A 72,089-nucleotide genomic window follows, 5' to 3' on the forward strand; every position below is an offset into this window, starting at 1 on the left:
CCCTGACATAACTTGAACTTCGGATTTTACGCTGATGATGGAAAGAGATGCCTTGCTCTGCAGTTTTGTCTTCTGGTAATCCATATTTTGAAATTTTCAGAAAATGCTTGGGTAATACCAGTCGAAAAGAGAGTTCCACGTAGAGCCCTAGATATAGTCCAATATCGGCCCTACAATAGTTCCTAGGCCTGAATAATTGGTCTACATGATGTGACTTAAATTTATTACATCCATTAACATCAATAGATGCATGGGAATGTAGCTAATTACCTACTGTCCCAAGTTACCCCCGGTCATGGGGTAACTTGGGACACTCTTTCGAGACCGCTGGGAAACGATATAATCGAGGCAAATGAACCAGACAAGCATGAAATCATGGGGAAAGGGCCAAACTTTAACATAGTTGGGATCCATTGGTCTGGGTTGAGAATCTTGCCTCTGGCGTTCAAAAAACGTGAAAAAGTGTCCCAAGTTACCCCCGTTGACGGTAATAGCGCGCCAAAGTTACTTCATGGCATTACAAACTCAACGCGATCTGGGGCAGGTCTGTAACTTAAAGCTTGACCCTCGCGCATCGACGTTGAAAATTCGAAAATTCGACTTTTACGGGTTTTTCTAAAAACATCCATAGAAACTGAACCAGATGTCCAAATGATGTTTGCGAGACGGAAATGGAAACGTCTGATCATGCTTTATCAGTTTAAGACCACCGGGACCCTCTCCGAGCAGTAGGGGACCGATGGGAGAAAATTACAAAATTACAATTTTTTTTCCGTTTTTTACAAAATGCAAAAATTGCCTTCAGGGTTTGATACGGCCATCCTGACGTCACCGTACCCGAACCATACCCCGAATCATCTTCTCTAAGGGCCCCTTTCCCGTTTTAAGCCCACGGGCCCCCGTGGCTCGCCACACACCAAAATTCAGCTTTCTATCTCAATCCATTCGGTCATATTAGCCGAAAAACACTTTAAAAACGGCAGGAAAAAGACAACTTTTTTGGAACTTTCAACTTTTTGTCAAATTCAATGTCGTTATAAATGTTTTTGAGGCTGCTGATGACGAAAATAGAACCCATTCAGACCTCCGACCGAAAGTTTAGCCCCATTAGTGAAGATTTTGATGACCAAATGCACGCCCATTTCCACGGTCTGCCAAGGAAGGCAGGCAGCCTTAGGGTGGTCCAAAAAAATATGAAGTTGCTCGGATCGTCCAACGCCGCCCGGATTTGGATTCTACATCGAAAAATATGAAATACGTGTTTTTTCCTTTTTCGAAAAAATGTTTTTTAGGACCTCCGCAGAGCCCTCAAATTTTTTTAACAGTGCTATTAATAGGAAAAAATCGTAACTCGGTCATTTTTGACCGATTTTCAAAAACGAAACGGGGATTTGTTCGTTTTAAATGCTTATTACGAAAACAAATATGCCCAACCCCCTTTTTGGTTTGCCTAACTTTCAGGGGCAAAAAATGACTAAATTTCGGCCCAAATTGGCAAAAGTTTCAGTTTGTAGGCCGCTTCAGCCACTCCAAATGCACCCTGTCAGCATGGCGGGGTGCCCCCACCACAAGGCAAGCCCCATGAACAGAATTGGGATGCCGGGTGCAATTTGCCTATCTCCCAGGGGCATCCATTGTGGATTTTTTTCGAAAACCTATCAATAGTGATGTCTCTTTGGGGGCCCCTGGACACTCAGATGGGCACCCTTTCACACGGTTCGGTACCCGCACTACGTAAAAAGAACAAAGAATAGGAATGGACTGTTAAGCACCTCATGCCTACCTCTCAGGACCAAAAAACGTAAAAATTTAGAAAAATTTCCCTTTATTTTGATGGGTTTTTTTTGTGGCCTTGCGTGGTTTGCGGTCCCTCGCGTCAACAACGTCCATAACGTTCATATCACGTAGTGTGGGTATCAAACCGTGTGAAAGTGTGCCCCTCTGAGTGCCCAGAGGCCCCAAGAGACATCAGTTTTGATAGATTTTCGAAGAAATCCACAATTTGATGCCTCTGGGGGGTAGGCAAATTGCACTCGGCATCCCAATTCTGTTCATGGGGCTTGCCTTGTGGTGGGGGGATCCCGCCATGCTGACAGGGTGCACTTGGAGTGGCTGAAGCGGCCTACAAACTGAAACTATTGCCAATTTGGGCCGAAATTTAGTCATTTTTTTCCCCTGAAAGTTAGGCAAACCAAAAAGAGGGTTGGGCATATTTGTTTTCGTAATAAGCATTTAAAAACGAACAAATCCCCGTTTCGTTTTGAAAAACGGTCAAAAAATGTCCAGTTACGATTTTTTCCTATTTATAGCACTGTTAAAAACTTTGAGGGCTCTGCGGAGGTCCTAAAAATCATTTTTTCGAAAAAGGAAAAAACACGTATTCCATATTTTTCGATGTAGAATCCAAAGCCGGGCGGCGTTGGACGATCCGAGCAACTTCACTTTTTTTTGGACCACCCTAGGCAGCCTGCCGAAGGCAGGTTAGCGCCGCAGGCCAAGGTAGGTGTATACGCCAGGCGTGGATTGTCGAAACTGGCGCAGCATCGCGAAGCCTGTTACGACAAGACACAGTCTGGCGTACACCTACCTTGTCTGGAGTTAAAACGTATTTGGCTCGTCTGGATTAACGACAGAAGGTCGCTGCACGTTTATACAGGTTATTCTTATCCATCGCATAGGTTGTAGGTGCCTGTGACGCAAAGACAACATCTTGTAATCGATTTTGAGTCACTACAGTTCATACGGACGAGACGAGTGCCCTAAGTACCGATAATTTGCATTTTTAGTGAAACATGTATTTATGGCGTCCAAATCCTAACGTGTGAACGGATCCCGGAGTACCCCGCACGGAAAAAAAATATTTCGCTATTTTAGCGAACATCTGTTTGCTGAAGGAAAATTCGCTGGAATAACGAGCAAATTCGCTATTTCAGGGCATTTAGGACTCTGATGTAGCGAACTCTTGTTCGCTGTTCTACCGATAAGTTTTTCCTTACTAACGCAACGAACATGTTTGCTAGATATGCTAAAAGTGTTCGCCAACATTGGATTCATGCGTGTTTTGTACCTTGTGGGGCTTTCTAAGCCAAGAGGAGGACTCTAGCCTATTCCCACAGTATTTCTTGGTGGTCTGGGGGTACAGCACGAATCTCAGAACCTGTAAGTTGAAGGTTCGATTCCAGCTCGGAGTGGGCGAGAGAAGATAATTGTATCCTGGTTGAGGGTAGAAGACCGCTCTAAATCGTCTTCCTACCATCTTTTTGTGACAAGACTACGAAATCATGGTCATTATATCAGCGAAAATTGTTACCTATCCCAGCAAACAAAATGTAGGTGAAAAATTTTCGCTGTAATAGCAAACAAATTCTTTGCGCCATTAGCAGGTGACAAAAATTCGCTGAAATAGCAAAAAATTCGCTAGATTAGCGAAATCTTTTTTTTCCGTGCGTGCGCTTAAAACGGGAAAGGGGCCCTTAGAGAAGATGATTCGGGGTATGGTTCGGGTACGGTGACGTCAGGATGGCCGTATCAAACCCTGAAGGCAATTTTTGCATTTTGTGAAAAACGAAAAAAAAAATTGTAATTTTGTAATTTTCTCCTACAGTACCAACTCGATCGCTGTCGCGCGACAGCGATAGTGAGAGCAGTTCGTTCGCTGCTACTAGCCCCGGCCGCGCTGGCGAGCGCCACAGCGCTCCGGCCGGCTGGGGCAGCCTAGCGGCAGACGGACGCCGAGCAGACGAGCTGTCACCTACCGGCCGGTGAACGCCGGGGCAAGGGGGGCGGGGAGGGTGTATGGCTAGGCTCGTCCCGGCCGCTGGCTGGCCCGAGCAAGCGTGCGTCGGCGCTGCCGGTGGCTCGGGCCGGCAAGCGAAGCGGGCTAGCGCCGAATCCTATGTCTGTCTCTCTCGCACACGACAGCGATCGAGGCGACAGCGATCGAGTTGGTACTGTATCGGTCCCCTACTGCTCGGAGAGGGTCCCGGTGGTCTTAAACTGATAAAGCATGATCAGACGTTTCCATTTCCGTCTCGCAAACATCATTTGGACATCTGGTTCAGTTTCTATGGATGTTTTTAGAAAAACCTGTAAAGGTCGAATTTTCGAATTTTCAACGTCGATGCGCGAGGGTCAAGCTTTAAGTTACAGACCTGCCCCAGATCGCGTTGAGTTTGTAATGCCATGAAGTAACTTTGGCGCGCTATTACGTTTGCGATATCGAAAAATCGTGTTTCACGGCCCACCCTACACTGTGGCAAAAAGGTACGGAAAATCCTGTTAATTTTTTTGCCAGGATTCTCCGTAGCCCTCTTATCAATATTCTCCGTAGGCTCTTACAGTATTCTCCGTAGGGCCGCACAGTATTCTCTGTAAATCCGCACAGTCTTCTCCGTAGGACCTCGAAGACTGTATAGTCCTACGGAGATCACTGTGCGGTCCTACGGAGAATACTGTGCGGTCCTACAGAAAATACTGTAAGAGCCTACGGAGAATATTGATAAGGGGCCTACGGAGAATTACCACAAGCTGTTTACAGAATTTTCCGTAGCTTCTTGCCACAGTGTACTGTTGACTGAACTGTTTTCTACAGTTTTTAAAGTTTGACTGTTCCCTGTTCTTATAAAAATTAAGTGGATTATATCTTTTGTAAGTGATTAATCTTTTGTAAGTGATTTTTGTTGAGTTTCTTGTGAACTCATTTTAGTTTCTTTTATGCTCTGAATATTCAGTTTGATTGTAAATCATAACTTTTAAAAAGTGACTTTGCATCCGAATAATCTTTTGTAAGTGACTTTTGTTGAGTTTTTTGTGAACTCATTTTAGTTTCTTTTATGCTCTGAATATTATGTTTGATTGTTAATCAAAACTTTTTAAATAATGACTCTTTGCATCCAAATTTTGCATTTCTAATTCTTCCTGGTCCTCCCTCCCCTCACCTTGTACCCTCGTTACTTAAAGTCCTCATGTCAACTGAGGTTGCTAGTGCATCTGACAACTTTGCTGAAGCTATCTGTTGCCTGTGATCCTGTAGCTGGCCGACAGTCTACACCACATTGGTGATTTGCTTCAATAACACTCGAGTAATAGATAACATATTTATTTTGAGTTCTAAAGGTTCACACAAAATTTCTCAAGTGGTGGAAGTACTTGAGCGTTGGCATGGTTCTTGACATTGGCCCACAAGTATTGAAGCAGAGCACGGAGCCTGAAACACAATCAACACATCTCTCATTCCTCGAATCACAGTTTATTGCAAGCCTTCAATACAGACAAAAGAAAACACTAGCGTTGGTTGTTATGCTTGAACGAAGAAAGGTGTGATAGGCGCAAGCTCTCACATGGAATTGAAATAAATAACAGGAAAAGTAGCGATATACATCGGCAACTTTGGCCCGTCCCGTTCATCAGGGAATGTGCGAATTTCGCCTATGTTTAACCCTGACGGGATTTAAACCTGAGTCTGGGGTCAAAATAAATGTTATTTTCGTCATCAGCGCCCTCAAAAACATCAGAAACAATGCAAAAATTTGAATAAAAAGAATGTCTAAAATATACCCCACTGGGATTTGAACCCGGGTCCAAACTTCTCCGATTCGCTTGAAACTGGCACCGTTGGTTTTGTTTCGTCGCCCCGATTCCAAAAATACCCCTACATGCCCTCCTAGCTGTATCCGTTGGCGAAATCCTCCTCGACCCCATGTAGAGCATGATGCACCTGCAGCAGCGCCCCCGGGGCTCGGATCGGATTTGCTGCCACCGGGCGGTTCTAAGGGTCACCCAAGGAGGCTGCATACCAAATTTGGTCAAGATCGGACCACGGGAAGTCCTCGGACGGACGGACGGACGGACGCACGCACAGCAGGGATCATACTATATGCCCGTCCCTCCGTCATTTTTTTTCCCAAAAAATAAACGGGACGGGCCAAAAAGGATTCTTATGTAAGAGAACAGGATGAATCAAAGAAAACGCCACAACAAGCTGTCAGATGCGGGAAAAAGTGAAGAAATAGGTTGCAGAAACAACATGTGTCTTCTGCTAGCATTGTCTTTCCGTAAGTCCTTTCTTCCGGGCCAGCCCGTACGCGTGCATGTGCGTACGCAATGTGTGGCTCGGGAGAAATTACTCTTTTATGATAAGCACTCACCAACGTTTTAAACCATCGTTGCAGAGGTAAGGCAGAAGTTCAGCAGATAAACGAATATACACCTTGTTTACGTTTTCGGCCATGGTAGAGTGTGAATGTGAATAGTAATGGCGGCTGTCAACTGTCAGTTCGGACGCGCTGGTTTGCGATTCACGTTCGGAACATTAGGCTGTACATCCAACATTGTGTATATTCTCATGAATCTTCTGATGATGACAAAGGCTGCAGGGGCCTTAAATCATTTTTAGCTTCTCACTTTAAAAGCTATAAACGTTGCTCTTCGTAAACATGTCTTTGATGTCCTGTATGCTAAAGTGGTGCACACCTTGCCCACTTTGAAGTTTCACGTTCAAAATGACCATAAGACCAATCTGTATTCAATGTTTGTATGTAAAGTTGAAAACTGTGGACGTATATTTTCTAAATATAATTCTTATAGTTCCCATGTAACAGTATGTTATGGCAAAGTAAGTAAACCTGTTGACTCTGCTACTTCTATTACATCTATAGATGTAGATGAAAACATTTCTTCTGTGTTTGCCCCTCCAGAGCCAGAGGTGGTAGTAACTAATTCTGACACTCCTATAAATATTGTTACATTAAACCATGTTCTCAAAGCCAGTGCTGATAAGTTTGTAGCCCAACTTTATGCCAAACCCAAACTTCCTAGCAGTTATGTGCAAAGTATTGTCAAAGGTGTATCATCTTTTGTATCAATTTTTCAATCTAAACTTAAGAATTTGGTTATTGATACTTTGCAGGAATGCCAAGCACCTTCAGATATTTTCTCAGTAGCTTTTATGTTTAAAGCAGTGGTAAGAAGTGAAACTTTTTTTTTCTTTTAAGTGTTGGGGAAGTAGATCTCTCAGACTTGGATACTGATGTAACTGAGGACCCAAATAAAGAAAATCAACTAGATTTTGAGGAACCAACCACAGCAACAAAAAAAAGCAAAGCCAGTAATTTTTTAAAAATGCATTCACCTTCAAAACAATTTTTAACTGCTACTCTCTCCTGTTGCAAACAAGACACAAAACACCGTCTCTTAATATGAGAAATTCAAAGCGGACGAAATTCAAATACGCTTATTGACAGCTCTACACAACGATAACGATGCCGCGCCACCTCTATGATAAATCAAATGTTCATCAAACTCAACCGTAACAGCAGGCAGTACATTGGCACTTGCTCAAATAGAGGAACTTTCCTGTCACTTAATTTTTTTTCTTGCATGGACTCTCGCTATTGGTAGTCGTACGGCGCCTATTGGCAGGCGCGCACTCTATTGGCAGGCGGCCAGCCGTCGTCATTTTTTAGGCACAAAGTAGCCTTATAGTATACCCCCAGGATTCAGCCGGCCCGAGATTCAATTTGTGTGGCCCTTTATGCATTTCGGAAATTTTCTATACGATTTTAATGAGACTTTGCAGACTTGTAGAACTTTGAACGCTGATTCTCATGCTGAAATCTGGTTAAAAAGTTGGTGGCCAATTTTGAGAAATTTGCTGTCAAAATCGCCGTTTCCATGGCAAAACTCGACTCGTCAAGGGGAAAAAAAGGGAGTGGGGGGAGCCGAGCCGGGGCGGACCAATAGCCGAGCTTCTTTTTGGGTCTGTACAGGTTACTCCAAAAGCTGAAAGAGCACGTCCGACACGAAAAATCTCTTTGACTGCAGGTAGAAAAGATGCAACAATGGAATTGGTGTCGGTTCCAACGCAGTTTTTCGGGTAGAACTATCCAATAATACTTCTTGATCGGAGTGTTTTTGGACATGCGCAGTAGGTTTGCAACCTGTTTAACAGTTTAACCAACTGTAGCATTTGAAATCTGTATTAATTTTGCTCTCTTTCTTGTTTTTTCTTTGTTTCCTGCTTATAAAAATTCATATAAAACAAATTTTCAATTTTATGTGATAACTTTCTAAAAACATATTCACAAAAAATTAGCAAAACAAAAGTTCTTTTTTTCTGACATAAAGTTTCTCAAATATTACTTTTTTTTCTGTCAATAAAACAATTTTGTTGTTGTTGTGATTCAGTTAGCACAATGACCACTTCGCTCCACCTCGCGACTTGCAGTGCTCATGTTCCTCGAACAAGACTCACCCGCGCTTCGAAACCATCCCTCCCGAGTTTATGAAGTTTGTCAAACCAACCGTCGTGTGTTGATACGTTGTGAGGGAGAACTATTACACAGAATTGAAGAAAACATGACTAGAGAACCATAGCCTTTTGAAACAAGCCAAACAATTCAACGTCAGCAACAATGGAGGGGCAGTTTAAATGCGCGACTGCTGGTGCTTTCAGCTTCGCGATTTTCGCAAGGGCGCAGACGCCGAGAAACTAGTTGCCAACCCGTGAAAATTAATTTACTGCCTTCTTTCTGCTAAGAACATTTTAAGGGGAGGTTCTACTGAAAATCTTACTTTCTTCAAATTGAGTCCCACTTTGTATGTTCATTGTAAATTTAAAGTATTTTATAGTAAATAGTAAGATATGAAGTTTGGAGGGGAATACCTAGCCCCAAATCCAGTTGAAGAGGAATTTTCTGCTATTTCCAGTCGTATCTTGAAAAATTCTCCTACGCAAAGTTTTTCAACGTTAACTGATGTTCTGGGCATTTTTCACTTTTTTGGTTCATAATTGATAAACCGTGGCATTAGTAACATACTGGGACCATTGCAAAATCATAAGCTGTGTTTTCAACACAGCATGTCACTAAAATTTCAAGAAAATGGTCAAAATCCTGATATTTTAGTGTCTTTTTTTCTGATAGGCAGTGCCAAAATAAATTTGTTGGGTCTCATGTCTTGGTGATGCCACGCTTTGTTGCATGTGTGCCAAAGAAGTGAAAAATGTCTAGAACATCAGTTTACGTTGAAATACTGTGCGTAGGAGAATTTTTTAAGATATTCCTAAAATAGGCTGAAAAAACCTCTTCGACTGGATTTGGAGGGAGGTATTGGGCTCTAAATTTCATGTTTGACTATTAACTATGTAGTACTACACATATGCAACAAATGTTAACACTGGGGCTCAATTTGCAAAGTGCCATTTTTTCAGTAGAACCTCCCCTTAATAATGATGGACTTTAAAGATGTTCCATTGTCAGAACACTGCGGAATACATTAGCATTGCAACTTTTTGAATTTACCAGCATTTTGATTTCTATTTACTGTGAAGTTTAAATTTCGACGGGTGGCACATCGACCACATTGGTACCACTGCCCTGAGCCACAACTTCACAACACCACTTCTTTTCTTTCTCCACACTCTTACACAAATCAAATTGACTTCGTGACTCCTAGGATTTCTTGAAATCGTATTTTTTGTCTTTCTTTTTGCTTTTTATCCCCGAAAATGGCAACAGGCTTGAAGTCGTTTGTTGTGATCGCCGAGTGTTTTACGTGTGATTCCACTGACAGTTTCAGTGACATTTACATGCAACGCCTGGTTTCGTTTGATAATCGCGCCGTGAAAAGAAAGATGTCAGTTGTAAGGGACGATGATGTGTGTGTCAAGATTACAGAAGACTTGTTTGTGGCCACCTCAGAAAGTTATCCTCCGTTCAGCTGGGCGACACCAAACCACACCGACATGCAAGTTGAAAGGATTGCATCCGACAGTGCTTTGGATTCCATCATGAGTGGTGAAAGTGATGGAGACCAACAAGGTAATTTAAAGGTTGAAACCTGTGCTGCTCAAGTTGTAAAATCCTGTTTAAAATAGAACTTGTCAGCTTCTGGGATCTGATGCCTGCAAACCGTACATGAAGTGGCAAACACTTTTCTTAAATCTTCAATTTGGATGTGTTTCCAAAGAAGCTCTTGTTGCTTGAGAATGTTGCATGCATGGCCCAAGCAAGCACCTATTATTGCGTGCTGGGCAAGCAAGCATTTGTAAACGCGTACTTGGCCAGGCATGCAGTTGTAAGTGCGTACTTGGTAAGCACGCAATTGCAAATGCATGCTTGGATGAGTACGCAGATTCTATTGCATGCTTGGACAAGTACGCACTTGTAACTGCGTACTAAGTACACAGTTAGGTTTGTAGTGTAGAGAAGAAATCTTCCCATGCATTTAGATAGGCGGGAGAGGGGCGAAATGGAGAACTGCGCTTGAAGCCGAGCGTAGTTCTACTACGCTTGAAGAAAGGCGTAAAAGCACGCTTGAGTTCTACCAGTGTTGTAGTAAATGACGCGCTGAATCGAATGGGACCACGCCCAGAGTTGTAATCTCAAACCGTTTAGGAGAAATAGTGGTTCAAAGTATGGGCACGGTAGAGCTCCTGCACAAACCCGACTATGCAGGCCCGCCAAACACGCCTGTTGGGGGCGGGCGGACTACCGTGCCCATACTTTGAACGGTTTTATCCCCTACACGGTTTGAGATTACTCTAGGCGTGCTGTGTACAGGTGTACGCGCTCTACGATGGTTTTGACTTTATTTCGCCGTGCCCAGAACATTGAACATTCAATTACACTCGCAGACTCTGCTTGGCCATAGGCGATCAAACTTTCTTGGCGCGTCGTTTGGAGATCGTTTTTTTTTTTTCATTGGGACCCGTCGAGATTGAACCGAAATTTGACGAGCAGAAGCTTCGGCTTCTTTGATCTTCTTTGTTCAATCTGTGGACTCGATGTGATGCGGACCAACCGAAGAGCTCAGTTTGGGCACAGTGGACGCAAAAGCTCTAGCACACCCCATTAGCTCCCGCGTCGAGGTCCGCGAAAACTTCCCGGTTGCACGCCATTTTCCGTAGTAGAACGCCGGCACCGCTTTTACGTCGAAGTCGATGTCGCTGGACACGTTGTGGACAGAGTATGATCCCTGCAAAATTCAAGTCATGTTGTGTAAGAGTGATAATGAGAACGACGAAGGTGAGGAAAAGGGGCTGGTGAACGTAGTAATGATGGCACGGCTGTTCTGTGAGAAGGGCGTGGGGGACACTAAGGCAAAATTTGAATGCCTATGGTTCGCATAAGTCGTTTACAGAATTCCCCGAAGCTCTATGCCCCAGTGCAGTCATGATGATAAGGATGACAAACATAGCAAAAACAAAGAACACTCGTGTTAATTACGAAGAACACTCGTGTTAATTTTTTCAGGATGTCAGAAACCTGTCTGAAATCCTGACCAAAATTCGCACATCTTCTAAAACTAAAAACTTATTGTGATGTTCTCTTGAACTAAGGTAAAAAATCAGTTGTGGGTCATATTTTTGAAAACTCCAAATTAAGGCCTTTACTTCTGACCTGGTGACGAAAGTGCATGTGGGGCCTTTAACTATGGTCCTTGGACTAAGTTTTGAAACATAAAAGCCCCGTCTATCATCTTTATTTACTAAGCTGCCGCTGTTTTAAAAATAGTCTGTTTTGGCCCACAATTGATTTCTGGAACCAGCTGTGGGTCAACATTGTAGGAAGCTCAAATTTGGATATGATTTGCTTAAATGCAAGAGGATTTCACTTTTGAATTTATTTTTCGGAATCGTAAAAATTGCAGGATCTATAGCATAGTGAATCAATTGTGGGTCATATCAATTGTGGGCCATTTCGTGTTTGCTTGTAAATTGACCACTTTTGCAAGATATTTTCTTATTTTCATTAATCAAAGGCCCCTGGTTCTCAATAAACCAAGCAGGCACCAAGAGGAAAACTACATAAACAGGCTTATGACACTGGGACACACTCAGAAACGGGACATCACGTTGAAACGGACGTGACAAAACCGCCGGCGTGATAGACAATCCAACACAACGACCTGTCATCGTGAGGTATTGCTACAGTATATTATCTATTTCAGTCAGAATATTTAGTCTGTAGGGATTGATTAGACTCGTGGACCGTACTGGCGTCAGGTGCCAAGCCTGCTGTTGAGAGCGGTCCCCTTCCGGGCGCTACCCATGTAAGCCCCGCGATGCGCCCCCTCCCCAACAAAAAAAACCCTTACGGCAGACTGAGCTAGCGTTGTCATTCGGGGCTGCAGCCTAAGCTTAACATAACTTTCGTATCGTAGTACTAAGTGTGACAGAACAGAAAAATAGAATTTACTGTGATACATCAGTCACTCAGAAGCACCAAAAATAAAAAAAAACGGAAAAACTATCATGAAATTCCGTCTAAAATAATGGGTCTGACATGGTAGCGAGCGCTACATTGCCATCACCCGCGCACCATGGCATCGAATGATTTCGGCTGTACTATGGTCAATTCATGTTCCCTGACCTATTATGTACCTAAATCAGCAAAGGCGTCTCGTTTCATCTCGTAATAGATTCACGGTAGCAATTTGTAAAAAAAAAAAAAAACGATTTTTCGCCTTGTTGGGTAGGTGCCATTTTCACGACTTTTTGAAGGGCCTCCCTTCGAAGCCTGATAGGAGCCGTTACAGTCGTCGCTCGGACATACACGCTATTTGGGGAGACAAAGAAGGGTTGGAGGAAGGTCTACCGCGAAATTCAAATCCATTCAATCCCCATTATGTCTGCGGTTACCCGGCGAAAAAAAATGACCCACAGTTGATTCGTGACCCACAATTGATTTTTTACCTTAGCTGCATCATCATCATTATCATCATCAGCGCTGCTAGGCCTATGCAGACCTTTAGCGGTTCGGGTCGGCAAGACACTCCGACCTCGCCGCAACCTCATATGCGGTAGGATTTCAGCATAGTCGTCCCAGTCAGAAATCCATCGGTGATTCAACGTCGACTCGACGATGATACGTCGCCACTTGGTCGACTCGATATGAGATCGAAATTTCAGCCTCGTACCGACATTCGTAAAAATGACCCAAGTTACCTTAACTGTTCCCGTATTGTGCTATCCCACGATATTTCAGTGCGAAAAAATAGATGAAGCACAAAAAGTGAACCAAAATGATTTCTAAGTCGATTCGCCATCGTTTCGACGTTTCCTGCCGTGTTGACGGCGTCAATACTGCGCCGCTAGATAACTTTGTGATCGTTTGGCGGCGCGCCGCTCGCGGTGACAGTGTCGTTGCGCATTCAGGTTGGGTAGGTAGGACGAAGACTATGCTCGCGTGTGTTCTAGAAGTCCGCATAGGATTGTACAAGCGGACTTCGGTGCCTCCAATTTTTGGTGGCCTTTACCTGCCCGGCAGCTTGACTGGGTAACGCTCTTTGATAGAGAGTACCGATTACGTTTAACAGCTGCCACACAGAATCAACCCCCAGAAACCCTTTCAGTCAGAGGCACAGTGCGTTGCTATCGGTGCCTACGTCACCCCTCTGTTTTCATTAGTCCGAGCATCTTTGCAGCACCCTTGTCATCAATGTCGATTCGACGTCGAATGGACATCGCCATAGCGTCGGTAACTTATCCGTGACATATTTTCGTCGATGTCGATCTTTATTTCGACCAACATCGACCATCGATCTTCGACGTCGAGTCGACGTCGAATCGCCGATGGATTTCCGGCAGGGGCAGTCAATCTTGCAGTCCCTTGGAAGATTAACTTCAACTGCGACCATAGTTGGAAAGTATTTTTTGGGCTTTCCGCCCGGAGTGACATTGGGGTAGGCCATCCGTTTAGAACACATGCTTTCGTGCGAGGGGGTATTCACTGCTGTAATAGTCTGTTCACCTTGGCCGTAATAATGCCTGTAATAATGGGTAATAACGCGTAATAATGTGTAATAATGTAAAATAATGTAAAATAATGTAGAATAATGCAAAATAATGTGTAATAATGTGCAATAACGTGTAATAACACGTAATAATGCGTAATGTACGCATTTTGTACTGAAATTTTGGCACATATGATCCACGAAGCGGAAGAAGGGGTTAAGTCGAGTTGATTCAGTGACCTCTTATCAGTCTATCAAGTAAACATGAGCGAAAATTTGGTCCAAAAATAAGTGTGGCGAGGCACGTCCCATACTCTTGCATCTATTTTTAGATGATATTCCCCACCTGTCCTTCCACCTGCAAGGTTTAGGCCTTGCAAAAGTGCACGGATTCAACTCGACTTACCCCCTTCTTCCGCTTCCTGGATCATATTGGCTACAAAATGAAAGTGGTCTTAATTTGCTACTCTGTGCAGCAATATTTTCTACCCTTCCGGTGGTCCCGCCATCCTTTCTGTCTTCCCCCGTCTTCCCCTACCCTTCCCTACCCCTTCCCCCCACTCCCCGATGTTCATGTTGGCGGGAAACGGCACGGTGGAGTGGCTGATTCCATGAGGCTGCGCACACTTGGATCAGAGCAAGAAAGGTTGCCAAGAATATTTGCCGCTGCGGGAAAGCTAAAAAAAAAAAAAAAAAAAACCTTCTCAAGGAAACAAAGAGAAAGCTCATAGAAAAGCTGAGTGAGGGGTTTACTATCCGTACGCAGCTTTTTCATTGAAACTCACTGTTCTTGGTTACACCCTTACAACAAATATGAAACAAAATTTAGAATAAAATAAATTTTGGTTAAAATTCCTCTGCTGATTATTGGACAAAATAGTAAAATCATGCTCTCCTGAAAATCTTTAGAAATCCTATCGGTAAGGTGGGGTATTGGAAAAAAAATCCATCGAAATCTCTCTGCCCATTCAAACAAACTTAAAATTTTAGTAGCATGTAAGTAACAGCATTCTGTAATATGAAAAACTACAGTTGAATGGCTAACACGGGAGGGGGAGGTGGTGCTGGGCTTCCCTTTCGGTCAAAAACGACCGTAATAATGACTGTAATAATCCTGTAATAATCCTGTAATAATGTGTAATAATGTAAAATAATGCAAAATAATGTGTAATAATGTAAAATAATGTGTAATAACGCGTAATAATTGTAATAAGCGTAATAGCGACTACTCTGTGCGCCAGTTTTCGAAGTGAATACCCCCTCGCTTTCGTGGCTCAGTGCCTCCAAGCGAGATTCTGGGCCAGCAGTCTCAGAGGTTCTATTCCTGTCTCAGTATTTTTCGCGAAGTAAAAATTTAATAGCGTTTGTGACTGAGGGATATAAGCCACCAGAACAAATGTGGTTAGTTGTCGTGACCAGGCGTGATTGCTGACGCTGCTGTTACCACGTTGTCTGTTACCACGACTGATAATTCTTCGCTGGCCCAATATCAGTGAATGCATTAGCTGTCACAACTGAGGAATGTTTTTTTCCGTGTACGCACGGAGTTACCCTACCATCCAATGCACTCATGCACATTTGAGACATCTTGACATCGTGAAGCCCAAACATGAGTACAGGTGAGTACACCTTGCGTTACACATACATTTCACCTTTTCAAACGTTCTTCTGGCTTTATTGACAGGTTAAGACGATACACAACGCCACATCGTGTTAAAATGACCGAATTTTGCACTTTTTAAGAAGGCGTAAAGTGGAGAAAGTCAACTTTCGGATTTTGCTTTCTTTTTCGACTCTTTGGGCCTTGGTAAAACCAAACCTGACCATATTTCGACCCACAGCACCCTCAAATCGGCAAAGGGAGCTTTTGATTCGTACAATCACTGTGAGGTTAAGCCCTGTAACTTTAAACCGTTTTTTCTCGGTAGCTTATTTTTGACCTTGCGCGCAGGATATCTATACTAGGATTCAGGATGGAAGGCGGCTCGGCAATGTTTGTCGCCTTGCTACGCCTCTCCCCAGCTACCGCAACAACATTTCTGACCTGGCCCGTCCTGGACCCCTCGACACGGGCCCCCGGACCCCGCCCCTTTCTGCGGGTGGAACGCGACCCTCGCAGTTGGAACAAGAGGCTGAGGAATGATAATGGCCTTTTAACTGTTGCACCAAATCGAAACTTCAATTTTGAACTCAAAATAAAACTAATACTTGTTGTTTAACGTTAATAACATTTTATGGAGGGTTGTGCAAACGGCATGTCGCTACGACAATTTTGACGGGTTTTAGGGAAAGACGATCCAAAACTTAAGGGGGAACCCTGGTGAAAAAATCGCCAAAATTCCAAAAAATAGTATTTTTAAAGTTCATAGATAAAAATGTGCATAGAAGGTTTCAAATTCAACAGGTCGAACATCTTTAAGCTAAGTGGGTAGTTTCTTTATCATATGGAAGGAAATAACATTGAGATCAGTTGTCGTTGTCTTCTACGCTCAACTTCACACCTTTGCTCAGTCGACAAAAAATTTTGTCGTAGAAAGACTTCCTGCGTTCCTGGTTGACACCTACATGAGTCGTCTTGCAAGGACTCTATTCATTGATGACTTGTCGACAAATTTTAGTGACGGAATCATGATATCAGCCCTACTTTTTTTAAAACACACCTTAAAGTTTGAAAAAAGGGAAAAAAATCACTTTTTTTTAATGTTAAAATTTGAAAACTCATATCTCAGGACAGAAATTGAATTTGAAAATTCCGTCACTAAAATCTCTTCTATACATCTTTAGGATAACCCAAAAATTTTTTCAAGACTTTCCGTCCCAATGAAAGACGCAGGAAGATTTTTCCCCAACGCTCCAAAAAACACTAAAAAGCCACTTTTCTCAGAGACCGTTCAACATTTTGAATTGAATTTTGTTTTGGGAACTCACCATAATGAACCTCAATAAAGCAAAGTTTCAACTTTCTGGGATTATTTTGAAGCCTACTTGAAAGTTTCACCAGGGTCCCCCCTTAAATTGACTAAAAATAATGACACAGCCTTCAACTTTGTTTCAAATTGGGTCGTTTTTTTCTCGTGAGTCCAAATAAGCGTTCAGTTTGCAGAAATTTTTAAAATTTCTGAGACTTTTCTACGGCCATTATAAATACAAAGAGACAAAAGGCTGGGGGACTCTCGAGTCACGCCTCCCTCGCCCGGACTTCGGGCCAGAGTCAGGTAGTCGGCCGACCACCGCCAGCCGCCTTCCATCCTGAATCCTAAAAAACAGAACACCAGACCCGCAACCAAAGATGGTAAAATGGTAAAAAGGCATGGAGAATCCAATGGTGATGTCCATTTTCATGTCAGGGTGACCAATATGTAAGAATAGATGGCTGAAAAACATGAAATAATTCGAAAATTCACTATACTATTCCGCCCCCCCTCCCGATTGTGAGTACAATGGGTACGGTCCAACTGGTACACATGTATACACAGGTGATTCACCCCTCGAATGCAACGAGGATGAAAACGTACCGGAGGAAACGGGCAGGCGCGACTGGGGTCGTCAAACAAAGCCACCATGGCCCTCCGCCAGAGAGTAGGGGCCAGAGTGCGGGCCTTCGTGCAACACCTTTGAAACGAGAAAACATACGCATTGTCCTTCCAGCCACCCCGAGCACTCCAGGATGCTATGTTAACATCGACCTGGAAATTGAAAACCGTCAGACAGAGTTTAGGATGTAAAACTGTTAGTTTATAGTCGGGTATAAGCTACATAAAATATCAGTACTGAAGGGAGTGGGTCTAATCCGGCCAGGGGGTAATTCCGGACACTGCGAGTTTCACAGGGCAACGGTCGAGCTAGCTCAAATCCCACCGTGTTAAAAAAGATAATCCCCAACTGCTAAGGCCAACCCATTTGGATGTGGTCACTACGCGAATTTTGATGACAATTTCAAGGCTAATTTTCCTTACAACGATGTCATCAAAAATTTAGATGACATTTTTGTCACACCCATGCATAAAGTATGGGACCTTCGATGAAAATGTCATCAATTTGTGATGAGATTGTCATGATTTGGAAGTGATGAAAATGTCATCCATGTTTTTGTCATAAAGTGACAACAAATTTTCACAGTGTTGCGAACCAGTCTTCCTTGTTCCGATGACTAAAAGCGTGCCAGTCTCACTGCATGCGTACCAAAAGCGACCTAGTCAACAGGGGAACGACCTTAAAGCGTCCCGAAAGCGACCCATACACTCTACCAAAGATGTCCTGTAAATGCCGTTAATTTATTACCAGTTTTCACTGTAGGTCAATTCACAGCGTTTACTGTGATCTGCTCACACGATTCACTGTGATCTGGTCCCCAGTATACACTGTGAGTTGTTTGACGCCGCTAAGCACCAAATTACTGCAAAGCATTACTGTGGCCAGATCACAGTGAACACTGTAACCGAGATCACAGTGAACGCCGTGAACTAGTTCACAGCAAACGCCGTGAATTGCATAACAGCAAACATTGGTAATAAATAAACGGCGTTGACAGGACATTTATTGTAGAGTGTAGCACGGACATTTTGTGCAATTGTAATTTCGGATGGACTTCGTTTGTAATACGGATGATTTCATCCGTCGTAAGACGCTTAGGTCACAATTTTCATACCGAAAGACTAAATTTTCAGACAAGCAGTCTGAAACAAGTCTGAAAAGAACTCATGTAATCTTGTACGGAAAAATAGTACAGAAGTTCCGTAGTACGACAGGTACGGACGGTCCAGGCAAATTATTGACCAGAAACGTTCCGTGCTTTTTTCTCGCAGTGCACTACAAACCTAACTGTCTACTAAGTACACACTTACAAATGCATGCTTGCAAGTACACACTTACAAACGCATGCTTGGCCAAGTACACACAAACGCATGCTTGTCGCCGTATAACTCCATGCGTCGAGCATGCGTTTGACAGGTTTGCAGTGTGTAAGGAGTCTTGAGTGAAAAGAAGGTTACAAAGACAACTCGCGCTGCTCGCTGGGGGCTCCGCCCCCAGACCCCCGCATGTGTGGAGCGCGTGCCGAAGTATTTTCAGTAAGTCCATGGTGACCAAAGGCAAATTTTCTAAGGAGGTAAATGTCCTGCTTCTTTGAAAGCTCTATTTAACCGCTTTTGACCATATAATAAGGCTACTTTTACTGCCCAAATAGATAGCTTGTATTGCATTGGCTACTGTGGCAGTCAATGGGTGCATACAAGGTCCGGAAAATATTGAAGACAGCTTTGACAAGGATAGAGGTGAAAGGAAAAAAACATAAGGTCTCTACGACCACTCCTTGACCCCAAACATTTCTTTGAGTGAGTAAGTGAGTGAGTCAGTCAGTCGGATTGGGGCTATAATGATTCTTGATGATGATTGCCCAATTGCCGGTGGCGGGGTCCCGATTACGGCACAGTTTCGGAAATTCTCGACCAGACCTACCGATGGGGCGAATAAAAATTTTTAGTCATTCGGTCCCCTTTTTGGCCCGTCCCGTTTATTTTTTGTAAAAAAATGACGGAGGGACGGGCATATAGTATGATGCATGCTGTGCGTCCGTTCGTTCGTCCGAGGACTTCCCGTGGTCCGATCTTGACCAAATTTGGTACGCAGCCTCCTTGGGTGACCCTAAGAACCGCCCGGTGGCAGCAAATCCGATCCGAGCCCCGGGGGCGCTGCTGCAGGTGCATCATGGTCTACATGGGGTCCAGGAGGATCTCGGCAACGGATGCAGCTAGGAGGGCATGTAGGGGTATTTTTGGAATCGGGGCGACGAGAGAAAACCAATGGTGCCAGTTTCGAGCAAATCGGAGAAGTTCGGACCCGGGTTCAAATCCCAGCGGGGTATTTTTGGAACATTCTTTTTATTCGAGTTTTAGCATTGTTTCTGATGTTTATGAGAGTGCTGATGACGAAAACGACATTTATTTTAACCCCAGACTCAGATTTAATTCCCGTCAGGGTCAAACATAGGAGAAATTCGTAAGTTTCTTAATGTACGGGACGGGCCAAAGTTGCCGATGTATATCGCTACTTTTCCTGTTATTAGAAGATTGAGTAGGTTTGCTCGGAAACAGTGAAAAATTTTTAACTTTTGAGATTGGTCTCAATTTTCCCATTAAATTTGGAATCGAATGGAAAAACCCGCAGGTCTCTACGACCACTCCTTGACCCCCAACATTTCTATGAGTGAGTGAGTAAGTCAGTCAGTGAGTCAGTCAGTCAGTCGGATTGGGGCTATATAGGTTCTTGATTGATGAGTGAGGGAGTCAGTCGGATTTTGGGGCTTTACAGGTTCTTGATGACAATTGATGATTGATTTTGAGTATGTTGCAGGTGACGGGGACCCGATTGCGGCACAGTTTCTGAAATGTCCCGACTAGACCTACCGATAGGGCGAATAAAATTTTTTAGTCGGTCGGTCCCCTTTTTTGAAGATTGAGTGGATTTTTTTAAATTTAGGCCTATTTAATCGTTTTTGAGGATGTTGCCGGTGACGGGAACCCGATTGCGGCACAGTTTCGAAAATGTCTCGACCAGACCTACCGATGGGGCGAATAAAAATTTTTAGTCGGTCGGTCCCCTTTTATGAAGATTGAGTGGATTTTGTTGAATTTAGGCCTATTTAATCGTTTTGAGGATGTTGCCGGTGACGGGGACCCGATTGCGGCACAGTTTCGGAAATGTCTCGACCAGACCTACCGATAGGACGAATAAAAATTTTCAGTCGGTCGGTCCCCTTTTTTGAAGATTGAGTAGGTTTGCTCGGAAACGGTGAGAAATTTGTTCCCCTTTTTTGAAGATAAAGTAGGTTTTCTCGGAAACGGTGAGGAATTTTCAACTTTTGGGATTTTTCCCAATTTTCCCATAAAATTTGGAATTGAATGGAAAAAACCGCAAGTCTCTACGACCACTCCTTCACCCCAAACATTTCTATGAGTGAGTGAGTGAGTCAGTGAGTCAGTGAGTCAGTCGGATTGGGGCTTTATAGGTTCTTGATGCTTCGCCATTTACCACGAACGAAGCCCACTAACCGTGAGGTCGTCGTTTACTTCGAAGTACGATGTTCCGTTCCACGAATAAAACCACAAATCCGGATTCTTTCTGTCTCTCCAACCGACGTAATGGTGCTTGTAGAACGTTTTATTCGGACGCATATGCGGTGGGCATTTTTCGAAGTGGTCCGGGATCACACGGAAGGGTCCCTTTTTAAAAGATAAAGTTTCACTTGCACTCCTGCAATGACCTTTAAGGTGTGGCACAGTCTGCAGGTAATGTGCGGGATGCGCTAAACTGCGGTTACCCGAATTTAATTACCAAACGTAAAGATGCGATGAATACCCCATAAAATCAGTGGTCAGCATCGTTACATATAAAAACCGTGGTGAAAACCACAAGTGTGTGGTTAGGGCCCTACATTTCAACGAAAGGTGGTTCTGAGGCACAGTATTCTCCGTAGAACCTAACAGTGTTCTCCGTAGGACTATACACTCTTCCAGGCCCTACGGAGAAGACTGTGCGGTCCTACGGAGAATATTGATAAGAGGGCAACGGAGAATCCTGGCAAAAAAATTAACTCCGTACCTTTTTGCCACAGTGCCGCTTCAGCTACGCTGTGCACGCTTTTCAGCAACTTCTATTTTGTTCCTCTAAATTACGGGAATAGTATTGTTATGAGTAACATTTTATCTAAGAAGTTTCAAGACAGTTTCAATGGCAAACATTTATCATCAGTCATGGAAAGAATGTTTCGAGGCATCGTGATAAAAAGGCGTTGTAAGAGGTGCTGATCTCGAAGATAGTACAAAAAAAAATTCTGTACGCAAAATCACTCAAGCCTAGTAATGAAATGGCCGTTAACTTTAAGGGGGCACACCAGTGAAAATCGTCAAATTTTTGCCTTCTTTTTTATTTTATCTTATTTTTCTGCTATTCATCCCGAGTCGAATGCCGCAAACCCCACACCTTAATTCCCCTTACTTTGGCTTGTGCACATTTTTGAAGTTGCTAACAAGCTAGGGCCCGCCCTTCCGTCGAACCGAGTTGCCAGCTCCGCTTCGCTGCGCCGCACAGTGGAGCGAAACGCCAAAAAATGCGACATCGTGGGACATAAAATCATTTTCCGATCTGTCAGCTTTTTTCACGGCATATGGTCATTTCATGATGTTATCTAGTAAAAGAAATGATTTCCTGGTATTGGCTAGGCTTGTAGAGCAAAAAATCGCGAAAAACATGAAAATTTTGTACTAAAATGTACCATTTTTTACACGTTTTTTGCCCGTTAAACTGACATTTTTTCGATTCTGCAACTTTTTCCAACAGATTCTGAAAGCTAAGGACAAGGCCTACAACTTTTGTTTTGGTCGCAACGCTGTAGCGAGGTCGGCTCTTCGACTTTTTTGGCCTCAAAGGTTTTTCCTATAATAAATTGCACTGGAAAATTATTCTTATTTAGACAAATTTAGGTATTCTTGTGCCCCTGCAGTCCGCTTTACATCCCAACCAGTTTCAATTCATCCGATCGAGTTAATAAGAACCGGAAATAGATGTAGCGAGGCAACACAGACCTCAAGGGCACAAAAATACCTAAATTTGTCAAAATAGGAATAATTTTTCAATAAAATTTATTATAGGGAAAACCTTTGAGGCCAAAAAACTCGAAGAGCCGACCTCGCTACAGTGTTGCGACCATAACAAAAGTTGTAGGCCTTGTCCTTAGCTTTCAGAATCTGTTGAGAAAAGTTGCAGAATCGAAAAACTGACAGTTTTACGGGCAAAAAACGTGTAAAAAATGGCACATTTTGATACAAAATTTTCGTGTTTTTCGCGATTTTTTGCTCTATAAGCCTAGCCAATACCAGGAAATCATTTCTTTTACTAGATAACATCATGAAATGACCATATGCCGTGAAAAAAGCTGAGGGATCGGAAAATAATTCTATGTCGCACGATGTCGCATTTTTTGGCGTTTCGCTCCACTGTGCGCCGGCAACTCGGTTCGACAGGGGGCCGGCCCAGCTTGGCCTGCCGGCGGCCTTTCCTCGGGCCTTCGGCCCTCGCATCAGACCCAACTTGGCCAGTCGAAGGCCCGGGCCTTCGGCCCGCTCGCATCACACACCCCGTGAGCGGGTAAAGCAAAGTTATCGATGTACCATCGTGACTTAGGCCCGCCCTTCTATTCACAATGTGCAAAAGTCCTTACACTTTTTACTCCAACTGTCCTTACAATATGCCCATTTCATTTGTCTCTTAGCCCTCATTCCGAAAATATCCATATTTGCCATGCTACTGCAACTCCTTGCAATAGAGGCCCAGCAGGAGCGCAAAACGAGTACGTCGCACTTTTTCCCATAACTCATGAAGGCGGGCTCCTGGACCCCCTTCCGACCCCTCGTTGAAGAGGTCTTGCCAAGACCTATCCAAAACTTAAGTAAAAATTTTCAGTCGGTCGACCCCCTTTTTTCAAGATCTTGATGTGACTAATAGACGAAGTCGGGCTCCTGGACGCCCTTTCCGACCCCTCGTTGAAAAGGTCTTGCTGAGACCAATCGAAATCTGCAATGAATTTTTTTAGTCGGTCGACCCCCTTTTTTGAAGATCTTGATCTGGCCAACTTGTAAAAGCGGCCGATGGGGACGGGACCAGGTCCATTCATCTTGTCTCGTCGCCCCGATTCCAAAAATACCCCCATGTGCCCTGCTAGCACCAATAATGGCGGAAATCCCCCTCCCGCTCATGTAAACCAGGATGCACCTGCAGCAGCCCTTGTGCGACCCGGACGGGATTTGCACCACCGGATTATTTGTTTGGCGGTACTCCTGACGTACCCTCCAAATCTGGTTACTCTAGCCCAACTCCTTCCTTGTTCACAGACGCCAACAACAACGACAACAACGACAACAACACACAGACACAAAGGCAAATGCATAGGCCCCCCCACTATTTTTTGAATAGAAGGGCGGGCCAAAAAGGTAATTATTTTTGCAAATTTTAGACCAATTGTTGACGTTCGGGTTTCTCACATGAACTTCACCTACAAAACCCTTGAACCACCCAAACGCAGTTGAAAAGAGGAACATTTGTCAAACAGTTGTCAAAATGTAGGGCTATTGAACGTCCACCGTAACTTTTTTTCGGTACGGCCTAATTCACAGGAGTTTGTTTTATTGAATGCATACTAAGACGCCCTACAACAATTATAATGACCTGTTTTGTGATACGAGCTCAAGTATAGTCGCTACAATAGGCCAAAGTCGGCGAACAAGGGCCGGAATAGTGGGAAACGAGGCCCGAAACAGCGAAAAATGCACTTTTTGCCAACTCTGACCTTCTGTAGCGACTATACTTGAGCTCGTATCACAAAAAAGATCATTATAATTGTTGTAGGGCGTCTTAGTATGCATTCAATAAAACAAACCCCAGTGAATTAGGCCTTACTGAAAAAAAGTTACGGTGGGCGTTCAAAAGCCTTACATTTTGACAACGATTTTAACACTGAACGAGTGTAACGGTCGATCCGGTCCACGGACGCTTTGGGATTTTTGAGGCAAGACTCTACAGCACAAACCTTGCCCAATCCCAAAATTTCAGCACACTAGCATGTCTTTGTCGGAATTTACACCATTTTTTCATGCTAGATTGGCTTGTTGCATGGCAGTCCCCTAAGGGGCAGGTAGGCAACCCGCTTGCCGCGCGGGCTGATTTTTGGCCCGCCCTTCTGTTTAAAAAATCTCATTAAACGAACGTTAATGAAAGCACATGATACTCGTTTTGTTTTCTTATACGGGGTAGCATGCGGGCTCCGTGGCAGGCGGGGAGGGATTGTCGCGCGAGGAGGGGGTGCCATTGTTTGCGCCCGGTGCCGCTGGCGCTGTACCTGGGGGAGGACTTGTCGATGCGTCGCGCAGGCTGCGGACCACTCACTCACTATCCCGCCCGGGCAGCCAGCCCCTATTATTGTTAGGATACAGCCTTGGTTTCTGGACTCGAGAGTAAAAGCTAGCTGACACCTTTAAATGTCTTGTATTGTACGTTGTTTTAAAGTCGCGTTAGTCGTAAAGGTATCATCTGCTAAAAATAGGGGGGGGGCATATGCATTTGCCTTTGTGTCTGTGTGTTGTTGTTGTTGTTGTCGTCGTCGTCGTCGTTGTTGTTGGCGTCTGTGTACAAGGAAGGAGTTTATCTAGAGTAACCAGATTTGGAGTCCGGTGTCCGGGTCGCACAAGGGCTGCTGCAGGTGCATCATGGTTTACATGAGCGGGAGGGGGATTTCCGCCATTATTGGTGCTAGCAGGAGCAGGGCACATAGGGGTATTTTTGGTGAGGTTGCGCCGAAAAGGTGTTATTCGCTTCCGTGGAATTACCCCAAAGCGAACACCAACAATAACGATCCCAGTGAGAGCAACATCAACAAGTGAAGTGACGAGAAATTCTGGGTGGGACGAGCAAGGGTGAGTGTGTGTGTGTGTGTGGGGGGGGGGGGGGGGGGGGTAGGCCGGGGCCTCGCGGAGAGCCCACTACGCGTTCGGAGCCGCTCCTGTATTTTCTCGGTTTCGGTGGTATAAAATAAGTTCCGATTGCTGATCATCTGCATTATCTGCTTTATCATCTGAAAAAGCATGAAATTGCCCATAAAATGACCCTCGGGTTTGGGTTTCAATATTGGGCATGAAAAAATGTGGTTCGTTTCAATATCAAGTTGAAGATGAGCGTTCAAAACAAAATTATTTTTTTTTGAAAATGTTGTAAAAAATTTCCTCCTTAAAATGGTGCCTGCCGTTTGTCTCTGGCATTCATACTTATTTCTATATTAAAGTCTGAACAGGAGGTTCGAAAATCGTCAAAATACGTGCAAATGACGCTACTGCACCCTTAAGGGTACAGGATATAATTCAAATGAGTTCGAAGGAAATTTTCGCTTCTTTGACCATTTCAGACTAAAGAATGCTTCAGCGAAGCCCTCTTTAACATATCTGAGAAAAGACATGCATTTTACCTCCCATCAGGAGGACCCTAGTAATGCTCCGAAGAACATCTGTTAAGCCCTAGAAAAATCTCTCCGAAAAAAGATGGAAAATGAATGGAGTCTCCATGAACGCGATTATAGGGTTCTTCTCCATAAAATTTCGGAGCCAATTTCTAACAGTGAAGCCTGAAAGACTTAGAAAATATCACGAGGACCAAAAGCATTCCTCTTATTTTTGTCGGGTGTACGGGAATCAGAATTTTAGTGTTTCCCATACATGTATTGAGCAAAATCAACTACGACGGACCACTTCTTCCGGTGACCCTCTCCGATTTGCCTGATTTTTTGTAGGCTTAATAACTCACTAAAGGAGAGTCTAAAGCCAAAATATTAGGTCCCGCGAAAATTTATTACCCGAGATATGGCCAACTTTTGTTTAACTTTTGGAGAAAAAACACGAATTTGGGTATTTTGGACTAATTTTACACTTTTCATAGTAGAGGGCTTAAATTTGGTCACTGTAAGTAAAATTGGCCAAGGAACAAGAATATGACCTCAGATTTGACCTCCGACGAATACCTGAAGAGTAAACCCCCCAAAACATCCTAAAAACACATAAAAAACAGTTTTTTCTTGGGGTTTCTGGGAAAAATATGTGGACAAAAATTTCTGCTGATCTTATCTTGTAGAAAATGACGCGATGAATCGAATGAGACCACGCGCAGATTTTTATGTCAAACCGTTTAGGAGATATAGCGGTTCAAAATATGAAAATTTTGCCATTTATTTGTTAAAAAATGCAGGTTTTGAGCATTGTTTGACGTTTTTGCCTCCTTGGTGCGTGTAGGCGTTCTTATCTTGTGGAAAAAGACGCGCTGAATCGAATGCGACCACGCATAGAGTTGTATCTCAAACCGTTTAGGAGATATAGTGGTTTAAAGTATGGGCTCGGAAGAGCTCCTGCAAACACCCGACAAGGCAGAGCCGCCAAACACGCCTGTTGGGCGGGCGGACTACAGTGCCCATACTTTGAATCGCTATATCTCCTAAACGGTTTGAGATACAGGTCTGTGCGTGGTCTCATTCGATTCAGCGCGTCTTTTTCCACGAGATGAGAACACCCACACGCAACAAGGAGGCAAAAACGTCGAACAATGCTCAAAACCTGCATTTTTTAACAAATAAATGGCAAAATTTTCATATTTTGAACCGCTATATCTCCTAAACGGTTTGACATAAAAATCTGCGCGTGGTCTCATTCGATTCATCGCGTCATTTTCTACAAGATAAAATCAGCAGAAATTTTTGTCCACATATTTTTCCCAGAAACCCCAAGAAAAAACTGTTTTTTTATATGTTTTTAGGATGTTTTGGGGGGTTTACTCTTCAGGTATTCGTCGGAGGTCAAATCTGAGGTCATATTCTTGTTCCTTGGCCAATTTTACATAAAGTGACCAAATTTTAGCCCTCTACTATGAAAAGGGTCATTCCACGTAAAGTCGACAAGGCCTCTGCCACCATGGTCACCGAATTGATTCTTCTTTTCAGGGTTTGTTACCCCCATGGTACTAGTTCAAGACCGGTACAAAGTTTTTTCGAATGTAGCCCCAGGGGCTGAGATATAGCAAAAAACTTTTTTCTCAAATTGCTGCACCAGTGCAACTTTGAAGGTTGGTAGCGTCGCTAATATGCATCGTAGACCAAATCCGAGACCAGATTTGGAAAGGGGAAGAAAAATCGAATCTGCTAGTGAAAAAACATTTTTGTTTTGAAAATTTTTTTTTACTTTCAAACTTTTACGAAGTTTTAAAATTTGCACAGTTTCCAAGTACCTTAACCAAATTTGGCTCCCGTTGGCTTAAAACTTAGCTTAGACCCTCCTCTAATCGAAGCAGTCAACCACAAAATACGTTTTGCGCCGTTCTCGAGAACGAACCATTGCCGTGGAGCTCTGCAACACTCTACTTCACTGTAAAACGGTATTTTAGCCCACCCAGTTTGGGCTGGGCACCCTGGGCGCCCTTCCCGATCGAACCCTGGCTCCGGACCCAGTTCCAGGGTGTCCAGCGCCCCTTCCAGAAAGGCAGCCCATCGTGCCGCGCCGCACTGGGACCCTGCAGGAGGTGGTCCAAGCGAATCAACGCATATTTCCCCCGTCCGGGCGCACTGGCCCGGGCGGCTAGGCGGCGATCGCCGCTTGGGCCCTTGGGCCCTTGGGCCCCTACACTTACTTCAAAAGATCTACATGGGCCAAAGGGCCCGAAATTCGCTCAGAGTCCGATGGGGCTCACGTAACAAGGGCCCAAAGCAAGGGCGGATCCAGGGACGGGTTGGAGGGGGGGATGTCGCGAAAGTTGCCTACCTACAGGGGTAATGTGCGACCTTTTGCCTACCTACAGGGGTAATGTGGGACCTTTTGCCTACCTTTCAGGCGGCCGCTTTGAGGGGGGGGATCCGCGCCTGGCCCGAAGGGCCCAAGAGCAAGGACCTAATGGGCTCCAAGAGAAAGGGCCTTTAATGGGCCCACAAATAGCCAACAAGTTCAAGGGCCTAAAAGTGCGAGGGGTCAACCACTCTAGAAATCTTGTGTCCCCTTAGCGCTCAAAATTGGGAAATCTGAAATCTTGTCCTAGAAAAGGCCAAAAACAAAGTAATTTTGGCAGAATATCGGTTAAAATGTTGTGAAATCCGACGAAATCTTTAGCCTTCAGAAATCAAGAACCTATAAAGCCCCAATCCGACTGACTCACTGACTCACTGACTCACTCACTCACTCATAGAAATGTTTGGGGTGAAGGAGTGGTCGTAGAGACTTGCGGTTTTTTCCATTCGATTCCAAATTTTATGGGAAAATTGGGAAAAACCCCGAAAGTTGAAAATTCCTCACCGTTTCCGAGAAAACCTACTTTATCTACAAAAAGGGGGAACAAATTTCTCACCGTTTCCGAGCAAACCTACTCAATCTTCAAAAAAGGGGACCGACCGACTAAAAATTTTTATTCGCCCTATCAGTAGGTCTGGTCGAGACATTTCCGAATCTGTGCCGCAATCCGGTCTCCGTCACTGGCAACATCCTCAAAAAACGATTAAATAGGCCTAAATTTAACAAAATCCACTCAATCTTCAAAAAAGGGGACCGACCGACTAAAAATTTTTATTCGCCCCATCGGTAGGTCTGGTCGAGACATTTCCGAAACTGTGCCGCAATCGGGTCCCCGTCACCGGCAACATCCTCAAAAACGATTAAATAGGCCTAAATTCAACAAAATCCACTCAATCTTCAAAAAAGGGGACCGACCGACTAAAATTTTTTATTCGCCCCATCGGTAGGTCTGGTCGAGACATTTCCGAAACTGTGCCGCAATCGGGTCCCCGTCACCGGCAACATCCTCAAAAACGATTAAATAGGCCTACATTCAACAAAATCCACTCAATCTTCAAAAAAGGGGACCGACCGACTAAAATTTTTATTCGCCCCATCGGTAGGTCTGGTCGAGACATTTCCGAAACTGTGCCGCAATCGGGTCCCCGTCACCGGCAACATCCTCAAAAACGATTAAATAGGCCTAAATTCAACAAAATCCACTCAATCTTCAAAAAAGGGGACCGACCGACTAAAATTTTTATTCGCCCCATCGGTAGGTCTGGTCGAGACATTTCCGAAACTGTGCCGCAATCGGGTCCCGTCACCGGCAACATCCTCAAAAAACGATTAAATAGGCCTAAATTCAACAAAATCCACTCAATCTTCAAAAAAGGGGACCGACCGACTAAAATTTTTATTCGCCCCATCGGTAGGTCTGGTCGAGACATTTCCGAAACTGTGCCGCAATCGGGTCCCCGTCACCGGCAACATCCTCAAAAACGATTAAATAGGCCTAAATTCAACAAAATCCACTCAATCTTCAAAAAAGGGGACCGACCGACTAAAATTTTTATTCGCCCCATCGGTAGGTCTGGTCGAGACATTTCCGAAACTGTGCCGCAATCGGGTCCCCGTCACCGGCAACATCCTCAAAAACGATTAAATAGGCCTACATTCAACAAAATCCACTCAATCTTCAAAAAAGGGGACCGACCGACTAAAATTTTTATTCGCCCCATCGGTAGGTCTGGTCGAGACATTTCCGAAACTGTGCCGCAATCGGGTCCCCGTCACCGGCAACATCCTCAAAAACGATTAAATAGGCCTAAATTCAACAAAATCCACTCAATCTTCAAAAAAGGGACCGACCGACTAAAATTTTTTATTCGCCCCATCGGTAGGTCTGGTCGAGACATTTCCGAAACTGTGCCGCAATCGGGTCCCCGTCACCGGCAACATCCTCAAAAACGATTAAATAGGCCTAAATTCAACAAAATCCACTCAATCTTCAAAAAAGGGGACCGACCGACTAAAATTTTTTATTCGCCCCATCGGTAGGTCTGGTCGAGACATTTCCGAAACTGTGCCGCAATCGGGTCCCCGTCACCGGCAACATCCTCAAAAACGATTAAATAGGCCTAAATTCAACAAAATCCACTCAATCTTCAAAAAAGGGGACCGACCGACTAAAATTTTTTATTCGCCCCATCGGTAGGTCTGGTCGAGACATTTCCGAAACTGTGCCGCCATCGGGTCCCCGTCACCGGCAACATCCTCAAAAACGATTAAATAGGCCTAAATTCAACAAAATCCACTCAATCTTCAAAAAAGGGGACCGACCGACTAAAAATTTTTATTCACCCCATCGGTAGGTCTGGTCCAGACATTTCCGAAACTGTGCCGCAATCGGGTTCCCGTCACCGGCAACATCCTCAAAAACGATTAAATAGGCCTAAATTTATCAAAGTCCACTCAATCTTCAAAAAAGGGGACCGACCGACTAAAAAATTTTATTCGCCCCATCGGTAGGTCTGGTCGAGCGGTTTCTGGAACTGTGCCGCAATCGGGTCCTGGTCACCGGCAACATCCTAAAAAACGATTAAATAGCCTAAATTTAACAAAGTCCACTCAATCTTCAAAAAAGGGGACCGACCGACTAATAATTTTTATTCGCCCTATCGGTAGGTCTGGTCGAGACATTTCCGAAACTGTGCCGCAATCGGGTTTTTGTCACCGGCAACATCCTCAAAAACAATTAAATAGGCCTAAATTTAACAAAGTCCACTCAATCTTCAAAAAAGGGGACCGACCGACTGAAAATTTTTATTAGCCCAATCGGTAAATCAAGTCGAGACATTTCAGAAACTGTGCCACAATCGGGTCCCCGTCACCGGCAACATACTCAAAATCAATCATCAATTGTCATCAAGAACCTATAAGCCCCAAAATCCGACTGACTGACTTCGTCACTCATCAATCATCAAGAACCCATATAGCCCCAATCCGACTGACTGACTCACTCACTCATAGAAATGTTGGGGGTCAAGGAGTGGTCGTAGAGACCTGCGGGTTTTTCTATTCGATTCCAAATTTAATGGAAAAATTGGGAAAAATCTCAAAAGTTGAAAATTTCTCACTGTTTCCGAGCAAAGCTACTCAATCTTCCAAAAAGGGGACCGAATGACTAAAAAATTTTATTCGCCCCATTGGTAGGTCTGGTCGAGAATTTCCGAAACTGTGCCGTAATCGGGACCCCGCCACCGACAATTGGGCAATCATCTTCAAGAATCTATATAGCCCCAATCCGACTGACTGACTCACTTACTCACTCAAAGAAATGTTTGGGGTCGAGGAGTGGTCGTAGAGACTTAAGGTTTTTTTCCTTTCACCTCTATCCTTGTCAAAGCAGTCTTCAATATTTTCCGGACCTTGTATGCACCCATTGACTGCCACAGTAGCCAATGCAATACAAGCTATGTATTTGGGCAGTAAAAGTAGCCTTATTATATGGTCAAAAGCGGTTAAATAGAGCTTTCAAAGAAGCAGGACATTTACTTCCGTAGAAAATTTGCCTTTGCTCACCACGGACTTACTGAAAATACTTCGGCACGCGCTCCACAGATGCGGGGGTCTGGGGGCGGAGCCCCCAGCGAGCAGCGCGAGTCTTGTGTCCCTAAACATCCAATGTGGTTGCCCCCTTGTAAAAGGGGCTACAGGAAAAGGGCACACAAGTGCAAGGGCCCAAAGTGGGCCCAAGAAAAAGGGCCCCAAAAGGGCTACAGGACAAGGGACCACAAAGGGCCCACAAAAGCAAGGGCCCAAAGCCGGCCTTCTAAGCAAGGGCTCAAAAAGGGCCCAAAAAGGGCGCAAAGCGAGCAGGGGCTCGAAAAGGGCCCTCAGAGCAAGGGATCAAAGAGGAACCAGCGCGGTGTTGTGCCTCGGATGACGGCCCGGGATGGTCGACTCGCTGCACTCCAGCTGACGAGGGCCCCTCGCGGGCCGCTGTGTCATCCGTTCACATGAACGGACAAAATTACATTAAAGATTATAGATTTCAATTTTTTTCCTAAGCTTTACCTGCTTTTTTCCTAATTTGAATGCGATTTTTTTTTGGAGGGGGGCGTCGCCCAATGTTTCGGAGCCCCTAGAGGAACGGGGGAAATGTGTGTCGGTTCGCTTGGAGCGCCTGATGGGTAGGCAACCCGCAGGGTCGCGGCGCGGCACGATGGGCTGCCTTTCTGGAAGGGGCGCTAGACACCCTGGAACTGGGTCCGGAGCCAGGGTTCGATCGGGAAGGGCGCCCAGGGTGCCCAGCCCAAACTGGGTGGGCTAAAATACCGTTTTACAGTGAAGTGGAGTGTTGCAGAGCTCCACGGAAATGATTCGTTCTCGAGAACGGCGCAAAACGTATTTTGTGGTTGACTGTTTCGATTAGAGGAGGGTCTAAGCTAAGTTCTAAGCCAACGGGAGCCAAATTTGGTTAAGGTACTTGGAAACTGTGCAAATTTTAAAACTTCGTAAAAGTTTGAAAGTAAAAAAAAAATTTCAAAACAAAAATGTTTTTTCACTAGTAGATTCGATTTTTCTTCCCCTTTCCAAATTTGGTCTCGGATTTGGTCTACGATGCATATTAGCGACGCTATCAACCTTCAAAGTTGCACTGGTGCAGCAATTTGAGAAAAAAGTTTTTTGCTATATCTCAGCCCCTGGGGCTACATTCGAAAAACTTTGTACCGGTCTTGAACTAGTACCATGGGGGTAACAAACCCTGAAAAGAAGAATCAATTCGGTGACCATGGTGGCAGAGGCCTTGTCGACTTTACGTGGAATGACCCAAAAGTGTAAAATTAGTCCAAAATACCCAAATTCGTGTTTTTTCTCCAAAAGTTAAACCAAAGTTGGCCATATCTCGGGCAATAAATTTTTGCGAGACCTAATATTTTGGCTTTAGACTCTCCTTTAGTGAGTTATTAAGCCTACAAAAAATCAGGCAAATCGGAGAGGGTCACCGGAAGAAGTGGTCCGTCTTAGTTGATTTTGCTCATAGGAATTTGCCAAGACATGGTCAAATTCCGAACATTTTTCACAGTTTGATGCCTACAGACGTGGCGCTTGAGGGTTCGCTTACCGCGATTGCACTGATCCTTTGACCGTCGCCTTCGGGCAGCAACCATCCCAGGCAAAGAACGAGCGCGGCGACGCGTCCAACCATCTTGACACACGTTGCCTTTCTGCGGTGTCCCGGTCGTTGCAGAGCAGCAAGCAAGCGCCTTGCGTGCACTCGCGTTGGCCTGTGACACGGATCACGTGCGAGAGGTCCACGAACGAGGTGTCATTTCGCGCTTAATTGCGCGACCTCCAGGCGCGTCTGGCCGTTCAGTCTGAGCCCTCACTGTCAAACCACTGTGCACGAACTAAAGCGTTCACTGAACACGGTAAAAGTGATGTCTCGGAATTTCCACACATATTTTCACATTTCAGGACATTATTTTGAAAATCCTTTTTTGAAATATGGTCTGGAAATGTAGTTTTTTTTTTTTCAGAAAATATCTGGAAAAAGTCAATTTCTACACAAATATCTGAAAATAAGGAGGCATTTGAGGTCAGAACAGTCACATGTCCGCAAGATACGATCCAACACAAACCACAGCGAACACCAACAACAACAATCCCAGTGAGAGCAACATCAACAAGTGAAGTGACGAGAAATTGTGGGTGGGACGAGCAATTTGGGGGGGGGGCTGGTAGGCCGGGGCCTCGCGGAGATCCCGCTACGCGTTCGGAGCCGCTCCTGTATTTTCTCGGTTTCGGTGGTATAAAATAAGTTCCGATTGCTGATTTTGATATCATCTGACGCGGGTGGTGACAGTGATTGCGTGTGGGTCATTCTACAGAAATGTTACAATTTGATGTCCCTGCCCCTTTGTGACGAAACGGTTCGTCCTAGGAAGACGCGGTTTGCGCGGTGAGATTGTGCTTTTTGTGCTTCAAAATGATCCACAATTGGGTATGAAAGTTTCTGAGGTTTTCAGATGGCTGTGGCCCCCGGAAGGTGCAAAATGTAAACCCCGTGGCTGTCCCGATGCGTAGTTTCTTTTCATTTCGTTGAGACGAATCCATTCCCGTCGTCAGTTTTCCATTTCCACATATTTGATTTTTCACCTTTTTATTTCAATAGTGCCAAAAATCATTGTATCTCATACCGATACGGAACTTTGGTATGTTAGAAGCTTAATTCCATCATTTCGAACGTGTGTTTAGGATGTGGGATGACATTTTTTTGTTAACTTTGACAAGACGAATGCATCCATTTCTGTAAGTTAGTGTTTCTTTGGCCAAGTTTAGAAATTCCCCTCACAAAGTCTGCCCTTTACTGCCATGGCCTTTCAACGCACTGTGCAAACTACGGAAATCTCTGGGTTTCAAACAACGGAAAAAGCCTGGATCTGAAATCACGGAAAATCCTGTGTCTGAAATCACGGAAAATCCTGTGTCTCAAATCACGGAAAGTTCTGGCCATAAACTAACGGAGAAAATGTCCCTTTTTTCCACAGTGGCAGAGGTCATCTAATTAGAACACTACAGAACCAAGGGGATATCACAAAATTATGGAGTACAAATCTGATGAATTTCAGTCAAATTTCGATTAATTTCAGTCGAGATTCGAAGAATTTTAGTCGAAATTAGATGAATTTCAGTCAAATTGTGATGAATTTCAGTGCATTTTATATATCTGATGAATTTTGGTGTACAAATTTGTCTGGAGTTCTTTCCCCTTGTACAGAACCCCCCATAAACAGAAAAGTAAAGTATTATAGTGTTTTGGAAAGCTACAAGAATGAGGATTTCGATCCACCAACTCATTCTGACATCAATGCATTTGTAGAATTTTCCAGTGGGGTAAGAATGGGACACCACTTAAGGGACGAATGGGACACTCCTGGGGTAAAAATGGGACACTTGGTTAATGGTAAATTGTGGCCTTTGGGGAGAAAGTTGTTCGAATTGACATCTCTGAACGGAAATACTGTAGATAGGCCTCGACAATACAAACAAAAAGTGTCGACACATGCTATGGGCTTGGACGGATATTTAAAAAGTTAATGGGCTTTGAAATTAACAAATAGTCGCAAAAGGTCAAATCGCACCCAAGTTCTGTTGAAGCGCAATGCCTTTTCATTTTACATCCGAACGTGTAGCATGTGATGACATTTATTGTTCCTCGTGTTGAGACGGATCGAAATTTATAAAGTGGTGTCTATTTGGAAAACTTTGAGGCCTGTTTTACCACTGCTAAGCCCTTGTCCCATTTTTACCCCAGCGTGTCCGATTCGTACCCCAAACTTACAAGTCCGAATATTTATTGGCTGAGCGATAGCGAAGCCCGTTACTCAGGTGGGGTTGAAAAGTTTTTCCTGTCTGCGTGTGTGCGTGCGTGCGTGTGTGTCCGCACTACTCCTCCTGAACGGCTCGGCCGATCTCCGTGAGATTTTGCACACTTTTTGGGTATGTCCTTGGCTCGGCACACGCGAAATTTCACTATCCTAGCTCAACTAGTTCAGTTTTTATAGCCAAAAAACACATAAAAAACGGCGAAAAATCGAGTTTTCCGTAGGCAGATCTCTTGTGTCTTAAAAAAAGGGGGGCCTGGGGGGCGGAGCCCGGAGCCCCCCAGCCCCAACAAGTTAAAAAGTTCCAAGGGTCAAGATCGTGTTATTTGAAGATGAAGCAAGTCTATCTAGAATGAAGGGGGGTCCAGCCCCCCAGAAAGACACAAGTTAGAAGTAACCGACGACAGACAAGCCATTGCCTGCCGAAGGCAGGCTAGCGCCGCAGGCCAAGGTAGGTACGCCAGGCGCGGATTGTAGGAACAGGCAGCGAGACATCGCGAAGCCTGTTACGACAAGACGCGGTCTGGCGTAATCCTACCTTGTTTTAACTGAGTACCGACTACAGTGAAAAACTGCAGTGCACAAGCTGCGGTCTTCAGTGCAGTCAAAGTGTGAAAAAACTCTGAAATTATTGGCTGAGCGATAGCGAAGCCTGTTACTCAGGTGGGGTTGAAAAATTTTTCCTGTCAGCGTGCGTGCGTGCGTGTGTGTGTGTCCGCGCTACTCCTCCTGAACGGCTCGGCCGATCTCGGTGAGATTTTGCACACTTTTTGGGTATGTCCTTGGCTCGTCACACGCGAAATTTCACTATCCTAGCTCAACTGGTTCGGTTTTTATAGCCGAAAAACACCTAAAAAACGGCGAAAAATCGAGTTTTCTGCAGGCAGATCACTTCTGTCTTGAAGAAAGGGGGGTGTGGGGGCGGAGCCCCCCAGCCTCGACAAGTTAAAAAGTCAGGCCAATGCAGCCCTAGGCACGAAATCAAATGCTGTTTTGACCTCCAATCACGCAAATCGGTATGCGGGTGCCTGGAAATGAAACCTAGCCTGCCGAAGGCAGGCAAGCGCCGCAGGCCAAGGTAGGTGTAACGCCAGGCGTGGATTGTCGAAACTGGCGCAGCATCGCGAAGCCTGTTACGACAAGACACGGTCTGGCGTACACCTACCTTGTAGTATATTTTACACAAGGTAGGTTTACGCCAGACCGCGTCTTGTCGTAACAGGCTTCGCGATGTCTCGCTGCCTGTTCCTCCAATCCGCGCCTGGCGTACCTACCTTGGCCTGCGGCGCTAGTCTGCCTTCGGCAGGCAATGGCTTGTCCATCGTCGGTTACTTCTTACTTGATGCATGCTGGGGGGCTCCGCCCCCCAGACTCCCCTTCATTCTAGATCCCTTGTGACTTATTAACTTCCCAGACCCCCCCTTGCTAAGGCAGAGGTGATCTGCCTGCAGAAAACTCGATTTTTCGCCGTTTTATAGGTGTTTTTCGGCTATAAAAACTGAACCAGTTGAGCTAGGATAGTGAATTTTCGCGTGTGCCGAGCCAAGGACATGCTCAAAAAGTGTGCAAAATCTCTCCGAGATCGGCCGAGCCGTTCAGGAGGAGTAGTGCGGACACACACGCACACACGCACGCACACAGACAGGAAAAACTTTTCAACCCGAATGGAGTAACAGGCTTCGCTATCGCTCAGCCAACTACTGCAAAGTTAAATGACTTTTTGATCTTATTTTAACGCCAAATGGTGTGGAACAGAGTACCCTATCCTTTAAAGCATTAGAAACACTCCAACTCGCCATTGCAGAGTTGTGGAAACCTTATTATTCAAACTGTCCCATTATTACCCCAACTGACCCTAGACGATGATAGTTTTTCCATCATAAAGAAGAAAACTGCCATCAATAAGTCAGACTTGAGTAAGGCTAGATGATCAGAGTAGTGATGATGAGTCTGAGTTAAGTTGATTAGCTTGCAACAGGCCTCTATTTCAAGTATTCGCTCTGATTTATATTGCTTTCATTTCAGAAGGCTAAGAAACAGAGCTGTCAGGACAATGTCCCCGGGACTTCTACCGTGACAGAATTTGAGACTAAGATTGATAAGCGTTTAGGAGAGGACGCAGTGAAGAATGATGAGAGTGATACTGCGGTGAGTGCACCAGCTTATTTGGGATTCCTATTTTTTTTCACTCTAATTGGCTGAGCGATAGCGAAGCCTGTTACTCCAGTGGGGTTGAAAAGTTTTTCCTGTCTGTGTGTGTGTCCGCACTACTCCTCCTGAACGGCTCGGCCGATCTCGGTGAGATTTAGCACACTTTTTGGGTATGTCCTTGGCTCGGCACACGCGAAATTTCACCATCCTAGCTCAACTGGTTCAGTTTTTATAGCCGAAAAACAACTAAAAAACGGCGAAAAATCGAGTTTTCGGCAGGTAGATCACCTCTGTCTTGAAGAAAGGGGGGTCTGGGGGCCGTAGCCCCCCAGCCTCGACAAGTTAAAAAGTGACAAGGGTCAAGATCGTGTTATCTGTAGATGAAGCAACTCTATCTAAGACAAGGTAGGTTTACGTCAGACCGCGTCTTGTCGTAACAGGCTTCGCGATGTCTCGCGGCCCGTTCCTCCAATCCGCGCCTGGCGTACCTACCTTGCCCTGCGGCGCTAGCCTGCCTTCGGCAGGCATTGGCTTGTCCGTCGGCGGTTACTTAATGCATGCTCCCAGACCCCCCTTCATTATAGATAGAGTTACTTCATCTACAGATAACACGATCTTGACCCTTGGAACTTTTTAACTTGTCGGGGCTGGGGGGCTCCGCCCCCAGACCCCCTTCCTTAACGTCAGAGGCGATCTGCCTGCCCTAGTAGCACAGATCAGTCGACAGATTGTCGGTCGACTGTCGGTGCCTCGACTTAAAATTGTCGATCGACTGTCGGCCCCGACGTTTCTCCGTCATCGAAATGGCACAACTTCCGAGGTCGGACGTCGGACGACAGTCGGAGCCGATGATTTCTCGACATCGGAATCCGATGATACCTCGACATCACAAACTCGGCAGTCAGATAGACGTGTGTTATTTTGGCCAAAAAATTTTGGCCAAAAAAATCTCAGCTTAGCAGAACCGACTATATAAACATAAAAACCAACCAAAAACGCCATTCGTCGTTGCATAAATTCTAGGACCCCATGAAATTGATTCAGGACCCCCTTAGGCAATATATGCAAGTACCAAAAGGTCGCTGCAGGGCTGCCAACATTCACATTTGCGAAAATCCCCTGTGGTCGTCTTGCAGCTGTCTTGGCCACACTCTGTGACTTGCATAAATTGTGGAACCACTTAAAAGTGAGAAGTGACCGCCCCGGGCAATTTATGCAAGTGCCAGAACAGCCCTGCAGGGCAGCCAACATTCAAATTTGCGAAAATCGCCTTTTGGTCGTCTTGGAGCTGCTTTGGTCACACTCTCTGACTTGCATAAATTATGGAACCACTTGTAAGTAACTCAGGACCGACTCGGGCAATTTATGCAAGCGCCAAAACAGCTCTGCAGGGCTGCCAACTTTCAATTTAGCGAAAATCGCCTTTTGGTCGTCTTGCAGCTGTCTTGGTCACACTCTGTGACTTGCATAAATTGTGGAACCACTTGTAAGTAACTCAGGACCACCTAGGGCAATTTATGCAAGCGTCACAACAGCTCTGCAGGGCTGCCCACATTCACTTTTGCGAAAATCGCCTTTTGGTCGTCTTGCAGCTGTCTTGGTCACACTCTATGACTTGCATTAATTGTGGAACCACTTGTAAGTAACTCAGGACCACCTCGGGCAATTAATGCAAGCGCCAAAACGGCTCTGCAGGACTGCCAACATTCAATTTTGTGAAAATCGCCTTTTGGTCGTCTTGCAGCTGTCTTGGTCACACTCTGTGACTTGCATAAATTGAGGAACCACTTGAAAGTGAGAAGTGTCCGTCCCGGGCAATTTATGCAAGCGCCAGAACAGCCCTGCAGGGCTGCCAACATTTACTTTTGCGAAAATCGCCTTTTGAACATCTTGGAGCTGCCTTGGTCACACCCTGTGACTTGCATAAATTGTGGAACCACTTTTAAGTAACTCAGGACCACCTCGGGCAATTTATGCAAGCGTCACAACAGCGCTGCAGGGCTGCCAACATTCACTTTCGCGAAAATCGCCTTTTGGTCGTCTTGCAGCTGTCTTGGTCACACTCTGTGACTTGCATAAATTGTGGAACCACTTGTAAGTAACTCAGGACCACCTCGGGCAATTAATGCAAGCGCCAAAACAGCTCTGCAGGGCTGCCAACATTCAATTTTGCGAAAATCGCCTTTTGGTCGTCTTGCAGCTGTCTTGGTCACACTCTGTGACTTGCATAAATTGAGGAACCACTTGAAAGTGAGAAGTGACCACCCCGGGCAATTTATTGGCTGAGCGATAGCGAAGCCCTTGCCGTGTTTGGGCGCGCTGAAAAGTGACTGGTCGTGCGTCTGTCTGTCTGTCTGTTTGTACTCACCAACGATTCTCAGCAACTACAGTGGCTATAGCTTCAAGATTTCGTATTTAACGTCGCCTTAGCACCCCCCAACACGAGTTTGTTTCAAATCGTTGTTTAGTATCGTTTGAAATATTCAAAACATGTTTTTGAATCAGGTCATTAGCGTGGTTAGGTTGGCAGCGCCGCGCCGCTTACCAATTTCTCATACCTGCGGGTCCGCGGCTCTCAAATACGGGACATAAGCAAATAAAACGAATTAAAGAGCAGAAGGGTTTCGAAATGAGATCGACCTTAATTTTTCAACATTCTAAAATGTTTAAAACCCTTTTGGAACACCAACACAGCGAAATATGGAGAATGGATTTGAGAATGATTTACGAGTTTCGTTCCCCTCTCCCCCCTCCACTGTCATAGGGGAATCATCTTCAGGTCAGTGCACTTTGACAAAGCATTGTAAAAAGGAATGTTTTCATTTTGACCTTATGTATTGTGTGCATCTTCTTATTTCATTTTCTCTAGTGTCATCCTCTTTTTTAAATTTTCATAGTGAAGGAAATCAGGGAAATGCATAAATAACTTGTGTTGAAATTAGCGGGCATACTTATTTTGGACTCGAGAAATACATTCTATTGCAATGCTGCAAGCTGACAAGAATGCAAAAGTACTAACATGTGTTTATTAATAGAATCAATATATGGTTGTGTAAGTTTAATTCTAATAGAGTTTTAATTGATATTGGGTTCAAAGAGACGACTCAGGTTTTGAGCGGTGAGTCAATTAGTGCATAGACAACCAACTATATATATGATTAGTGATGGGATTTAATGAGACGATTCCTTTATTTCCACCAAAGTTAATATAACTGATACTACTTAGTATTGATTACATGAGTAAGATAAATTATGTCGGTTCATTAAGCCTTGGGTAGCCTTGGCATTGGTCTCTATGTGACGAAACACTGGATTTGACAATAATTGGTCCCCGCTAACTGGTTCAGATCAGCCTACCCTAAACTGACTCTCTCAATATTAACTGTGATAACATATTCCAATCAATATTGTTTTATTCACTGGTTCACAATGAAAGAATGACAAAATGTTTCATAAATATTACTTATAAAATTGTGAGTTCATAAGTTAAGAAAAAATAGTTATCGAATAGTGACCCAAGCATACGAGTAGCCAATAAAGCGATTGAATGCTGGCAATTGGATTCTACTCGACTGAGGGATTCGCTTTGGTGTGCCATCAGGGAATTGGTGACGACAGAGGGTGCTTCATGAAGACAAATAGAAACAATATACAGAAATTGAGTATAAAGTATTGTGTGTAGTTTTCAGTGTACCGGTCACAAAAACTACATTTATTTCAACGCCAATCCTACATTTTCATCTAGAGCTACGCAATTTGGGGCCAAAATTTCCAAGATGAGATTTATGTGTTTCCCTGTATTTTTCAGTGCGCTGACCTCAATATTGACCTCTAAATTGTCCCCTGACCCAAAATTTAACCGATTTTTGGTTAAATTTTTTAAAATTAATTGTACAGTGATTCTTGCAGTTTTTTGAGTGCTGATAACGAAAATCACTCCCATTTTAACACCAGACCTATGTTTACATCCCATATTAGGTCATTTTGGACCAAAAATTTCAAGTCAAGTTTTATATTGTTTCCTGCAGTTTTTGGTGTGCTGAACTCAAAAATGACTTCCAAAATTTTCCCAGACTCACATTGAACCGAATTTTGACCAATTTTGGACCAAAATTTTTAAATCAAGTTTGACATTGATCCCAGCAGTTTTTTGTGTGCTGATAACGAAAATCACTTTCATTTCGACTCCAGACTTATATTTTCATCCTAAATTAGGTCATTTTCGACCAAAATTTTCATGTCCAGTTTTATATTGTTTCCTGCAGTTTTTGGTGTGCTGAACTCAAAAATGACCTTCAAACTTTTCCCAGACTCACATTTAACCGAATTTTGACCAATTTTGGACCAAAGTTTTTAAATGGAGTTTGACACTGATCCCAGCAGTTTTTGGTGTTCTGATAACGAAAATCACTTCCATTTGAACCCCTGGTCTAAAGTTCACTGAATATGAGCCCTTAAGATGGACATTTCATCTACTCAAGCAAAGTCCAAAGTGCACAAACTATGTCAATTCGCATCGCTCAGCCACTCTACGCGCCCAGACTAAACGGCGCGTACCCCTAGTGCAAGCGCCAGAACAGCCCTGCAGGGCTGCCAACATGCACTTTTGCGAAAATCGCCTTTTGGTCGTCTTGGAGCTGCCTTGGTCACACTCTGTGACTTGCATAAATTGTGGAACACCTTGTAAGTAACTCAGGACCACCTCGGGCAATTTATGCAAGCGTCACAACAGCGCTGCAGGGCTGCCAACATTTACTTTCGCGAAAATCGCCTTTTGGTCGTATTGCAGCTGTCTTGGTCACACTCTGTGACTTGCATAAATTGTGGAACCACTTGTTAGTAATTCAGGACCACCTCGGGCAATTTATGCAAGCGCCAAAACAGCTCTGCAGGGTTGCCAACATTCAATTTAGCGAAAATCGCATTTTGGTCGTCTTGCAGCTGTCTTGGTCACACTCTGTGACTTGCATAAATTGAGGAACCACTTGAAAGTGAGAAGTGACCACCCCGGGCAATTTATGCAAGCGCCAGAACAGTCCTGCAGGGCTGCCAACATTCACTTTTGCGAAAATCGCCTTTTGGTCGTCTTGGAGCTGCTTTGGTCACACTCTGTGACTTGCATAAATTATGGAACCACTTGTAAGTAACTCAGGACCACCTCGGGCAATTTATGCAAGCGCTAAAACAGCTCTGCAGGGCTGCCAACATCCAATTTAGCGAAAATCGCCTTTTGGTCGTCTTGGAGCTGCCTTGGCCACACTCTGTGACTTGCATAAAATGTGGAACCACTTGATAGTGAGTAATGACCGCTTTGGGCAAATTATGCAAGCGCCAAAACAGCTCTGCAGGGGTGCCAACATTCACTCATACGGAAAATGCCATTTTCGTCGCCTTGGAGCTGTCTTGGACACACTCTGTGACTTGCATAAATTGTGGAACCACTTAAAAGTAAGTCAAGAGAGATTAGTGCAAAACCCAAACCCAGAAAAACATAAAACGCATTGGGAAAGCAAAAGAAGCCGTAGAAGGTGGGCCCCAAAACCGGTTAAAAAAACTGTGCAAGTATTTCACTTTTAAAGGCAAAAACAAAAAAAAACTTTTATATTTCAGAGGTTTTAACAAACCCTTCGGCCGTGATGTTTTGAACAGGGGAAACCCAAAATTTAAGGTTTCCTGGTACCGCAAGCTCCACCTTCGGTTTTTAAAATTTCCCCAGGGGCCCCCCCCCCAAATTCAAAGAAAAACGTTTTTAGTATTTTTTGGGAAAACACCGGGGAACCCCTTTGGGTAAAAAAGTTTTTCCAAAAAACGGAACCACCACTTCCCCCTTGGTTTTGGTTACTTCCCCTTGGGGGTTAAAGGAGCCTTTTTTTTAAAAAATGGGGTGGCCAGGGCCAGCCCCCAACCGCGGAATTTTCGGTTTGGAAAATGTTTTTGGGATTTTTTGGGAATTTTTAAAGGCTAAAGGTTTTGGAGCCCCTAAAGGGGTAAAAAAGGGTTTTCCAAAAAGTGAAGGGACCCGACTTTCCCCCAAAAAATTGGGGGTGGAATTTAAATTTCAAGGGGGGTTTAAATGAAGCACGTTTTAAAAAAGGGTGAAAAGGGCCAAAACGCCCAAAAGGTGAATTTCGGAGTGCAGGTTTTTTCGGGGATTTTGGGTTTCCTTTAAAAAGGGTTCCAAATTTTCGGGTGGCCCCCAAAAGTCAAAACCAGGCGATTTTCCAAAATTGAATGTTGGCAGCCCTGCAGGGCTGTTTTGGCGCTTCAAAAAATTGCCCGGTGGTCCTTTATTTTCAAGTGGTTCCTAATTTATGCAAGTCACAGGTGTGACCAAACAGCTCAAGACGCCCAAAAAGGCGATTTTCGCAAAAGTGAATGTTGGCAGCCCTGCAGGGTTTTTTCGGCGCTTGCATAAATTGCCCTGGTGGGCCTTTACTCAAGTGGTTCCCCAAAATTTTATGCAAGTCACAGAGTGTGACCAAGACAGTTTCAAGAGGGCCAAAAAGGCGATTTTCCAAAATTGAATGTTGGCAGCCCTGCAGGGCTGTTTTGGCCCTTGCAAAAAATTCCCCGGGGCGGTCCTTTATTTTCAAGTGGTTCCAAATTTATGCAAGTCACAGAATGGGGCCAAAAGCAGCCCCAAGACGACCAAAAGGCGATTTTCGCAAAAGTGAATGTTGGCAGCCCTGCAGGGCTGTTTTGGCGCTTGCATAAATTCCCCGGTGGTCCTTTACTTAAAAGTGGTTCCCAATTTATGCAAGTCACAGAGTGTGACCAAGGCAGTTTCCAAGAGGGCAAAAGGCGATTTTCGCAAAAGTGAATGTTGGCAGCCCTGCAGGCTTTTCGGGCCTTGCATAAATTGCCGGGGGGTCATTTACTTAAAAGTGGTTCCACAATTTATGCAAGTCACAGAGTGTGGCCAAGACAGCTCCAAGACGACCAAAAGGCGATTTTCGCAAAATTGAATGTTGGCAGCCCTGCAGAGCTGTTTTGGCGCTTGCATAAATTGCCCGAGGTGGTCCTGAGTTACTTACAAGTGGTTCCATAATTTGTGCAAGTCACAGAGTGTGACCGAGGCAGCTCCAAGACGACCAACAGGCGTTTTTCGCAAAAGTGAATGTTGGCAGCCCTGCAGGGCTGTTCTGGCGCTTGCATAAATTGCCCGGGGTGGTCACTTCTCACTTTCAAGTGGTTCCTCAATTCATGCAAGTCACAGAGTGTGACCAAGACAGCTGCAAGACGACCAAAAGGCGATTTTCGCAAAATTGAATGTTGGCAGCCCTGCAGAGCTGTTTTGGCGCTTGCATCAATTGCCCGAGGTGGTCCTGAGTTACTTACAAGTGGTTCCACAATTTATGCTAGTCACAGAGTGTGGCCAAGACAGCTGCATGACGACCACAGGGGATTTTCGCAAATGTGAATGTTGGCAGCTCTGCAGCGACTCTTTGGTACTTGCATAATTGCCTAAGGGGGTCCTGAATCAATTTCATGGGGTCCTAGAATTTTTGCAACGACGAATGGCGTTTTTGGTTGGTTTTTATGTTTATATAGTCGGTTCTGCTAAGCTGAGATTTTTTTGGCCAAAATTTTTTGGCCAAAATAACACACGTGTCAGATAGACACCCCCCCCCCCACACACAAGAAAAAAAAGAAATGCTTGAGTGATGTCGATGATCCGAGTGTTCCGATATTCTTCGCACCCGCTTGCCTCTCGCCGGAAGGACGCTTCAGCGCCCGCCGCCGGGAGGAGTTGAACCACGGTCCTGTAGCATCGTAGCGCGGACGCTTACCCCGAGACCAGCGGGCTTGTTGGGGACGACGGCTGCACGGCTCCGAGCACATGCCCCGAGCGCGCCGCAGTGAGCTGCTGGCGCGCAGGGGTGGGGGCAGCGGCTCTCTACGTGCGGCTGCTGCGCGCGGTGGAGGGGGGTACGGAGCCGCACCAACGCAAGCCACGCCAACATCGGGACTTAGAATTTTCACGCGTTTTAGGAGCGCTTGCACCCTAGCGCCGGCGGCTTGTGAGGATTCCGCAACTTTTTGGTTTACGCTGGGCGGACAGACTTCACCAGGGATCATCTGCGGCGGACTTGCATCTGCCCTACGTGGCGCGGACCACTCACGAAGTCCCCGAGAAGCGTCCGAGTACCCCCGTCCCTTAGAGCGGAGAGTAATCAACTCCCTCGCTTCCTAGCGCAGCGGTTCTCGACCTTGGAGTCGCGAGAAAAATTGTGGTGTCGCGGCGATGTGGCTGGGGTCGCGGCGGTTTCCCGGCTGGCCTACAGGCCGAGCATTGCCGGGAACATCAATTCGCGGAAACTGGAAAACCCACTGCCTGTTTGTCGCTGCACGGATGTTTGAAGGCCTGCCAGCGCCGTGAGCAAGCGGGAAAATACTTCTTGGAAGTGTAGGTAGGGGACGGGCATCGACTCTCTGGAGGTAAGGACTCCTCCTCCACGACCACGGCCGGTCGCCACCGATTCGTTATCGCTTGGTTGTCGGAAGCGCGATTTCCGTGTCGCGGTAACATCGAGTTCGACAGCTTCTCGACAACGGCCAGTTGCCATCGAGTCGTTATCGTAGGGTTGTCGGGAGCGCGATAGTCGAAATTTTCACATCGCACTGGCATCGGTCTCGATAATTCCTCGACAACGGCCGTTCGTCTTCGACCGACTATCGCAGCGTTGTCGAGAGCGCGTTATCGGCCGGCCGATAGAATGGCGACATCGAGAAATCATCAGTTGTCAAATGTCGACCGAGTGACAGTGCGACGACAGTCGCTCGACAAGCGAAATAACGTTATCGGCTATCGACGTGCCGATACAATTTCGACTGTCGATCGACAAGTCTGTGTTACTAGGGTGCAGAAAACTCGATTTTCCGCCGTTTTTTAGGTTTTTTTTCGGCTATAAAAACTGAACCAGTTGAGCTAGGATGGTGAAATTTCGCGTGTGCCGAGCCAAGAACATACCTAATTAGCCTGCAAAATCTCAGCCAAATCGGCCGAGCCGTTCAGGAGGAGTAGTGTAATCACACACACAGACAGACAGACAGGAAAAACTTTTCAACCGCACTGGAGTAACAGGCTTCGCTATCGCTCAGCCAATTAAGGGGGGTCTGGGGGGCGGAGCCCCCAGCATGCAACACGTAAGAAGTAACCGACGATGGACAAGCCAATGCCTGCCGAAGGCAGGCTAGCGCCGCGGGCCAAGGTAGGTACGCCAGGCGCGGATTGGAGGAACAGGCCGCGAGACATCGCGAAGCCTGTTACGACAAGACGCGGTCTGGCGTAAACCTACCTTGTTTATAATGCTTTCTTTTCAGTTGTTTATTGATGAGGACCGAAGTGATCTCGGTGATGATAATGATAATGCTGTGAGTGATCTTTCGAAACATTACTTGGTGGTGTCCAAAAGTTCAACCTATACTACTAGAGTTGAACAAGTTGCGGCAGAAAGAAGCAGAGAAGAGGAAAGAAGCAGAGAAGAGGAAAGAAGCGGCACTACAAAGAGAGAAAGAGGAAGAACACCAGTGAATGCAGGAGGAGTTCGAAGCCATGCTGATTTCTAGTAATAAAATAATGCTGGGTGAAGATGCAGAAGAACCAGTGGTGGAGTTCATTAATAAGGATCTACAGGATAAACTAGACATGATTGATCAAATGTTGTTAACTTTAAATGCTAAACCTAGCAACATAGTACCTGAAGAAGTGAAGTTCCGAAAGCCAATCCTCCAAAACAGCAACAAATTAACGTTGACATTGCCAAAGTTTCTGCTACTGCTCCCTATGCTTTCTCGGTAGGTGCGTCATCATCTCCAAGCCGCCCAAGCAGAAATTAAGGTGTCATGGTTGTGGTGGACGAGGGCACTGGAAAGTAGATTGCAAATGAAGATTTCAGAAAACACAAGAACAAGAGAATCAGTACTTCTTTACCGTCTTCAGACGACGAACCTCCAAAACCATCAAAACTCAGCCAGAAAAAAGAAGAAGAGTCTAAGATACAATCCTTTCCAAAGATTAAGAAAAACAAACCATCAATTCATCAGATTCTTCTGACTCCTCACAATCATCAAATGCCGAAGAAAAAACTAAACACGTTACTGCATGAAAAACAGCAACAACATCCAAAGAAGAAATCCAAGGTAACATTTCTTCATTTGTTTCCCTACCTTTTCTACCGTCAACGGGGGTAACTTGGGACACTTTTTCACGTTTTTTGAACGCCAGAGGCAAGATTCTCAACCCAGACCAATGGATCCCAACTATGTTAAAGTTTGGCCCTTTCCCCATGATTTCATGCTTGTCTGGTTCATTTGCCTCGATTATATCGTTTCCCAGCGGTCTCGAAAGAGTGTCCCAAGTTACCCCATGACCGGGGGTAACTTGGGACAGTAGGTAATTAGCTACATTCCCATGCATCTATTGATGTTAATGGATGTAATAAATTTAAGTCACATCATGTAGACCAATTATTCAGGCCTAGGAACTATTGTAGGGCCGATATTGGACTATATCTAGGGCTCTACGTGGAACTCTCTTTTCGACTGGTATTACCCAAGCATTTTCTGAAAATTTCAAAATATGGATTACCAGAAGACAAAACTGCAGAGCAAGGCATCTCTTTCCATCATCAGCGTAAAATCCGAAGTTCAAGTTATGTCAGGGACCAGGTCAGTCAACTCCTAGAAGGCTAAGACTGCTAGAAACATGAGGAAAAGACTGTCCCAAGTTACCCCGTAAAATTTCGATTTTTGATAAATTGAAGTCTGGACCGAAGATGGGAAAACTGTAATCAACGCCCTTTTGCGAACGTTATTGTCTGTGTATGATCTAACAACCCAGAGAGACTAATCGGCCAAATCTGCATTTCACTCCTTGCACTAGGGTCAACTTGTCAATGATTGACATAGTTTGTCAAAAACCCTATTATGTAGTTTCCTGTTTCTCAAATACTAATGGTGATGTTATGCACCTCTTCCACCTTTCCGCGCGTGCCCTGAGGCCCCTGAAATAAAAACCCCGCCGCGGGTTTGACGCTAGGATCCCCCGTCGCTGAATGGCAGCACCAACAAGCTGTTCAGGGCAGACTGTCCCAAGTTACCCCTGGTGTCCCAAGTTACCCCCGTTGACGGTACTAATTTCTTTCAATTTCTTTACATATTTCAGACCTCATCCTCATCCTCCACCAGATTCATCTTCAGATGAATCCTCCGACATGACTCATCACAAATCCGCGAAAAAGCATGTAAAGCAGAAGCATAACAAGGTAGGATTACGCCAGACCGCGTCTTGTCGTAACAGGCTTCGCGATGTCTCGCTGCCTGTTCCTACAATCCGCGCCTGGCGTACCTACCTTGGCCTGCGGCGCTAGCCTGCCTTCGGCAGGCAATGGCTTGTCTGTCGTCGGTTACTTCTAACTTGTTTCTTTCTGGTGGGCTGGACCCCTCGTCATTCTAGATAGACTTGCTTCATCTTCAAATAACACGATCTTGACCCTTGGAACTTTTTAACTTGTTGGGGCTGGAGGGCTCCGCCCCCCAGGGCCCCCTTTTTTTAAGACAGAAAAGATCTGCCTACGGAAAACTCGATTTTTCGCCGTTTTTTGTGTTTTTTTGGCTATAAAAACTGAACCAGTTAAGCTAGGATGGTGAAATTTCGCGTGTGCCGAGCCAAGGACATACCCAAAAAGTGTGCAAAATCTCACCGAGATCGGCCGAGCCAGGAGTAGTGCGGACACACACGCACGCACGCACACACGCAGACAGGAAAAACTTTACAACCCCACCTGGGTAACGGGCTTCGCTATCGCTCAGCCAATAATGACAGTTATACTTCTTCATCTGACACTGATGGTCCAATCAAAAAGAAGAAGTCCTAAAAAGACTCCAATGATATTGATAATGAAGATGACTTACTGACAGAGCTAAACAAGGAGCTTAACACTCATATGTTGACAAGCCGGGACCTCAAATTCAACAAATCATACGCCTCCTATCTCTAAAAATAACTCAAGAGAATGGATTCACCGGCACACACAACAAAGCCATTGAACCATTCTGTGACAAGAAGAAAAAATATGTACACTGTAAAAAAAGTTCGGAATTTTACCATGCAGTGCTCTAGGAAAATAGGGTACTTCGGAGAAAGCCTGGACCGGAAGTCAGCGACAGAACGGGAGAAACAAAAGAGCGTCGTGCAGCCGTACTGAGCGGTGGTGGGGGTCGAAATCGGCGGAGTAGGGGCGAAGGCGGCGCGCGCATGCTACCCCCACTCTGCCCATTCCGGCCCCCACCACCGCTCAGCACGGCCGCGCGACGCTCTTTTGTTTCTCCCGTTATGTCGGTGACTTCCGGTCTAGGTTTCCTCCGAAGTACCCTATTCCTATACATGTATAGGAACTGCTGAAATTCCGATACATTTAATAGGAATATTCCGATTTGTATAGGTTTTTTGCTGTATGGGCTCAAAATGTACAGGAATATTCCTATACACGTATCGGAATTTGAGTAATTCCTATACATGTATAGGATTTTGCAGTCTGTGTGGCCAATATGGCCAACTGACAAAAAAAAAATTGTCATCTACCTTATTAACAGCGATTCCAATTGTTGCATTTTGTTAGTACACTGGTAATCAATACGATTTTGTGTTAACAATGTACAAAATTCACAAGAGCTGCTTGTTTTCCCGGTGACCGGATTATCTGCTAGATGGCGCTAGTGTCGTTTTGACGGACTGACTTCTCGGTGTACGCTGCGGCTAGGAATTTGGTTGGGTCAGGGGGCTCTTGACCAGGGTGTAATAACATAACATTATCATTATAGTTAGCGTTAAGTTATTTGTTAAAAGTTATAACTAGTAACCTTTAAGTGTTTGCTCGTCCTTTAACGTTATTCACTTCACTCATAAATTTTACGTTAATTTTTATCTGGTTATTTTTTATACCGAATTTAAGTTTATCAAATTACTTTTCGGTAAAAGAATAACGGTAATCCAGTTTCAGAGCAATTTATGTTAAAAGAATAGGGGTTTTTATTTGTAGCATTTTATTGTTTATTTTTAATCTTATGATATCGTGTCATAACGTTAATTAGTTGTAACTATTGATAGATGTACCAATATTAAATGTTAGGAACCATAACGATTATTAACGTTAATTCAGTGGAAGCCATTTCCCGTGCCGGCCGTGCCTCGCGACATGAGACGGGGGGTTTTATTGTGCCTAGGACCTACCTAGGACCCATGCAGGACCTAGTCAGACACACTGTTGTTGTGTACCTGACAAGCACGTTCAGAACAGCGTGCCATGCACAATTGCGTTTGCAAAGTGCGGGGTGGCAATTACATTCTCGATTGTAACTGTAGCAATTAACGTTATTTGCGTGCCACGAAATCCACGAATGATTTTAGTTAAAATAATTAACGTTATTTGCTAACCTCGAATTTTGTGTTAAAGTCCACAATTGTTATGTGCACATTAACGTTATAAAATATTAACGTTATTTCTTCATAACTGTTATAAGACTTAACAATAATGTTTGAAGACGTGGTTTTTTCGGTATAACCTATTATCGATAATTCAATAACGTTAATGGCCGCCCTAAAGAATTAACGTTAATAAACTCAACATATTATAGTTGTGATACTAACATTAACTAACAAAATAAAAGTCATAGTAATAACGTTAATTCCTTAGTTAACGTTAAGGTAATGATAATGTAGAGTTTGCACACCCTGCTCTTGACCCATGATGAAGTTTAAGTCCTTTCAACTCTTACATCATTTATACTGTGTTCCTTTCACCTTGGGTGTTCAATAAGGATCACTAATGATCCAGACTCGATGATCTACACTGGCCGTCAAAATTTAAGCCCCACTTTTTCCTTTTCTTATAACTCTTGCTAGAATTGAGCTAGAAACTTGAAATTTTGAGGAGAGATGGGCCAAAGTCTTGGGTTAACGTCCCCAACGTTGCATCAACGAAACCCACCCCTTTGCGTCTTTTTCCACCCCTCCCGTAAAACAGTGTCAAATTTTGACACTTTTGCAAGGTTGAAAATGGCCTTCCCGTTGTCACAGAGGGTCCAAACTTGGTGAGTCGCCTCATTTTGACCTCCTCTTTCGATTGAGACCAGAGCCACCCCTTTACGACGCACCGTTCCTGAGCCACAAAAAAAACCACCCTGCAAGGGATGATTCTTTAGGGCCTTATCCAGGTGGTCAGCGTGGTAGCGGGAGGTCCCCCGGACACGACAAAAGTGTTTTCGCGTCCGTGGCACTCTCCAGGGGGGGGTGTCCAGCCCCGAACGACTGACACCCCAAATCTTGTTTTTTTCCCTAAAACCACCAAAAATGTCAAAAACTGGGCCCAAAAGCAAGAAACACGATTGATTTTAACCGCCTGAATCGATTCCAGACGAAAAAACTGCACATCGTTGCTAAACAACGTTTTGGCAGGGGGTGGAAACCACTTACGCCCCTCACCCCTTTTGAAGGGGATGGGGGGCCGCCGGCGGGACCCCGTGTTCACGGCACGATGGAGGGGGCCCTCCGGCAGCTCCACACCAAATTTGAAGTGATTCGGTCAATTCGTTCCCGTCCGGGGCCCAAAAGACGTTTAATCGTGTCACTTTCAACCCCTAAGTTTGCATCCCTGATTCTCCGTAACCTGGAGGGGCACAACATCCGCTCAGGTGCGCCGAGGAGCGCACGACCTTCCCTGAAAAGGGTGCAAACGCCGAAACCCCTGCGACCAACGAGTCAGCCGCCAGAGCGCTCAGAAAATGAGTCGCACTCAGCGTCCAGTCCGAGAGCGGCCGCCGCTCCGCCTGGGCGGTAGGCAGCCACTTGGCCGTCTGGAACGGAAAGTGTCAAATTTTCGTGCGGTTTTCATTGTTGCCGTTTCTGTGGTTATGACTGAGTGCCCTCGAAGACGCGGCCGGTGTTTCTGTCGCTCTGTCGGCAATTTCCGAGCCATTCCTGTTTGGGTTACGCCGCCCTGTCTCGCCGCGTCGCAGACGCGTCGCGAACACGACTCATTTTCTGAGCGCTCTGGCGGCTGACTCGTTGGTCGCAGGGTCAATCATTGACAAGTTGACCCTAGTGCAAGGAGTGAAATGCAGATTTGGCCGATAAGTCTTTGTGGGTTGTTAGATCATACACAGACAATAATGTTCGCAAAAGGACGTTGGTTATAGTTTTCCCATCTTCGGTCCAGACTTCAATTTATCAAAAATCGAAATTTTACGGGGTAACTTGGGACAGTCTTTTCCTCATGTTTCCAGCAGTCCTAGCCTTCTAGGAGTTGACTGACCCGGTTCCTCACATAACCTAAGCTTCGGATTTTACGCTGATGATGGAAAGAGATGCCTTGCTCTGCAGTTTTGTCTTCTGGTAAATCCATATTTTGAAATTTTCAGAAAATGCTTGGATAATACCAGTAGAAAAGAGAGTTTGACGTAGAGTCCTAGATATAGTCCAATATCGGTCCTACAAGAGTTCCTAGGCCTGAATTCTTGGTCCACATGTTGTAACTTCAATTTATTACATCCATTATCATCAATAGATGCATGGAAATGTAGCTAATTACCTACTGTCCCAAGTTACCCCCGGTCATGGGGTAACTTGGGACACTCTTTCGAGACCGCTGGGAAACGATGTAATCGAGGCAAATGAACCAGACAAGCATGAAATGATGGGGAAAGGGTCAAACTTTAACATAGTGAGGATCCATTCGTCTGGGTTGAGAATCTTGCCTCTGGCGTTCTAAAAACGTGAAAAAGTGCCCCAAGTTACCCCCGTTGACGGTAATGCCAGTCTTCGAATAGTCACATAGGGTCGTACCATTCTTTCAAGTAATCCTTGATGTCATGCCACAAGATCTAACAGGTTATGGTACCCAGTGTAACGGCGGCGTGCGCTCTCTATTAGTGGCGAAAGACTCAAAGTGTTTGTTTCCATCAAGTACTCCACGCTATGGATATGTCTCACGACAAGGATGGAATTTTCTTGTTCGACGGAAGAAACTACGAAACGTTGCGTTTTCGCATGGAAACCCTCATCAGGCGGTGACCATTCGGGCAATACCCAACCAGGGGGTGGCAACGGCCTAGGGAGAGCGTGAAGCGATGCTCGCGCCGTCAGTGCAGAGGTTGCGTACTTGTTCGAGATTATGAAAACTAGACTGTGTTCTTCAAAACGCTTTGCACCGATGGAAAGGGCTTGAAATTTAGGGTGCATTAGGCTAATTGCTCTTCTCCAAACTCTCACCTTACCTGATATTAAGGTGCAGTAAAAACACCTAAAAACAAGAGAAATCATAAAATTTAGGAAAAACTCGAATGCGCCATGTTGATGTAAATGGTTCCACCCTTGTGTTCGGTTGAATTGGAAGTATCGGGCAGTCTCTTAAGCCTAATGCACCCCAAATTTTGTGCTCTTTTGATCTGTGCAAAGCGTTTTGCAATCAACGGGCTAGATCTTACAATCGAAGCAAAATAAGTAACCAATGCACCTTACTCGCGCATGGCTTCACACGCTTCCTAGGCCGTTGCCGCCCCTGACCCAACGAGAAACAGCTGTTTCGGACCAGGACTGAACTTTCCTTCTCTCGGCCAATGATGGACGACTGGTCTCCATGACTTCCCTCAGTTTCATCTGATATGCTTCTGGGCGGGTTCGAGATCCTGTACAAAAGTAGAAAATTATGTACATGTCCTGTTTACAACTTCAATTGCACTGATCACACGAAATGTTGCTTTCAACTCACCACCGGCATGAACACAAAACCACATTTCCACTGTGTTGTTGTATTGATTAATATCTTCCCGCATCATAATACTGGCATCAGCATTACGTGGACTTGCTGGGTTTGGATCAGCAAGGAGAGACTGCACGCCGACAGCGAGTTGCAACAGGGTTCTACCCGGTTTCCTGCACAGTCAATTATTCAAATCAGATGCTTCAGAAATCAATCATGTGGAACAAAATAAATCAGCCTTAGTGTAGGAACTCGCGACGCTCGCTGGGGGCTCCGCCCTCAGACCCCCGCATGTGTGGGGCGCGTACCGAAGTATTTTTAGTAAGTCCGTGGTGACTAGAGACAAATTTTCTAAGGAAGTAAATGCACTGCTATTTTGAAAGGTCTATTTAACAGCTTTTGACCATATATTTAAGCTGCTTTTACTGCCCAAATAGAAAGCTTGTATTGCATTGGCTACTGTGGCAGTCAATGCGTGCATACAAGGTCCGGAAAACGTTGAAGACTGCTTTGACAAGGATAGAGGTGAATGGAAAAAACCGCAAGTCTCTACGACCACTCCTTGACCCCAAACATTTCTATGAGTGAGTCAGTGAGTCAGTCAGTCGGAATGGGGCTTTATAGGTTCTTGATGATGATTGATGATTGATATTTTGAGGATGTTGCCGGTGACGGGGACCCGATTGAGGCACAGTTTCGGAAATGTCTCCACCAAACCTACCGATAGGGCGAATAAAAATTTTCAGTCGGTCGGTCCCCTTTTTTGAAGATTGAGTAGGTTTGCTCGGAAACGGTGAAGAATTTTCAACTTTTGGGATTTATCCCAATTTTTCCATAAAATCTGGAATCGAATGGAAAAAACCGCAAGTCTCTACGACCACTCCTTGACCCCTAACATTTCTATGAGTGAGTGAGTCAATGAGTCAGTCAGTCGGAATGGGGCTATACAGGTTCTTGACTATATTTTTTTTTACAGTGTAACTGTTGCTCTCCCGAAACCAGTATTCCTCCTTTCAGAGGAAACAATTCAACGACTTATCAAAAGAGCAAACAGTAAAAAACCACCATTCTATGTGGTCAAGAAAATAACTTAAAAAAAAAACCGCGCTGATGGAAAAGGATCACATGACTTGATTGATAACAGATGGCACTAAAGCCACAAAAATTAAACGAATTGAAGGAACAGAGAAAAAATTCTCCTTCTGAATCGACTTCTGAAAATATGAAAAAACTCAAAGAAGAGCTACAGAAACGTCGAACTGCTGCTATGCAGCAAAAGGAGCACAGTGAGAAGGCAAAAAGGATCCGCGCAAAGGCAAACCACGAAGCACAACTGAAGGAAGCTCAACTGAAGAAAATTAAGTCAAAACAAAAGGCCTTGGCAGAAGCCCAAGCGCGGAATGGAGGCAAATTGAAGACATATAATATATCTAACCCAGAAGATCGCCGAAAGGATGACGGGAAAGAAACCTGCAAACAAGTTGACGAAGATGCCCCGTTGGTTGACTTGGGTAACGGTGAGGTGCTCGTAAAATTTGATCAAAAAGACGTCGCCAGACTCTTGAGGAAGGCAGAGAGAAGAGGACGAGGCAAGAAACAGCCAGGAGCAAAGGGGACGAATAAGATCGACGAGAGCAATTTCTTTGACAAGAAATGTCGTGAGTATGGAGTAAGTATCTTTTCTACTCAGTGCAGACAAAAAAAACCGCGCTGATGGAAAAGGATCACATGACTTGATTGATAACAGATGGCACTAAAGCCACAGCGTTTTCCAAATAAACACTTTGATTGGTTAGGAATGCCACTAAAGCCACAGCACTTCAAATATGCACTTTAATTTTCTCTCTGTGTTTGCACTAATATTTTGAAAAAATGATATTAACGTGTTCCATTTTAAACTTTCCAGAAACATCCTATTTCAGTGACAGTTTCATCATTTCTCACAACTAACTCTTTTAGTTGAACCATTTTCATTTCTTCCAATCATCCTTATCAAGCCCATACCTCTTCATTCTAACACCCTACCTGTTTGTCAAATTTCTATATCCTTAAATAATTTGTTAAATAATAAATATCAAAATGTTTCTTTCCAAATAAAAAACTGTTTAATAAATCATCATCACACAGCACAGTACACATCAATGTCATTAATTTGTAATTGCTCCATCCATTCACAGTGTATAACTACCCCTTTCAGTAAAGAACGGGTACCACCTGGCAATACAAACTGTATTGCCTCCCTAACTTGTTCAATCTCAGTTTAGCTTAAAGTAGGTCTTTCCTTGTTCTTTATAGTTCTGTTATTTGAGCGCCGGGCCGGTGTCTAACAGTGCTTCTATTTCTGTTCCTAGAACATCACACTTTATGTAAGGAGCATTCCTCAATTTTGGGACATCTTTGCATGAAGTGCATGCGTCGCAGTCTGGATTCTGCTCTTCGCCATACTCTCTCGCTCAAACGCCCTCGCCGTGCTGCCCAGCTCCAGGGGGTGGCAACAGCCTAGTGCGCGCGTGAAGCTATGCGCGCCGCTCGGGCCGGCAAGGAGCGGCCGGGCGGCTGGGCCGCGCGGCCGAACCAAATTAAACAGAACTTTGTCAAAACTGCATCGAACTGAGTAAACGAAGTCATTTTTAGATTCTACGCAAAATTTCCTATCCGTGAGTGACAATGGAATGGACTTTTGGATATGTGAAACAGTTCTAAAATCAATTTGAAAACCAAATTTACGGCACCAGACAGCCGACTTGAAGTTTCCCTTTCACTAAAAAAGCTATTTCCGTTCGTTTTAGGTCCATACATACAGCGAGCCGATTGTTGGCCACTATTTTCCGGGTTGCGTGGTACACTTGGAACGCCAATACGACTTCTGTAGCAGAAATGCCGATCCAAAAACTAATTTCCATTTTTGGTCCAAAATTGTATTTTGCAACTTTGGAGGTTAAAAGCACAGTTTGAAATAGGTTTCTCAGCATTGTCAACCTCACTAAGCAACCCAGAATTCAATTCTCTATCGCCCTGCTGTGTTGGATTTGCAAAAGGAGGTCAAACTTCTAATTGAAACGAAAAGGCCCGAAGCGCTGCAAAACCGCCAAAACAGTTCAAGTATTTTGTGGAGCTTAATGTGTGAAAAATATTTCTCAGATTGTAAATCCAACCACACCACCTTGTAGGCCAGTCAATTCTACAGCTCCACTGTAAGTTTCATCGCAATCGGAGACCAAGAGTGAAGGCGGCAGAATATATTTTAAAGTTAGCTGCAAAAATCTGCCGCAGCGATTTCTCATACTTGCGCCCGCTAGACCAATCTACCAAACTGATGGGATTTACAATTATTATAGCTGTCTTTACTCTTGGTCTCCGATTGCGATGAAACTTACTATGGAGCTGTAGAATTGACTGGCCTACAAGGTGGTGTGGTTGGATTTACAATCTGAGAAATAGTTTTCACACATTAAGCTCCACAAAATACTTGAACTGTTTTGGCGGTTTTGCAGCGCTTCGGGCCTTTTCGTTTCAATTAGAAGTTTGACCTCCTTTTGCAAATCCAACACAGCAGGGCGATAGAGAATTGAATTCTGGGTTGCTTAGTGAGGTTGACAATGCTGAGAAACCTATTTCAAACTGTGCTTTTAACCTCCAAAGTTGCAAAATACAATTTTGGACCAAAAATGGAAATTAGTTTTTGGATTGGCATTTCTGCTACAGAAGTCGTATTGGCGTTCCAAGTGTACCACGCAACCCGGAAAATAGTGGCCAACAATCGGCTCGCTGTATGTATGGACCTAAAACGAACGGAAATAGCTTTTTTAGTGAAAGGGAAACTTCAAGTCGGCTGTCTGGTGCCGTAAATTTGGTTTTCAAATTGATTTTAGAACTGTTTCACATATCCAAAAGTCCATTCCATTGTCACTCACGGATAGGAAATTTTGCGTAGAATCTAAAAATGACTTCGTTTACTCAGTTCGATGCAGTTTTGACAAAGTTCTGTTTAATTTGGTTCGGCCGCGCGGCCCAGCCGCCCGGCCGCTCCTTGCCGGCCCGAGCGGCGCGCATAGCTTCACGCGCGCACTAGGCTGTTGCCACCCCCTGCCAGCTCAAAGCCTCTTAGTCTCTTGCTCTTTGCAGATTTACCGAGCTACATACGTGTCTTCCTTTCGCAGTAGATTTTTCTGTCTATTTTGAGTTTTTTCGTTCAATATTATTCTGTCCTGGTTTAGTCGTTTCTGAGTTCTCAGGTAAAAGTATCATGAGGTTTAACGAAAAGTTTAATAGATTATGAGTTTTGCGTTGCAAAATTTCTTCGAATGACGGCCTTACTTCGGGTTCCCGAGCAATTTTCGACTGAATTATCTTACAAAGTAATTTTTTTCTTGCTGTACTTCACGTTTATTCATGTTCACATTCATGTTATACTTGTTTCACCGATTTATTCAGTGATAATTAAAATCAAAGATTCATTTGGTGCACCTGACGCGAGCTTTGCGCGCCCTCGACCATTTATCTCCACTACCGTAAACCGGGGTAACTTGAGACAATATTTCACGTTTTTTGGACCGTGTGTCTACAAAACTTCTCCCACCAAGCCGAATCCTAACTATGTTTAATTTCACATGATTACATTCGGTTTGGAACCCATGAATTTTTTGGGGGTCACCTAAAATGAGAGTCATGGGCCTCCAAAGTTGTCTCAAGTTACTCTGTCATATGGGGTAAACCTATGTTTTACTATGCTTTTTAACGGAAGTGAGGTTTATGCCGGTCCATACTGATTTTCTGCGACATTTATCTTATTTTCAAAGAAAAGTACTACTTGTCGAATATATTAGAAGATTTTTTAACCTTATATTAGGATCTTTTCAACAAAGTTACATTATAGACCGGGAAGGATTCCTGAAAAAGGCTCTCTAAATCATGTCGAGAGGCGATTTGTGCTACAAACTGGCAACAGGCGGTTCTAGACTAATTTGACCCCGCTGAAAACGATGCGCCCTGTTGCCAAGCTCGATTTTTGCATTTAAGCCCCTAAATTTAAGATGGCGTCCAAAATGGTCGCTAAAAGGCTTGTTTTTCTAAAATATCGAGGTACGCACAAGCGTCGCTGTATTATTTTTACATTTCAGGGGTAAAATAATATAAAGTACATATTGTGTAACCATTTCCAACCATCTGTACATTTTTCAGGGGTCCAAATGCCAAGATGGCGTACGAAAACGTCAAAATACACCAAATATCCGTGTTTTGAAACGGTTTTCTGCTCCTTTTGCTCGTGATTCACATCCAATGGCAGTTCTTGTCGATCTTTGTAAATTTCCACGATTTAGGAGTATACGGGGTCTAATGTGGGAGGGTTTAGTTGCTAAGATGGCGTCCGAAAACGTCAATAAGTACGAAATATTGCTGTTTTTCCTGGAAACTTGCCCTATTTCGTTCGGGTTTCGTGTTCGATGTCAGTACTCATTATTCTTTGTACGTAGTCACGTGATGTCTAGGTCGGGAAACACTCTTTTACGCCCCTCAAGGGGCGTAAGGCCTTTTATACCCTTCGAAAGGGCGTTAATAACGTAGGAATTGTTTAGCAAAATTTTAATGCCCTGCCAAAAGGCACAAACGATTTACGCCGCTCTGAGGGCGTAAGTCGTTTTCGCCCTTAAATGGCATAATTTAAATGCCTTTGTTTTACCACTGTTATCACCGTAGTATGATTTTTTAAAATCGACGGATCTTGGGCTGAAAGTCGTCTGATCTCAATAGACCGGGAAAGATTGCTGATAATTGCATGTCGAGAGGCGATTTGTGCTACAAACTGGCAACAGGCGGTTCTAGACTAATTCGACCCCGCTGAAAACGATGCGCCCTGTTGCCAAGCTCGATTTTTGCATTTAAGCCCCTAAATTCAAGATGGCGTCCAAAATGGCCGCCAAAAAGCTTGTTTTTTTAAATATCGAGGTACGCACAAGCGTCGCTGTATTCTTTTTACAGTTTAGGGGTAAAATAATATAAAGTACATAGTGTGTAACCATTCCCAACCATCTGCACATTTTTCAGGGGCCCAAATGCCAAGGTGGCGTACGAAAACGTCAAAATACACCAAATATCCGTGTTTTGAAACGGTTTTGTGCTCCTTTTGCTCGTGATTCACGTCCAATGGCAGCTCTTGTCAATCTTCGTAAATTTCCACGCTTTGGGAATATAAAAGGTCTAATGTGGAAGGGTTTAGTTGCTAAGATGGCGTCCGAAAACGTCAATAAGTACGAAATATTGCTGTTTTCCCGGGTCATTTGCCTCATTTCGTTCGGGTTTCGTGTTCGATGTCATTACTCATTATCCTTTGTACATAGTAAATAGCAGTTCTTGTCAATCTTCGTAAATTTCCACATTTGGAAACGTCCAGGATCCAATGCGGGAGGACGTGTGTGCCAAAATGGCGTCCGAAAACATCAAATAACACGAAAATTCGATAATTATTAGTGTTTCTGCCGTTTTTGACCCGTGTGACGTGAGTTGTCAGTTCTGTCACATCATGCATGTGGTAGAGTAGCGAAAGCCCCAGGGCGAACAATCGATTAAACGAGCAAGGGGCCTAAATGCCCTTGTAGCATGAGAGGGCAAGCAAGTCTCAATTTATTCTTGCATTCATGAGTCGTGCCTCTAATTGATCCAGGAAGCGGAAGAAGGGGATAACTCAGTTTTGGTCAGGAGAAACAAAAAACTGTTAGCAGGGAAAACTAAAACAAAACAAATGAATGTTGCAGATGTTAATAATTTCAAAAAGCATTAGTCAAATTTTGAAAAAAAAAAAATCAAAAGTGTAAGGTCACTCCGTAGAGGATTTCTGCGACTTATCACTTTCCGCTGAAATGGAAAACAGAGTCAGCTCACCTTATATATCCTAAACAAAGTGGAATTTGGAGACAAGTCAAGTGGAACAATAGTCTGCATAAAGTGTATGTTACTCTGGTGTATTTTTTGGACTTAGCTCTTTTTTCCAAATTTAAAATTAAGGGGGGGGTTAAGTTGAGTTGATTCTTTTTACACTAGATCCATAAAAACACAAGTTGAGTTATATCCTTTTGCCAATTTGTCAAACGGACTCATGTAGACTAAGGTTGAGTTATCTCCATTTTCCAATGAAATTTAGACTGTAAAAGGGGTTAAGTTGAGTTATACCCTTTTTCCATGTGGATTTTCTCCTAAACTGCTTGGAATTCAGTCAAATAATTTGGTGTAATGATGTAAACCATTCTATGGCACAGTAATAAAATAAAAACTCAATTTGGGGATAAGTCAAGTTATTCCCTTCTTCCGCTTCCTGGATCAATTCATACTTAAAATGACACGTTGAAGGCTCACTCTCTCATTCCAGGAACTTGACGTCACGTTGAAACGAATGTGACACGTTCCCTAGAGCATTGTGTCACATTCGTTTGAATGAAAGTAAGGTAAGTTATGGCTGATTCACATCGAAACGAACGTGACATTTTGTCACACGTTACTGGGATGAGAGCGTTTATAACGTTCAAAATTAAACTTAGTATCCGTTTGTCGTATCTGTGGACGTTTCGCACTCCACCATGCGGCACTTACCGTAAACCGGGGTAACTTGAGACAGCAAGGGTAACTTGAGACACTTCTGCTTTTCCGCCGTTTTAGGAGGTGCCACCAAGCTCGGCACATTCGGAGGTCAAAACTGCCCTAGCACGTGTTTCAGACGATAAGGCGTTTGAACGGCGGGTAAGGACCAGGCTCACCACTTTCATAACGATTTTTCAATTTTAAGAACTTTAACAATTTAAGTGGAGTGTGACGAGTCTCTCTTGGTACTCGAAACAAGTCTTGTTTAGACTCAAATGACTGCAGTTTACACTAATAATCCAAACGCTAACGTCAATTGGTGCGATGCAAAAGCATTGCACATGAAGTGCAATACCTCCCCCATTCCCATGCATTAGCATAGGGCATTTTCGGGACGCATTGCACGTATGGTGCGATATCTCAGCTGCATTGTACCATACGTGCTATTCTCATAGCGTATGGAATCTCCTCAACCCTATTGTTTGAACATTCTAAATGTAGAATTGGTTTTGAGGGGAAGCCATCACTCATCGGGCAATATTGCCTTTTTTTAAAAAAGAAAATGGTAACTGTGCGGGGTAACTTGAGACACCAAGTTTCATCGAATTTGACGGAAGTTAAGGGGCGTAACACCCGTTTATAATAACTCACCTCCTCCGTTTTATCATCATAGCCAAGCCGCATTTGACGGGAACCATTTTTTCAGACAGTGTAGAGGGTCCCAAGTTGATATGCAGCTTAAAGTTGGAGTATTTTCTCAACTACGAACGGACCTCATGAGACACAATAAATCTGAAGGTCTCTAAATATGGGGAATTTCATTACCTTCCCAGCGAGCTTAATGTCAATTTGAGGGATAACGGCACTTCAGAAGCGCAACGATTCTCCCATTCCACATCCAACCCTATCAACTAAATACAGCGATTCTTTCATTTCACATCCAACCCTGACACCTGTTAGGACATTTTTTTATTTCTACGTACAAAAATCTATTCTTGCAAAGGTAAATAGTCTTAGTCAATTTTTTAAATTCATTCAAAATACTTCTACTATTTTTACCGTAGTGTTTCTTTTTAAAAAAATCGACGGTTCTTGGGCTAAAAGTTGTCCGATTTCAATGACATTTAGCGCGTTGGAAAGGTAATTCAATTCCCCATCTTTTGAGACCTCAAGAGTCATTAGGTCTCATCTGGTACGTGCGTAGTTGAGAAAACACTACATATGAACTTGGGACCCTCTACACTATCTGAAAAGGTGACTCCCGACCAAATGTGGCTTGGCTATGATCCTAGAACGGAGAGATCAGTTACTTTAAACCACCCTGTTGTGCAAGGAGGTGCCTGTGTCAACTTATGCCACTGAACTGCTGTGAAAATCAATGAAATTTGGTGTCTCAAGTTACCCCGTACAGTTACCATTTTCTATAAAAGTCAATATTACCCGATGAATGCACTGTTAAAAAACGTCCGTTCTCAAACAGAGCGGTTCAGCCGTAAGCAGCCAAAATACTTTTGCTTGTTGCCGGGAAACGAGGAATATTTGGTCTACCCTGAGAGTGTCTTATGATAAACAACAAGTCGGATGACCATTTCGAATTGTAACGCCGTCAGTAACTGAAACCAGTTCGGTGAAAATGACGAACAAAGGTAAGAATGACTCGCACCATTTGCAAACGGAAAAAATAACGCAAATATTTAAAACAATGCTCACTGTTAAAGGATATAACAGAAAAAGGCGTTGTGCGAATGATGTTTTTTCGTTTGTGAACATGTAAATTCTGTTTCCAAACAGATTTTTGTTTTGAAAGCGCATTTTTCATTACCAAATGGTAAAATTTTGTTCCAGAATTATTATTTTTTGTTTCAAAACAGAGATTTGCCGTTTCAGAACATCAGCAGTCGTTTTTAAACTTTGCACGAATTTTCCGTTCTAAAACGGCTGGATTTCGAACAGTGTGATGGGTTCCCCTCAAGACCAATGCTACATTTAGAATGTTGAAATAATGGGGTTGAAAGATACTACAATCATTTGGGTCTCAACAAAACGTGTTTCGAGTACCAAGGGAGACTTGTAACACTTCTCTAAAATTGTTAAATTTACTAAAATTGAAAAATCGTTATAGAACTGACCAGCTTGGTCCCAACCCTCCGTTCAAACGCTTAATCGTCTTTCCAAACAAGTATGAAAAGTGCTGGGGCAGTTTTTACCTCCGAATGTGCCCAGCCAGGTGGCAGCTCCAAAAAGGTAAAAAAGCAGAAGTGTCTCAAGTTACCCTTGCTGTCTCAAGTTACCCCGGTTTACGGTACTTTCATTTATTAATGGCATTATAGTAACATTTTTTTATCTTTTCAGGTACAATGGCTCCTGGTGAGAAGGTGCAGGAAATCAAGGGTGATCTATTCTCTGCACCATCCACCTTTGCCCTCGCCCATTATGTATGTGCTGATTTCCGTATAGAGAAAGGCATTGCAGTTTTATTTACGCAAAAGTTTTCTCATCAGAGTTATCTTTTGAACCAGGGCAAAGTTGCTGGGCAGGTGGCAGTCCTTCCAGCACAGTGGTGTGGTCGCCAAGCACCGATCTTCTACTTGGTCTCGGAAACTGTCAGCTCCGCGCCTGGGCCTGCATGGGAGAACTGTATGTCTTGCTTGCAGGAGCTGCATAACCAGTGTGAGCAGATTGGATGTGAAAAACGTGGCCATGCCTCGTCTTGGCTGCTACAATGACCATCTCTCCTAGCCTGCGGTGCAAAGTGAACTGTACAGGATCTTCCAGGGTTCCCGGATCACTGTGTAGGTTTGCACACCTCCAGTTCCTCTCCAATTTGGAGCGGCCCTCCCACCTCGTTTCCCCACTCTGCCAAGTGGTGAACCCGTTTACAGAGGTTGGCAGCTTCTTGGGGACAGTCAGGTGCTTCGGTTTGCTAATGGCTTTGCAGAGTATCACGAACACCCCCGGGAAGGTTTCTCAAGCAACTTGGATGGCGCATCTCAGAGACTCCGTTGTTGTTACGATTGGAACTAACGATGTGTTGCACTTATTCAGGAATGAGGCGATCAAGATGGACATCCGCCAGACACTCAGGGCAACCTTCCTCCAGGTAAGCAAAACCCTCTTCCTCAATTGTGGAGGAGTTTTCTTTGAGTGTGTCCCTCCTGTACCAGCCCACCCGGAGTGTGTAGACCTTGTCAGCTGGCTCACTGGTCTCATCCTCAGATCCACAAATGTACACCCTAAGGTGCATGTCATTAATTGCAGTGATCGGATCCTCTGTAGTGATGGTAAGATTGATGTGGGCTGCTTTGAAAGTGTCATGGGTCCTCAGTAAAAGCAAGATCTTATTCACCAGAACTACAGGCGTCACCAAGTTTTGAAGGCTTGTTTAGATGAGGCCACTTGTGCTGTCCTATACCTTGGAAACGAATTGGAGGAAGTCTTGATAGTCAACAAATGTTATAGCAAACCTGAAAATAATTTCTAAAACTTCAAAAATCTGCGACTAAAAATGTCAAATTTTCGCTTAATAATTGTGAAAACTATACAAAAGAATTGAAACATTCGTACTAAGTGAGATCGATGGAGATTCAAGATAGCTAAGATATTATCTTAAATTTTATTGAGCTGATTTTGCATAATGAATGTGCGCATTCTCCTGTGCTTGTAAAATGCAGCATGGGTTTTTACTATGCTTGAAATTGAGTGTACTGACTTTACGCTTGAAGCAGGGGGTCAGAATTTCTGATGTGGCTTGATTACGCTACGCTTTAAACATAGCTCTTCTTACGCTTGAAGTCGAGCGTAAGAGTACACTGTAAGATTTTACGCTTGAGGGCAGGCATAATACTATGCCTTAGTTTTACCAGTACAGACCACTTACAAACAATGCAGACACTAAAGAATCAACTGTTTGAAACAACGGACCACCATGACCACCAATACCACCAACCACCATGTACTTTATGGATTTAGGCTTAAATGGAGAGCAAATCACCTAAATTAAGGAAAGATCAACATTTTGATCATCAATGGGAAGGATTCTTGAGGTGTTTAATCTGCCCTGACTTCAAGATGTATCATTAGTAACTTTTTGACCTTTGAAAATTGATTTTGGAGTCAATGCGCTTTGTCGTCATGAGTTTCGAGTAAAATTTTAGCTCAAAATTAAGTTTTATCAACCCGATTCAGTGATGATACGTATTGCCAGATGAAATATTTTGTAGTTTTAAGCGGTCACCTAAAGTGAACCTTAGGACAAAGTATCGTGAAATTTCTCAAACCACGTAAAAAAATTGTGCTCATTTTTCACTGTTTTTCATAAATTTTCCTAAGTAAAAAATGGAAATTTTTTGATTTTTCACCTTTAGTCAGAGGAGAAGGTTTTCAGGACCCCTCTAAGCTAGTTGAAATGGAAATAGAAGCCCAAGGGGTCTCACATCACACTTTCATAGGATAAGATGAAAAGTAGGGTGGGCCGTAAAACACGATTTTTCGATATCGCAAACGTAATAGCGCGCCAAAGTTACTTCATGGTAATACAAACTCAACGCGATCTGAGCCAGGTCTGTAACTTAAAGCTTGACCCTCGCGCATCGACGTTGAAAATTCGAAAATTCGTCTTTTACGGGTTTTTCTAAAAACAGCCATAGAAACTGAACCTGATGTCCAAATGATGTTTGCGAGATGGAAATGGAAACGTCTGATCATGCTTTATCAGTTGAAGACCACCGGGACCCTCTCCGAGCAGTAGGGGACCGATGGGAACAAACTACAAAATTACAATTTTTTTCCGTTTTTTACAAAATGCAAAAATTGCCTTCAGGGTTTGATACGGCCATCCTGACGTCACCGTACCCGAACTATACCCCGAATCATCTTCTCTAGGGGCCCCTTTCCCGTTTTAAGCACACGGGGTACCCCGGGATCCGTTCACACGTTAGGATTTGGACGCAAAAACCACATGTTTTACTAAAAATGCAAATTATCGGTACTCAGGGCACCGTAGGGCACTCGTCTCGTCCGTATGAACTGTAGGGACTCAAAATCGATTACTTGATGGTGTCTTTGCGTCGCAGGAACCCACCAGTATATATTCAATCGGACGAAGAGACCTTTAAAACTCTATTTACACTGTAATTCTCGTTAACCTGGATTTAAAACGTATTTTAGGACGTGTATGGCTCGTCTGGTTTAACGACAGAAGGTCGCTGCACGTTTATGCACGTTATTCTTATCCATCGTACCCATTTTCATTTCCTTCGTCACTGTTATGTCCGTTTGCAACGGCCCAGGGAACATACTTACGTTTGGTGCGCTGGCAGAGCTGAGCCCCCCGTAGACGCGCCCCTGTTTCGTTTGTCTTCGTTATCGTAGTTTCTCAATACCGTTAAAATTTGTGCGACTGCCTGCGACAGCCGCAGGGACATGTTACGCCAGTTGACCAATTTTGGAAGTGATGTCTTCCTACAGGTAAACATTTACCTTCGTTCTGGCGCACTGAACCATCGCGTTTTGCTCCATTCTCCTGCGTACAGTATGAAGGTGTCAACATATACAAGCGCTGCAGGAAAAATCCATGGGAAAAAATACAGGCACAGTTTGGAAGAACATTTGCCTGGTACCACCGTACCTCAGTCAGTACGGCTTTTTGGGTACGAAGTACAGCTGTTCTGTACATCGTGTGGTACGGTCTAGCGGTACTTTTTCCTTGAAATGTACGGCCGTTTTAACAGTGTGTCGCAGCCCCACCTGTGGTTGTTTGGGTAAGGGTGGTGGTGAATCTCGACGTGCTGCCACCTTCTCGTGGTGAGGGCTGAGTCGTCTCGGATATTCCGGGCGAGCCAAGAGCAGTACAGTAGAAATCCAATGTTTGGAAAAGGGATTTAACCGAACCTTCAATGGATATGGCGTTCTAAAGGTCTCTCCATCCGATTGTCAATATACTGGTAGGTGCCTGTGACTCAAAGACACCATCTAGTAATCGATTTTGAGTCCCTACAGTTCATACGGACGAGACGGGTGTGCCCTACAGTGCCCTGAGTACCGATAATTTGCATTTTTAGTAAAACATGTGGTTTTTGCGTCCAAATCCTAACGTGTGAACGGATCCCGGGGTACCCCGTGTGCTTAAAACGGGAAAGGGGCCCCTAGAGAAGATGATTCGGGGTATAGTTCGGGTACGGTGACGTCAGGATGGCCGTATCAAACCCTGAAGGCAATTTTTGCATTTTGTAAAAAACGGAAAAAAATTGTAATTTTGTAGTTTGTTCCCATCGGTCCCCTACTGCTCGGAGAGGGTCCCGGTGGTCTTCAACTGATAAAGCATGATCAGACGTTTCCATTTCCATCTCGCAAACATCATTTGGACATCAGGTTCAGTTTCTATGGCTGTTTTCAGAAAAACCCGTAAAAGACGAATTTTCGAATTTTCGAAGTCGATGCGCGAGGGTCAAGCTTTAAGTTACAGACCTGGCTCAGATCGCGTTGAGTTTGTATTGCCATGAAGTAACTTTGGCGCGCTATTACGTTTGCGATATCGAAAAATCGTGTTTCACGGCCCACCCTAATGAAAAGTGCTGATTTCACTAAGTCTCCCAAAATGGTATTGGCCATAACTCTGGGAAAAATGATTTAAATAAAAAAACCTCTTAGAGAGGTTCCTTTGAGGTCCCAATGCATCGATTAAAAGTGGTTTGGACCGAATCCATCGACCTCAAAAACAGACCATCGTCGATTCGGCGGGGATTGACCCTATAGTCACGTTTCACGTCGTTTCCTATCTTTTTGAGGCTGCTGATGACGAAAATAGAACCTATTCGGACCCCCGACCCAAAGTTAAGTCCCATTAGTGTTGATTTTGCTGACTAGATGCTATCTTTAGAGGGGATTACGTCCATCTCTGCGAAAGCAGCCTAGCGAAGGCAGGCTAGCGCCGCGGGCCAAGGTAGGTACGCCAGGCGTGAATAGAGCACTCCAAGGAAGCTCTGGCCCGGAAGAAGAAGAACAAAAACGGAAGTAAGAAATTGCAGTATCTATGAGAAATATACGCTGCGCATGAGGGTCCACAGCGTATATTTCTCATAGATACGGCAATTTCTTACTACCGTCTTTATTCTTCTTCCGGGCCACAGCTTCTTTGGGGTACTCTATTGTCGAAACTGCCGCAGCATCGCGAAGCCTGTTACGACAAGGCACGGTCTGGCGTAAACCTATACCACCTTGTTACAACCCTAAAATACATGAAATTGTCTCAAGAGGATTTAGGTGGATGTTTAGACCACATGCATGAAGTCTCAAAAGAAGTGGTAAAATTTTACTCAGTCATGCTCATGTTCTTCGTTGCTGACAAGAGAAGTAAAGAAGTAACAGCAAAGAAGGAGGACCTCAGAAAGCAGTATTCCAAGCAGTCCAAACTTGTGAGACTCGATGTTCAAATGTAGTCAAAGAGCAAAGATATTTATGGTTTTTTTTTTTAAATATATTACTGAATTTTCGGCTGAGCGATAGCGAAGCCCGTTACTCCAGTGGGGTTAAAAAACTTTTTCGGGCTGCGTGCGTGTGTGTGCGCGCGCGCACTACTCGTCCTGAACGGCTCGGCCGATCTGCCTGAGATTAAGCAGGGTCATTAGGTGTACCTAAAGACCCTGCATGTTCTTGGCTCGCCACACGCCAAAATTCAGCTTTCTATCTCAATCCATTCGGTCGTATTAGCTCTTAAACACTTAAAAACGGCAGAAAAAAGACAACTTTCTTGGTACTTTCATTTGTTAGGTCGAGTTTTATGTCGTTTTGTGTGTTTTTGAGGCTGCTGATGACGGAAATAGAACCCATTCGGACCTCCGACCGAATGTTGAGTCCCATTAGTGTGGATTTGGATGACCAATTGCTATTTTTGAGGGGATCGCGCCCATTTCGACGGTCTGCCTAGGAAGGCGGCCTGCGAAGGCAGATTAGCGCCGCAGGCCAAGGTAGGTGTATACGCCAGGCGTGGATTGTCGAAACTGGCGCAGCATCGCGAAGCCTGTCACGACAAGACACGGTCTGGCGTACACCTGAGGGAGGGTGAGGAACCATGACCACTTTTTTTGTGCCTCCCTCTACCCCGCCTTGTGGTTTGAAAAGTTCAGTTTCCAGCATGAGGGGATTCTTTGGACCTCCCAGGGCCTCTTCCACCCATTGGAACTTGTCTGCAATGCACGGCAGGCTCACAGAACACTTAGGAAAATAAAACGCAAAGTGGTCATGGCGCCCCACCTATGGGGCACCATGACCATAGTAATTTTTGGGCCCAAGAAGTGTACTTTCTACAAGTATTCTTATAAAATTGTTTATATCGCTGTTCTTACCATCAGGCCAGTCAACTTAACTATAAAACACTGTAAAAACCTTCGAAGTATCAAACGTTCTATGATGCCTTAAAATGGACGGCTTAAAACAGTTAACGCTCTAAGGCTTTCAAATTTCACATCCAAAGCTATGACATGTGTTAACGTTTTATGTTTGTCTTCCTAAGACGAATCCAAATTCGTATGCAGATTTAAATTTTGTAAATTTTTAGAAAATTCTCGCGGTTACTACACTGCAAACAAGTGAATTAAATGCTGTTTCTCATAATGCCAGAGCCGTCTCGGTGCAAAGTTGCCACGGATCGCTTTCGCGGCCCACTTTTGCGGTTTGGAGCTCTTAGTGCTAGAGAAACTACCATTTCAAGTCTCAGTTTCAGAACCAATCTTAACAAGGTAGGTGTACGCCAGACCGTGTCTGGTCGTAACAGGCTTCGCGATGCTGCGCCAGTTTCGACCATCCACGCCTGGTGTATTCACCTACCTTGGCCTGCGGCGCTAACCTGCCTCCGGCAGGCTGCTTCCCTAGGCAGGCCGTAGAGATAGGCGTGATCCCCTCAAAAAATAGTATTTGGTCATCAAAATCTACACCAATGGGATTTAACTTTCGATCGGTGGCCCAAACTGGTTCTATTTTCGTCATCAGCAGCCTCAAAAACATATGAAACGATATGAAACTTGACAAAAAGTTGAAAGTACCCAAAAAGTTGTGTTTTTTCTGTCGTTTTTGAAGTGTTTTTTGGCTGATATTCGGTCATGACCGAATGGATTGAGATAGAAAGCTGCATTTTGGTGTGTGGCGAGCCAAGGACATACCTAATGACCCTGCAAAATCTCAGCCAGATCGGCTGAGCCGTTCAGGAGGAGTAGTGCACACACACACACACACGCAGACACACAGACAAAACTTTTCACCCCACTGGAGTAACGGGCTTCGCTATCGCTCAGCCAATCATCCTGGTGATTCACGATTTGTGATAAAAGTATCTATTCTGCAGCAATTATTCAACCCTTATACATTTTCTGAACCAAAAAGCAAATTTTTGACGAAGATTATTAGATCAAAAATTGAGAAAAGCCACTCATGGTCATGGTGCCCTACTAAAAAGTGTTTATGGCTCCCCACAATGCAGTTTACAACCCCCTGGAATACAAAAACTTGTGATTTCTCGGAGGCTGCCTGCGGATGCATCAATGGATATCCCGCAGAAGGCCAGTCTATATAGTTTATGGTTTGGATCACAGGGCCGATTATCGGCTCGCCTTTAAGCCCCAAACTTTCGTTGTTGTTGTTCAACGAGAACATCCTATGCAAATGCTTTCGCATTAGTCCGCACGACCCCTCCGGGGTTTAGTCTAACAGCCATGTGGCAGACATTTGCCTTCATTACGGGATGTGCCAACTCCAACAAGTGTGAACACATCCTTCAAAATGCTTTCCATTTCGGGCTTGCTGCCTTTCACTTCAACGAGTTTGTCAATCAATGTCGGAAGGGCCCTCGACACGATCGCGTAAATTGAGAGTCCATGAAAATTTTGGCCTTCTCGACATAATGTGTCACAGAATGTGTCTTCAAATGACTTCCAAGGTTGTTGTAACCTTTCCCTCAAATCACGCACAAGCCTCGGGCATCCCGGTCATTGGGAACCCGATTAGCCACTCTGAACTGCAACAGACAAAGAAATTAGTTTATGAATAGTGAAACACAATCCTTATCACATAAATCAGTATACTTACGCCAAGTTTCCTGCACTGTATAACTGACTGATTTGCTTTGTCGATTTTATTGGCAGTGG

The 72,089-nt window shown here is 44.3% G+C and overlaps 1 protein-coding gene and 1 long non-coding RNA gene across 2 annotated transcripts; both read right to left on the minus strand.

Annotated features, from left to right (window-relative positions):
* Window positions 1-10,748: 10,748 nt before the first annotated feature.
* LOC117640746 lies at window positions 10,749-33,296 on the minus strand. Its single transcript, XM_034377632.1, has 4 exons — window positions 33,208-33,296; window positions 20,784-20,954; window positions 17,250-17,420; window positions 10,749-10,974 (listed from the first exon to the last, which is right to left on the minus strand). The coding sequence occupies exons 1-4, from the start codon at window positions 33,289-33,291 to the stop codon at window positions 10,768-10,770; spliced, it is 633 nt and encodes a 210-aa protein (XP_034233523.1). The 5' UTR covers window positions 33,292-33,296; the 3' UTR covers window positions 10,749-10,767.
* Window positions 33,297-59,534: 26,238 nt separating this feature from the next.
* Window positions 59,535-71,531, minus strand: LOC117640749. The gene is made up of 3 exons (XR_004587451.1): window positions 71,434-71,531; window positions 64,029-64,032; window positions 59,535-59,547 (listed from the first exon to the last, which is right to left on the minus strand). It is a non-coding gene; the product is annotated as an uncharacterized LOC117640749 (long non-coding RNA).
* Between the last annotated feature and the right edge of the window lie 558 nt (window positions 71,532-72,089).

Source organism: Thrips palmi, unplaced genomic scaffold (assembly GCF_012932325.1).
Source record: "Thrips palmi isolate BJ-2018 unplaced genomic scaffold, TpBJ-2018v1 HiC_scaffold_12, whole genome shotgun sequence".
NCBI classification, from domain to species: domain Eukaryota; kingdom Metazoa; phylum Arthropoda; class Insecta; order Thysanoptera; family Thripidae; genus Thrips; species Thrips palmi.

What these genes read in the sequence shown, in the direction of transcription:
- LOC117640746 (XM_034377632.1), bottom strand. Translation starts at nt 33,291, where the DNA reads ATGGTTGGACGCGTCGCCGCGCTCGTTCTTTGCCTGGGATGGTTGCTG. An exon ending in AAAGGATCAGTGCAATCGCG is followed by an intron (nt 20,955 to 33,207) that starts GTAAGCGAACCC and finishes TCTTTTAAAAAG; the next exon opens with GGACCCTTCCGTGTGATCCC. An exon ending in AAGTAAACGACGACCTCACG is followed by an intron (nt 17,421 to 20,783) that starts GTTAGTGGGCTT and finishes TTCAATTTCCAG; the next exon opens with GTCGATGTTAACATAGCATC.